The sequence below is a fragment of the Odocoileus virginianus genome, chromosome 4 (assembly GCF_023699985.2).
Source record: "Odocoileus virginianus isolate 20LAN1187 ecotype Illinois chromosome 4, Ovbor_1.2, whole genome shotgun sequence".
Taxonomy (NCBI): domain Eukaryota; kingdom Metazoa; phylum Chordata; class Mammalia; order Artiodactyla; family Cervidae; genus Odocoileus; species Odocoileus virginianus.
Window position 1 is genome coordinate 53,713,157 of NC_069677.1, and position 72,089 is coordinate 53,785,245.

Below are 72,089 nucleotides of genomic sequence, written 5' to 3' on the forward strand. Positions count from 1 at the left end.
TGAGTGACCCTCAGTGTTGCTGTGGAGGGAATCTATTTATCCACAAGAAGCCAGGTAGATAATAATGATTAGAATATTGTTTCTATGGAAAGAGCCTTGGTGTGATTCCAATGTTGTTTTACTGATGAAACCCCTCAAGAAAAGCTAATAAGATGACAAGATAGCTTGCCAGTTTTACCATGACTCCCTCTCATTCCACTTCTCTGGGATATATTTAAAATATGGTGAGCTTATCAGTAAAATGTTAGTGTTTTATTTCCCCAAAATCCTACATTAAATTAGGATTAGAAAGTCATGGATATTAAATGATTTTTCTAAGCCCATGAGCAAAAATGCTTTTAGTATTTATATTAAATCATATTTCCAGCCACCATGTCATAATTGCCAGCACTTTAGAAGTAAGAGATCAACATGTATGTGTTCCAAAAGAATCATATTTATAAATGCCTGTTATATTAACAACCCCCAAAAAGCCCAACTTAAATAGGGTTTCAAAGTATTTGAGAACCCAAAACTGACAGTATTTTTATATAAGTTCTATTGCATAAAATAATTTATTCATTAAATATTTATTGAGCACTCACTATGTTACCAAACCGTTAAAATACAATGAATTAAACAAAAGTCCCTACTGTTGATCCTTGTGAGTGACTGTTCTATATCTTGACTATGATGATGGGCACATAAGTCTACACACATGATACAATTGCAGGGAGCTAGATACACACACAAATGAATTCTTGAAGCATTAGTGAAATCTGAATAAGGTAGACAAATTAAATCAATGCCAGTCTGATGATCTTTTGAGGAAGTTGGGTCATGGTATACAAGATCTCCTTGATTATCTTTTACTACTGTGAATCCTTAATCATCTGAAAATAAATTTTAAAAATAAAGTTTAAATAAAAAGCAAGTTTAAAAAATCCTTATCTTCAAAGCTTAAATTCTAGTGTCTGTGGACACAAAAAATAACAAACATTGTAAATAAAAAAATTATAAAGTAGGCGAGAGCATTATTAAGTATTATAAACAAGTAGGATGGGGAAGGGGAACTAGGAGTATCCAAGATCTATTATGAAGATGTTATTTGTGCAAAGACTTAGGATGCTGGAAATTCTGTAGGAAAAGCGTTCAGTGGAGGAAGCAGCCTGACAAAGCCTCTAAGGTAGGAATGAGCTTGAGCATTAGAGGAGAGACGAGGGGCCAGCGGCAGGAGCTGGGGGAGCAGACAGAGAGCAGTAGGTGATGAAGTCGGAGATTGTGAAGCACCAAAACGCAGGGGACCTCAGAGGCGATTGTAAAGACTCTGGCTTTTTCTCAGCGTTGGAGTTGGGTAGTCTTTGAATAGAGTGTAAAGGATCACTCTGGCTCAGTGATAAAAAATCTGCCTGCAATGCAGGAGACCAGGTTGGATCCCTGGGTCAGGAGGATCCCCTGGAGAAGAGAATGGCAACCCATTCCAGTATTCTTGCCTGGAGAATTCCATGGACGGAGGAGCCTGGTGGGCTTCAGTCCGTAAGATCGCAAAGAGCTGGACATGATTGAGCGACTACCATTTCACTCCTAGGATAGTCCTTGAGTGAAGCATAAATGATCACGCTGGCTCTCATGTTGAGAACAGACTGTAGGAGAGGAAGAGTGGAAGCAGAGAGACCTGTCAGGAGGCGAATGCAGGTACCCAGAAGAGAGAAGAGAATGGCTTGGATAGGAAGCAGTGAGAACTATGACAAAACCTAGCAATTTACCACTTCTGTACACGAACTTGCACATCAGTGCTTAATATGACAATTACAGTTCCCACAAACTCACCATGCATTTCTAAGGAGAATTCTATATAAGCAGATTATTCAGTGCCTACCTTTCTAATGAGAAACCAGAAAAAATCCTATTTGCAAATGTTAAGTCTTTTCTTTATGAAACACCAAAGCACTTAAAAAGAAGTCTTTCTATTTCAGATTCAGAAGCCTTCTGCTATCCTCCTGAACCTATTCTGACTGTTTGGAAAACAAAGTAGGCTTGCTGGCTCCATCTCCTTTGCTTACTTGCCTGAATGAAGCACGCTAGGTCAGGACCACTGGCTGGTAACTCTGGCTCCCTCTACTGACTCAATCAGAGGGCCAACAAGAAACCAGGTTCATCAATCCCGTATAATTAGAAAGAAAAATTGAAAGAAGAAAATTTTTCTGTATGTTATCCAAGTGTGATGTCATCCGAGGTAAAGATGTTGCTAAGCTTTTGAAAAACATAGATGCCTGCACTGTCTATTGTTTAGAAACTGAACATTCTTATAAGTTGAATACGGTGGATACTGAGTTGATTCTGTATTACCCAGTCTATTGTTTCTCTACCTCTGTCATTCCATTCTGAGTACATTACAGGTGCTTTAGTGACTGTTTATATGGCTCATAAACAATGCCTCTTTAAAATCATTAAAATACGTGTACTTGCTTGCTAAAATAATGAATGAAATTTTGAAACAATTCAATCTCTTCAGTATTCAAAAACAGATGTTCTTATGAAAATGTAGTTTGTCCTAAAGTTCTGCCAGCCAGGTGGGAAAGTTTTAATACGATTAGATGTGAAAAAGCTGAAGTAGAAGAAAAAATGCACTATGAGATAGAATGAAACCCCAACATTCTACTTAAAGAACGCTTGAAAGTAAAAGAAAAAAGCTACATATTCGCATAATGAAGATGGCTTCTATTTTCTTTGTAGCAACAAGGATAGTAACAATGAAAGTGTTTACTCATCTGATCCCAGGTATGAAAAGAAAGTAATCTCCATGCTGTTAATTCTATTGATATGAAAACCTCCATACTTTAACATCTCTAAATCTCAGGCTTTTGTTTTCCTGTTCCCAGATATCACAGCAGGGGGAGTTGCCTCCTATATGAAAGTTTTCTTCAGTTAAAAGGTGTTTCATATGATAGAAAGTTTCTTTAGGCTTTTCTAGATGTCATATCCCTAAGAAGTGAAACTAAATGAAGATTTTTAAATTCTCCGTAACTTCTTATCCCACTCACAAATTCATCTATAGAAGGAGATCACAGATCTGACTTGAAAGAATATGCTAAGAAGAAAAAAAAAACATATAACTCAGATGCAGATTTCACAAACTCAGTGTTAACAAGTAACTTAATTATGCACCATTTGTTCATTTGCACATTAATTTTGTAAATTAGTTTAAAAAACCATTATTCTGCATCACATTAAGGGTGATATAGGGGAGGCTTTAAATTTGAAGCAATAAAATATTACATCCAGTGGACACATTCATTATATGGTCAATATTGATAGTAGATCTTAAAAACCTTTTTAAACATTGTGGAAATAACGCTTTACTTTCAAAAAATGTTGCAGAAAGGGCTTCCCCGGGCTTATTCAGCACCTGATATTTATAACATAATTAAGTCATTCTTTTCAACTTGTAAATAATCAAAGAGAGAAGGAAATAATCTCATTTGCTACTTTCTATTAATTGTATTTCTCCTCAGAGTAGGAAATATGCCTTATTGTGTCTACATCTGAATAAATCTTTTACAGCTACGTACCTTCAACTCTGTCATTCAACACCATTGCAAAGAAAAAAATGCTTTGCTCTCTATAGTTGAGAATTTATTTCCTCTTCTTTTTTGCTGATCTCCCAGCAAGTTAACAGATGACAACAAACTGCTTCCAATACTTGGCCCACCACCAACTTGATTCAAACAAAACTTTAAACAAAACGAAGTCACTGCACTTCTGTTGCTAGTCACCCTCGTGTGGAGTCATCATCACACGACATTTTTCTGTAATGCCTGACGCGAATTCAGTTTTCAGGATTTAACTCCTAAGTGGTCATTTCACTAGTGCGTTCACTAGATTAGCTCCCTCTCATCTCTTGTCACCCCCTCTTTTACCTCATTAACATCTTTGCTGCTCTCTCACCTTGCAGCCTCCTGGAGAAGGAAATGGCAAACCCACTCCAGTATTCTCACCTGGAGAATCCCACGGACAGAGAAGTCTGGTGGGATATTGTCCACGGCATCACAAAGAGTTAGACACGACTGAAGCGACTTGGCACACAAATACCTTGCAACATATAGGTTCTCCAATTCAGAAGCCTCTGGCCACACACTCCCCCTTCTCTCTGGTTCTCATACCGTTTACTCTGACATCCCCTGCTGCCTACAGTATGACTTCCCAAATGTCTTCACACTCTGCAAATGAAACCTTCTTCCCTTCAGTTTCCTAGTAAGTCAGATTCAGATGCCTTACTTAAGATCTTCTGTCTTCACAGGCACCACTCCATCCTCTCACTCTTCTTCTCAAATAGAAGTTCTGCTAATTCTCTCCTCTAATGTGGAGACAGGAAGTCATAAGCCCAAGATATGACAGTCTGAAACTCATACAGGCAACAGTGCAGAATGGATCAAGAGCTTATCAGTGAGACTTGCTCTCCCCCCAGGTTCTCCACACAGTATTCTCAAACTGTGCCAGAAACCAAAGAAAACCATGAACTCAATAGCTGATGTGGTGAAACTATATTGACTGATGTAAATATATATTAAATAATCTGCTCTACTAATGGAGGAACAACTAGCGTTGGTGGTACTAACTCTGCCATTTACTCTTAAGCTGCTTCTTGTTGTCACTTTTTGGAACTACAACATTGACAATGAAAATACTTACTTTTCTATCTTTGTCACTTACTCTGAGTATATTATAGGTACTTTAATACTGTATTAAACATATAGGTGCTGTTACAAGAGAGGCAATATTCTATCTGTCAGTATATGCTAGGAAGGAGCTGTTGTTGACTTTATTACTTCTGAATCCCCCAGCACAGTATTCTGAACAGAGTAGACTTATGTTGAATGATAGTGTGGTACCTATGTGCCAATTCATGTGATTTTTGTTCTCTAATCCATCAATCCATGTTTTCATGTGATTATCATTAAATCATGATTTTACATATAACCTTTCCAGTCCAAAGCAACGCACACACACTTTTCTTGATAACTTTTAATCTTATATTCAAGGACTTCCACAATCACTTCCCTGTTGATTTCTCCGATCTCCTCTCTATATCTCTATATAGATCATCAGTTCCAGCAGCAAGCACAAGAAAATGGCTTTCCACCTTTGCCAGATCCTAGGTGTTGGAATTCTAGGACTTCTTTATAAACATGAAAGCTATAGTAGACTAGATAATGTAGACAAAATACTCCCAAGTTTTTTTCACCCAACAGTGATACCAGCCAAAGTCAGCAGCAAAAGCAGCAGGTGAGGAGTGCCTGGAAATTCTCTTCTTTGCCCCAGTCATATTTACTGTATTTGCATTTAATGAAATTGCCAGAAGGCAGAGATACTCTTGGTAGGGCAAAAAGGAGAATGCAAAAAGTTTTGACAAGTTTTAACTAGACCGGGTCAAAAGTCCACTGTCTCTAAGTTACACTTACTCTTATAGTTAAAAGGATGCTTACTCTATTGTTTTGTCTCTCCCTCCGCACAAAGTTTAGCTGACCTATATACAGGTTTCTTCTAAATTTATTAGATTAATTTCTCTTTAGCTCTACTAGCTAAACATGATGTCTTTTACCTCACCTTATACAACAGATTCATACCATGATAAAAATTTCCCACTCAACACATGTATTAGCTTGAGTTCTCCATAAAGATGGAACCAACAGATATAATAGAAACAATATTATATATATTTATATGTTATATATAATTTATATATAAACAAACCCTAATTCATATAACATATATAAATATATATGTTATATATCCACAATTTGCATTTATATAAAGAGAGAAAGAAATGTATTTTCATATTATAAGGAACTGGTTCACAAAATGATCATGGATGCTGGAAAGTCTCAACATCTGCAGTTGGCAAGATGGAGACCCAGGAGAGTTGATGACACAGTTCTGGTGCAAGACCAAAGGTATGAGGACCAGGAGAGGAAGTGATATAATTTCCAGAAGATAGACATCCCAGATCAAAGATGGGCAGAGAGAGCAGTTTCTTCCCTTATCAGCCTTTTTGTTCTATTCAGGTTTGCCCTGAATTGAATGACGCCCACCCACAATGGGGAGGGCGGTCTGCTTTACTCAGTAGCCCATTTCATATGTTAATAACAGCCAGAGGCACTCTCACAGACAGGCCTAGAATACTGTCTAACCACCTCTCCACCCTGTGACCCGGGCAACTTGACACAAAAAGAATCCATCAGAACACGTGACTTGTGTTTTCATCTCTGTATATCTGCTCAAATTCATATCCACATGAAATGGTGTTCCCTACTTTTTCTAATTTTAGGATCATACTTCCTTCAGGGTGAAACCTATGACTCCAGAATTCATGAAAGTTTTCTCAACCACATTCAACCCCGATCATTGTTTTTTCTTTTGAATTCTTGTAGCGTTGATGTGTAGACACATAGAAGACACATGTAAAACAGGAAAAACCTACCACTTAAGAGGATATATGCTAAATCCTGAGCATGCATATTAGCTTAAATAATTCCTAAGGGCATGTTCTTCACACTGAACAATCCTGAGGACTGATCAGCAGTTCCAGGGGCTCTCACACTGGCAGGACTCACACTGTCCAGGTTTCTGCTTCACCTCTCTCTGCAAGTAGGTTACGTTCCCTCAGACAGGCTTTCCTGGGAAGGGGATCTGACTTCCAAAAGCTTCCATTGCTCACTTGTGCCCAAAGAAGAAACACACTCTCACAGCCCCGGCTATTGACACTTCATAGAAGGATTTTTCCTGGCTGACTGAGTCACGGGTCTGACTCAAGCCCTAGCACTGGGGCTGGGTACAACAATCACTGTAGCCCAGGATTTCATTAGGACGAGGCTCTCGTTACGATTACATGGGGGTAGGAAGTAGGAGAGGGAGGAGAAATGCTATTCCCCAAAGAAGAGACAAAACAATTCATGATAATGATCACTAAATTGCAATAATTATTTAGCGTATTAATTTCAAAATGTTCTCAAGTGGTCAATTTACTTGTTCCTTTGCCAACATTCAAAAATTATTCTTTTCTTCTCCATTAAGCAACCACAATCCAAGTGTTTATTTGATTAAGAGCAATTCTGCCTTTGAGAACCATTATAACCTCAATTTGCATTGTTTCTCAGTGTTCCAACAATCAATGCTGGATTTGTAATATCCATTCATAGTACAAATCCATACATAATAGAAAATTGTTACTGAAAATAGAAATGGTGAAAATAAATTCCTCCAGGAATGAATTTTATCAATAAGTGGAAAGACAAAAACAATAAACAGCAAGAAAGACTACAGATTATGAAAAATCAAATTACTTTGCTTTATAAAGTCATATATCCCACAGGTACTTAAGAACATGACTTTAGTCAAAGCTTGAAGGTAGAGAACTTTATCTTGGACGAGAAACCTTCTCTCAAAGATATCCTTTTTCTGCAGAGAGGAAAAGGTGTTCATTTGACCCCATCTTCTGACCCTGGCAATATGACTAGCCTAGCACCACAAGCTGTGCCATCAGACGTGTGTGCACATGAGGCTGAAAAAAAATTGTTGAACGTAGCAGCCTAATCAGATTGGAAATGTGAGACACATTCTCATTTTACCTTTTCTCTTTACCTAAGGACCTGAAGGTTTGAGCATGTAAAATATGGGTATCTTTGCAGGAGAGCAATAATGGAAGGATTCATAGAAAAGCAGTGTCATTAGGCGAAATGAGCCCAAGGTTTTGAGAGATTGACTCAAGTACCTCTGGTACTTCACCTCTCTGAGCTGTTGTTCCTCTCGTTTGAAATAAGGATGAAGCTAATAATAACCAACTTACAGGATTATTTAAAAATATTTAAAAAGCATTTTAAGTTGCAAAGTACAAAATTCTCCAAGAGTAATGGATTGAATGCATATTGATAGATAAATCTTCTCCCCATCAGACTTCAGAAATACAGGGTGCCATTTTTTTTCCATTAATAAGTGATAAAGGTATTCTGAACAAATCAATACTGTTAATGAGACCCTAGGAGACTTGTTTATAATCTATTTAAAGAAATAAATTTATCATTTTTTGGAATGATAAATTAAGAATTTCAAATGACTCATTCCTTTATGATAACTGGTCAAATCAGGCTCTACCATCCTAAGTGAAAAATTAACTGTGTTAGCAAATTCTAGTTACTGAATATAACTGCAAGTCCTAAAAGTAAATTTCAAATATATATATATATATATATATATATATATATATATATATATATATATATATATATATATAGTGACATAATTATTGTGGTCATGTTTTTTAAAAGTCTATATCTTATACGTAAAGTGTTAGTTGCTCAGTCATGTCTGACTCTTTGTGACTCCATGGATTGTTGCCCACCAGAGTCCTCTGTCCATGGAATTCTCCAGGCAAGAATACTAGAGTGGGTTGCCATTTCCTTCTCCTGGGGATCTTCCCAACCAAGGGATCAAACCCAGCTCTCCTGTATTGCAGGCAGATTCTTTCTATCTGAGCTACCAGGAAAGTCATAAAGAAATATTTATAATAAACAATATACAGTCTAGGTTTTCCATAGAAATATGAGGAGGGCATGAATGAGGGAGAGTATGAAGGAAGGAAGCTTGACCATGAGTTGACAATCATTGATGTATAGGGATTCATTCTCTGCACATTTAGATGTTTAAAAATGTCTACATTTTAAACATGTAATTAACATTCAAGGATCACATTTCCTCACATTTGAAATGGCTAAGTTTATATGTATATGTATTATTTTGTGGCATATGAATGATTTTAGCAAATTTTTATAGATACCACTTTCTCAGAAAATTGACATCATAGATAAGCTGAAATACCTGCCAATAATCTTACTGTGAATTATAAATACACACACACTCACACACACATATGTATTTTCTTAAAGAAAAGAGAGAGAGAATAGAAATCATTAAACAAGAAGGCTTTATGACATTCCAGGCCTTAGTTCCCCCAGTATTTTGAAATTCGATGGAACACATTTACTTTGGCCTCAAAAAGACTTGTGCTAGCTACCCCTCTGCTAGGGTAGCTAACTCCTTTCTCCAAGCTGGCCTTCCAAACACCACATGCTGTGTATAAGAGGATAAGTGGGAAGGTGTGTGCATACCAGCCCAGTAGAACTGCCACCCATCCTCTCTGCAACCTGGGACATTTCTTCTTCTTCTTTTAGTATTTATTTGTCTGTGCTGGACCTTAGTTGCAGCACACAAGATCTCCAGTCTTTGTTGTGGCATGCGGGGTCTTTAGTTGCAGCAGGAGAACTCTTAGTTGTAGCATGTGGGATCTAGCTCCCAGATCAGGGATGGAACCCAGGCCCCCTGCACTGGGAGCCTGCAGACACATTTCTTCTTACTTTCCATGTTTTTTCCTCTCCTACCATCTACTTCAACATACAAAAAGATTCTGGACTGCAGCTCTGTCGTGTGTGATGTTCCTACTTTTGAGACAATTTCATACAGCAAATGTGTGGAACACCCACGACAGTTCAGGCACTGAGCCAAATGCGGGGGTAACAATGAAACACAAGATGGACAGATGCCATCCCGACCCTCAGAGAGTGCTTTCCCTCAGGAAATGTCAATTTAAACGTACTGAGTTTTAAGAAGGTGAAGTGCAGGGAGCTATGGCAAAATCGAAGCCCTGGCCTGGGTTAGACTACCAGGATTCGGTTGGGCCCAAATTATCCCATGACTGACCTCCTGATTTTGTACATTTAGTAAACAGTTCTAGTCATGACAGATCAAACTTAAAGTTGCACTATTTCTGATAAAGAAAACTTTTCAAATTCCTCAGTGATCAAGTTTTTAATTTCATTTGGTGATTAAAATATAGTGCAGTTTTTGAGTATGTAGCAGTAAGAACTGATATTGTAGAAGGTTGGTGTTTCTGGATATTGCATTCTGAGAGTCTGAGATTCTTTCCAAAGCATGCTACTTACACCTTTCAGGAAACGGTTGACTCCGTCTAGCCTAGCCTTATCCTTCTAGGTTGGACTCTACACCTTGATTGCATAATGCCTATATATGATCTCTCAGTGTATTTATTATATAATTGTGTTCATCTGAACTTTCAGAAGTTCAAGGAAGTAACAGTAAAATAGGAATGGCTGAATATCAGTGGTCAAAAGATGTCCCAGTGACTTGGCCTCATCTTATCTGTCACTGACTGTTCCCTCTGCCTCTGTAGTTCTCATTCTTAAGCTTGCCCTTTCTACACGGGAGGCTACTAGTTGTCCCCAGTTTGAAATCCAAAAAGAAAAGACATCTTGTCTCTCTCGATATTCACACATCAAATTTATGAAAGGGCCCTGGTTGGAATTGTTTGACACATGGGTGTGTTCTTGACCTTGAGCCAGTCTTCACTGTTTACTTCAAACATGGAGGGATGGAGTTGTTTCTTAAAGGCACATTTACTATGCAGACAAAAGTACAAGTGTTTTATGAATATTTGATTGTGTCCATCTCCTCTAATGGACTACATGCTAGAATAAAGGCTGTGTCTTATTAATCTCTACATACTCAGTATTACCCCGGGAGGTATTCAATAAATGCCGATGGAATAAATATAATGAAAAAGAATGTGAATAACCATCTAGGAAGAGAAGTGGACATACTGTGTTGAAATAAATTCTGAAGTACATCAGAGTGTATGAGTGCAGGGGTTGCCAAGGCCAAACAATGTGTGGAGGATCAAAGTGTTAAGAATAAGTAGCTCTTAACCTTTAAATCACTTTGAAAATGTTTCTAAGAGGATACATGGCCTTATTACTCAGTTGACATCAGTCACAGAGAGGCTTCATTTAAATTTGTCTCTCTTTTTAATAACAGGTAAGAATGCTCATGGGATGATTAAAACTGTACCACATCCCCACAGTTTTGTACTTAACTCTGCCATTGAATCACTGGAAGTTCTAGTCTGGGATGCATTAAGGACTTGGGGGCCAAGGTGCCAGCTGCAATTCCAGAAGACTTACTGACCTCAACTGAATTTTCAGGAACTTTGATGATGCCAAGTGTTCAAAGACAGAAAATTCCATGCCATCTGTATTATACTCTGATGTTAAGTGTTTACATAACTTAACTGTTATTTTTTCCTAAATGATGACGTAGAGTCTGGATGAATGTATCATATTATGTTGGGAGCAGTGCTGATAGTTCAAAGTGGTCCAGCAATTATAGCCAGAATCACATCAAAACAGACCAAGGAAAACAGAGTTTTAAGAAAGAGTGTAATTAAATCACCAAGTACTCAGAGAGGCTGAGGAGGCTGGAACAGCACATCAGAGAACTGTTTGTTACTGGGGACCTTTAAGATGTCAGGGCAGTTGAGAAAGGAGCAAGTCAGATGATAAGAGAGAGGTTATTTAAGCAAAGTAGCCCATGGTAGCTTTTTCAAGATATCTAGTAAAAGAAGCTGCAGGACAGTGGAGAAAATGGTGTTTTGCTTGTTTTGTTCATTTGCTTTTATAAATAAGGAAGGGTTGGTAGTGTTTGCAGGTAGAATAGGAGGAGCCAGTCAAGAGACAGTCAATTATTTCAGGAAAAAAAGGAGGTATTTTGTGGAGGAAGATCTAGAGAAGATGAAAGGTGATACACAGTTGAACAGGTTACTGTAAGGGAGAAAAGCAAAAGGCCTGAGGAATGCACTTCTTTTGCAATTAGATCATTGCTACTTTAAAAAGATGCAATAGTCAGATAATTTCGATACCCAAATAATTCAGTCAACACTAAACAATCATTTTTCACATTTACTTTCTTGTTTTTAAAAAAGGCTGAGAGTACAACAGAAAAATTCAATAATAAAACTAGTTCAGTTCAGTCACTCAGTCATGTAGGACTCTTTGCGACCCCATGAACTGCAACACGTCAGCCTTCCCTGTCCATCACCAACTCCCAGAACTTACTCAGACTCATGTCCATTGAGTTGGCAATGCTATCCAACCATCTCATCCTCTGTCATCTCCTTCTCCTCCTGCCTTCAGTCTTTCCCAGAATCAGGGTCTTTTCCAATGAGTCAGTTCTTTGCATCAGGTGGCCAAAGTATTGGAGCTTCAGCTTCAGCATCAGCCCTTCCAGTGAATATTCAGGACTGATTTCCTTTAGGATTGACTGGTTGTATCTCCTTGCAGTCCAAGTGACTCTCAAGAGTCTTCTCCAACACCACAGTTCAAAAGCATCAATTCTTCAGTGCTCAGCTTTCTTTATGGTCCAACTCTCATATCTATACATGACTACTGGAAAAAACCATAGCTTTGACTAGGCAGACCTTTACCAACAAAGTAATGTCTCTGCTTTGTTTCTTTACTTAAGACATTATAAAATAAAAAGGGGAATATAAATACACAGTATACAAATATGGAAGAATTGAACATAAAAAACTTTGGGAAAATGGAATAATCAGATTATTTAAAAACAGAATAATTCATAATATTGAGTCAATATACCAAGAAACAAATATACAATATAAAATTAAAGTACATGAATGCAAAGGATGTTCATAGATATCAGTATTTGCTAGTTATCGTGCTTAGGGGCTAAAATACTTAAAATAACTTAGTGTCTTTCTTTAAGAGAGTGAATCCTATACACACAAAAAATGTGGAAAGCAAAAAAAAGCTTTTTATTAATGCATAGAGCCGACATATTGGAAAAGACCCTGATGCTGGGAAAGATTGAGGGCAGGAGGAGAAGGGGGTAACAGAGGATGAGAGGGTTGAATGGCATCACTGACTCAATGGACGTGAGTTTGAGCAAACTCAAGGAGATACTGAAGGACAGGGAAGCCTGGCATGCTGCAGTCCATGAGGTCGCAAAGAGTCATACACGACTGAGTGACTAACTAAACTAATAAGGAAACAACCTCTATACATACCAATAAAAAAATAGTTGATAGTGGGGGAAGTCCAGAAATTGATTAGTCATCTTGGGGAGGTACATCAGTTCTTTTAGATTAGTTAAATTTTTTTTCTAATTAACTTATTCAGGGCATTAATGCAAACTATCCTTTTCAATCCAAAAGTTAAATCACAGAAAACAAAAGTGACAGTCGTAGTTTGATTTTAACCCTTATGATGATGAAGCACAAGTAAATTTAAGACAGTTCTCTGAGAACCAGCAAAATATGAAACCATCCCTAGAACAAATAATACATAACCACTTATGGCAGTTCTCTCTATTTTTATTCCTGTGTTGGGAGAAGTTTTGGTTATATAACATAATAAAAATAAATCAGACAGACATGATCATATTAAAGTGAGAGCATGAGCTAATCAGTCAAAAATGCACTATAGTTATTTTCAAACTGGCTCCACACCTGGAAGCAACTTAGTCATCATTCTGATCTTGTCATCACTATGAGAGACATTGAGTGACTGCTTCAGATGGAAGCTTCAGGATTTCAAGAGACCCAAATTCAGACTGATAAATCGCTGAACACTACTATTTGATAAAGGATTCAGCATTATTTAGATCCATTTAACTTGGGGAAACTACTTAAGATTCACTGTGGTTGAATCTTACCCATTCCAAAAATGTTGCTGAATGCATTAAACAAACTCTCAGAATTAATACAGGCCCTTGCGGTTATTGCCAGGCCCTGTGTTAGGTGCCCCCTGCCTCACCAGCCTGGAGATCAAATGAGGTCACATGAGAAAAAGTCCCTCCTAACAAGTCTCTCTTCAAGATGTCAGGTAGTTCTCAGGGTAACTCTCCACGTGCCCCCAAATAGATCAGCTCACATTCTTCCAGTGGGGCCAGTAAGTGATCTTGGCATCCATAGAGCCGACTGGGGAACACTGGTCACCAGCGCCCAGGCCCTCCCTCCGTGAGATGCCTTCCCTTGAGCCCTCTGCCCTGAGATGCACTATTCCTTCCTCGATCCCCAAGGACAGAATTTCTTCTCTGCCTCACTCTCTGTTGAGGGTGAATATATAGTTTATTTTCTTAGCTTGAATAATTCTGAGAGCGAGAAGGGCTCTATCTAATAGTTACCCCAAGACAGAAGAATAAACTTGCGCTAGCCCAGCAGACTAGGATAGCCAACAAATGCACGGTTCCCTTCTCATCCAGGGCGCTCAGGCAACGGGCCCACCTCCTGCTTCTTCACCAGTCCGTGAGTTCAAACAGCTCTTTCAGTTCCTTCTTTTTCCTCACAGGCCTTGGGATTAGCCCCCAGGGCTGGCTGGGGGGCAGACCCCCGCCCCAGTGGTCCTCTCCACTGTCCGCCAGTCTCAGGCCAGCTCCCTACACAGCAAATTCCACTTCACAGACACCCCCTCCCCTAAGACACACCCAGATCAAGATGGCCAAGTCCGAAAATAGGACAACACGAAGTGGCAAGCCCAGTCTGAGCTCAGTAAGCCACAAATTATCCCAATAGGGAGAAGAAGGAAAAAAAAAAAAGGAGAGACAATAACCTTTTCTTTGCAAAGGCCTATTAATAAGTTTGCCTATTATGTGGGCGCCCCAGGTGGCACTAGTGGTGAAGAACCCATTTGCTTTTGCCTATTATGTGGGCGTCCCAGGTGGCACTAGTGGTGAAGAACCCACTTGCCAACGCAGTGAGACAGAGACTCAGGTTCGATCTCTGGGTCGGGAAGATTCCCTGGAGGAGGGCAAGCAACACACTTCAGTTTTCTTGCCTGGAGAATCCCAGGGACAGAGGAGCCTGGTGCTCTAAGTCCATGGGATTGCAACAAGCCAGACGTGACTAGCACAACTTAGCACACACATTATAAAGGTATAGAAATGACTCTTGATTACTGCCCATCTCTTTATCATTGTGTATTCATATTGCATCTTTCTTGTATCTAGAAAATTTTATAATGAAGAAAAATTAGTGAAATAATGGTTATGTGGCATTATTGAGCCCTGGGAGAAGTGAATTACATTAGTGGTAATAACGTTTTCAAAAGACAAGTTGAGATAGAAAATAACAATTTCCTACCAGAAAAGCATCCATGAAATTTCTTTAATATTGATTATTTTAAATGAATATATCAACCACATTTATTAACATTTACTGACTGGGTAATCCATAAAAAACTAATGATCACAGTCTAATAGTTTAGTATGTATACTCCACAGACTTCCACATCTCTGAATAGAGTTTTTAATAAAGGACTGCATGACAGTCTTCTGAAGCAGAAAGCTTTAGAGACAGATCATGATCCAATTATATGCACAACTTATACAGAAAACAATTTTAGTGGTGACCTCAACAAAGATATTGCTTTGCTTTCATTTTGCATTCTAAATAAGAAGACTATGACATTTGGTTAAACATTAAGCAAGCAGATGACTAAATTTAGGTTTGTTCCATTAATCTAGATTGTTCCTAAGGAACAGGGGAAACTATGTATGATATTAGGCAAACATAAAGCATAGGACTTTGCACATTTTGGTTGCTCAATGGACACGCATTGAGTTGATAACCTTGAAGCATTCTCCAACCAGACAGGCAATGTCTTCTCTTAAGATAGGATCCTGATTTTAGGCTCAAAACTAAGGATATCTTTTCTGAGAATGGAGGAGTTATGCAATTTCTCAGACTGCTTTTCTAAGCTCAACAAGAAATTCTCAGGGAAGGAGCACAGCTCTGAAGTGGGGGAGAGGCGGGGCAAGTGATAACATGAAGTCTGTGAATAATAGAACAATTCAGCTTGAATCCAAATCAAGACAGCCTACTGCAAGTCGGAGCTCTTAATAAGATCTTCCATGAGGTCATCAGAAGGGCAGTGTTATCAGGCAGGATACATCAGACCTGTGCCAGAACAGTCTCTCCTCCCCTTCAAAACTTTCCTGACTTTCTTAATGCCTGAAATTCCACAATTAGAGCGTCATGAAGTCTTTCTGGTCTTCTAGAGTTTCCCATCAAAATGAAGATCACCCCTGGGAAGATTAGATATTCAATCCAGTATTTCCAAAAAATATATAGTTCTAATCTCTCAATAAGTTTCAAGGGGAAAAGAAAAAGAAAAGCTCTGTGGTCAAAGAACTTTTGGTAAATGCTCCATACTTTGTTAACTCTTTAAACTTCACAATGCCAAATGAAATAAAATAAAATAAAAGTCCCAAAGTATATTGCAGAAAAGAAATATGCACATATTTCTTTTCTATACATATCTATATCTCCAATATTTTCAAAATTATTTTAACTAAAATAAATATATATATATATTATATCTACACACACACACACACACACACACACACACATATATATATATATATATCTCCAGTATTTTCAAAATTATTTTAACTAGAAAATAATTTAGAATACGTTTTAACCTTCAGAATACTGTACTATCAACTCATAATGAATCATTGTGGTCTGGAAACATATACAATGTCATCAGCAGCTAGGGAAACAGGAATAGTTACTGGGTGACTAGAGCCATAGTCATTACAGGTGTTCATTAGATATTACTGAATTATATCAATAGTGTCCATATTTTTCAAAAAAATTTTAAGCCCCATAGAAAAGTATCTATCATGGACCACACATTTACAGATTTGTCATATGCACTAAGAGAAATATGATATGCCTTGTGTGAAAAGTTAATGAACAAGGAAATCCTGGATTGAAAAATGAATACATTCTATGTTTTTGAATTCTAGGAAAGAAGTGAAACTAAGCTGAGCTGTGAATGGGTGGCATTTGAATGAGCAGAAGAGGAAGGTGGTCCTGTAGGGGGAAAAGTGAGAGCAAAGGAGAGGTGGTGGGCACAAGGAACCACAGCCAGAGCAAACCACTGCTGAAGCTAAAAGAAACACCTGTAGCCTTCAGCCAGGTTAGGCACAATGGGGTCCAGAGTGGGACTCATCAAACACCTGCTTCCACAGTCTTTCTCAAAGGGAGATGCCTCAAGCAAGAGCTGCTGTCAAGAAACAAAGCAGGGAGCCATAGCCAGTACCAGGAACCCATGGCAGCAAAAAAGAAAACAGTTTCTGACCAGCCATTGCCAATAGGAACTATCATTTCAGGAGCCAGCAAATGAATTAGGCTGAAGGTGCCTTATTATTCAAGAATTCTAACCCTCTCATGATCTCCCCTTAGTCACTTAGTCATGTCTGACTCTTTGGAGCCCCATAGACTGTAGCCCATTAGGCTTCTCTATCCATGGAATTCTCCAGGCAAGAATACTAATGTGGGTGCTGGTGGTGTTGCTTAGTCACTAAATTTGTGTCTGACACTTTGCAACCCCATGGACTGCAGCACTCCAGGCTTCCCTGTCCTTCACTATCTCCCAGAGCTTGCTCAAACTCATGTCCTTTGACTTGGTGATGCTATCTAACCATTTCACACTCTGCCACACTCTTCTTCTTTTGTATTCAAACTTTCCCAGCATCAGGGTCTTTTCCAATGAGTCAACACTTCCCGTCAGGTGGCCAAATTATTAGAGCTTCAGCAATAGTCCTTCCAATGAATATTCAGGGTTGATTTCCTTTAGGATTGAATGGTTTGATTTCCATGCTGTCCAAGGGACTCTCAAGAGTCTTCTCCAATACCACAATTCAAAATTGTGCTCAGCCTTCTTTATGTCCAGCTCTCACATCCATACATGACTACTGGAAAAAGCATAGCTTTGACTAGACAGACTTGTCACCAAAGTGATGTCTCTGCTTTTAAATATGCTGTCTAGGTTGGTCATAGCTTTCCTTTCAAGGAGCAAGTGTCTTTTAATTTCATGGCTACAATCACCATCTGCAGTGATTTTGGAGACCAAGGAAATAAAATCTGTCACTCTACTTTTCCCAATCTATTTGCCATGAAAGTGAAGATAGGAAACTGAACATAGAAAACTGAAAGATGAACTCCCCAGGTCGGTAGGTGCCCAATATGCTACCGGAGAACAGTGGAGAAATAACTCCAGAAAGAATGAAGAGATGGAGCCAAACCAGAAACAACATGCAGTTGTGGATGTAACTGGTGATTCAAGTAAAGTCTGATGCTGTAAAGAACAGTATTGCATAGGAACCTAGAATGTTAGGTCCATGCATCAAGGTAAATTGGAAGTGGTCAAACAGGAGATGGCAAAAGTGAACATGGACATTTTAGGAATCGGTGAACCAAACTGGATTGGAATGTGTGAATTTAACTCAGATGGTCATTGTATCTATTACTCTGGGCAAGAATCCCTTAGAAGAAATGGAGTAGCCATCATAGTCAACAAGAGTTCAAAATGTAGTACCTGGATGCAATCTCAAAAACAACAGAATGATCTCTGTTCGTTTCCAAGGTAAACCATTCATATCAGAGTAATTCAAATCTATGCCCCCAACCAGTAATGCTGAAGAAGCTGAAGTTGAATGGTTCTATGAAGACCTACAAGACCTTCTAGAACTAACACCCAAAAGAGATGTACCTTTCATTATAGGGGTCTACAATGTGAAAGTAGGAAGTCAAGAGATACCTGGAGTAGCAGACAAATTTGACCTTGGAGTACAGAGTGAAGCAGGGCAAAGGCTAACAGAGTTTTGCCAAGAGAACACGCTGGTCATAGCAAACACCCTCTTCCAAAAACGCAAGAGAAGACCCTACACATGGACATCACCAGACGGTCAATACTGAAATCAGATTGAATATATTCTTTGCAGCCAAAGATGGAGAAGCTCTATACAGCCAGCAAAAAAAAAAAAAAAAAAAAACCAGCTCACTCTGGTTCACATCATGAACTCCTAATTACAAAATTCAGACTTAAGTTGAATAAAGTGGGGGAAACCATTAAATCTTTCAGGTATGACCTAAATCAAATCCCTTATGACTATACAGTGGAAGTGACAAGCAGATTCAAGGGATTAGATCTGATAGACAGAGAGCCTGATGAACTATGGATGGAGGTTCATGATGTTGTACAGAAGGCAGGGGTCAAGACCATCCCCCCAAAAAAGAAATGCAAAAAGTCAAAATGATTGTCTGAGGAGGCCTTACAAATAGCTGAGAAAGGAAGAGAAGCTAAAGGCAAAGGAGAAAAGGAAAGATATACCAATTTCAATGCAGAGTTCCAAAGACATTTTGGATAGATAAGAAATCCTTCCTCAAGGATCATTGGAAAGAAATAGAGGAAAACAATAGAATGAGAAAGACTAATGATCTCTTCAAAAAGATTAGAGATACCAAGGGAACATGTCATGCAAAGATGGGCACAATAAAAGACAGAAATGGTATGGACCTAACAGAAACAGAAGATATTAAGAACAGGTGGCAAGAACACACAGAAAAACCGTAGAAAAAAGATCTTCATGACCTAGATAACCACGATGGTGTGATCACTCACCTAGAACCAGACACCCTGGAATGCAAAGTCAAGTGGGCCTTAGGAAGCATCACTAGAAACAAAGCTAGTGGCGGTGATGAAATTCCAGCTGAGTTACTTTAAATCCTAAAAGATGAGGCTGTGAAAGTGCTCTACTCAATATGTCAGCAAATTTGGAAAACTCAGCAGTGTCTACAGGACTGGAAAAGGTCAATTTTCATTCCAATCCCAAACAAAAGCACAGCCAAAGAATGTCCAAACTACTGCACAATTGCACTCATCTTACACACTAGCAAAGTAATGCTCAAAATTCTCCAAGCCATGCATCAACAGTACATGAATCGTGAACTTCCAGATGTTCAAGCTGGATTTAGAAAAGGCAGAAGAACCAAAGATCAAATTGCCAACATCCAATGGATCATCAAAAAAGCAAGAGAGTTCCAGAAAAACATCTAATTCTGCTTTATTGACTATGCTAAAGCCTTTGACTGTGTGGAACACAACAAATTGTGGGAAATTCTTCAAGAGATGGGAATGTCAGACCACCTGACCTGACTCCTGAGAAATCCAAATGCAGGTCAAGAAGCAGCAGTTAGAGCTGGACGTGGAACAACAGACTGGTTCCAAATAAGTAAAGGAGTATGTCAAGGCTGTATATTGTCATCCTGCTTATTTAACTTATCTGCAGAGTATGGCATGCAAAATGCTGGGCTGGATGAAACACAAGCTGGAATCCAGATTACCAAGAGAAATGTCAATAACCTCAGGTATTCAGATGACACCACCCTTATGGCAGAAAGTGAATAAGAACTAAATAGCCTCTTGATGAAAGTGAAAGAGGAGAGTGAAAAAGTTGGCTTAAAACTCAACATTCAGAAAACTAAGATTATAGCATCCAGTCCCATCATTTTATGGCAAATAGATGAAACAATGGAAACAGTGGCAGATTTTATTTTTTAGTGCTCCAAAATCACTGCAGATGGTGACTGCAGCCATGAAATTAAAAAACGCTTACTCCTTGGAAGAAAAGCTATACACACCTAGACAGCATATTAAAGAACAGAGACATTATTTTGCCAACAAATATCAGTCTAGTCAAAGTTATGGTTTTCCCAGTAGTCATGTATGGATGTGAGAGTTGGACTATAAAGAAAGCTGAGCGCTGAAGAATTGATGCTTTTGAACTGTGGTGTTGGAGAAGACTCTTGAGAGTCCCTTGGATGGCAAGGAGATCCAACCAGTCCATCCTAAAGGAGATCAGTCCTGGGTGTTCATTGGAAGGACTGATTCTGAAGGTGAAACTCCAATACTTTGGCCACCTGATGCAAAGACCTGACTCATTGGAAAAGACCCTGATGCTTGGAAAGATTGAAGGTGGGAGGAGAAGGGGATGACAGAGGATGAAATGGTTGGATGGCATCACCAACTCGATGGAGATGAGTTTGAGTAAGTTCCGGGAGTTGGTGATGGACAGGGAAGTTTGGTGTGCTGCAGTCCATGGGGTCGCAAAGAGTCAGACATGACTGAGCAACTGAACTGAACTGATCTGCCAAGATGTGATGGGACCAGATGCCATGATCTTTGTTTTCTGAATGTTGTTATTTTTTTTCTTTTTACAAACCCTTGTGTCAAGGTCTGACTTTCAATAGATCGCAGCAAGGGAGTTGCTCTGCTAGAAATGAAACCCAGACCCAGAAGCAGGTCCTCTACCAATGGTTTAGCACCAGGTTCCCCAGGAACATGGAGTGTAGGATGTGTGAGGGGGTGGCCACCTTTCTAGTCAGGCCCCATGTCCCATAGTGAAGGGCTCTCTGCACCAGACCCTGGTCCCGACTCGCAGTGAATGTTGAGTTTTAAGCCAGATTTTTCACTCTCCTCCTTTACCCTCATGAGAAGTCTCTTTCGTTCCTCTTCACTTTCTGCCATTAGAGTGGTATCATCCGCATATCTGAGATTGATATTTCTCCTGGCAACCTTGATTCCAGCATGTGATTTATCCAGCCCAGCGTTTCTCATGATGTACTCTGCATATAAGTTAAATAAGCAGGGTGACAATATGCAGCCTTGCCATACTCTTTTCTCTGTTTTCATCGAACCATTTCATGGAACTATTCAGTTGTTCCACGTGCAGTTCTAACTGTTGCTTCTTGACCTGCATATGGATTTCTCAGGAGGCAGGTATGGTGGTCTGGTATTCCCATCTCTTTAAGCATTTTCCACACTTCGTTGTGACCCACACATTTAAAGGCTTTAGTGTAGTTAATCAGGCAGAAGTAGATTTTTTTCCGGAGTTCTCTTGCTTTCTCTAGGATCCAACAAATGTTAGCAATTTGATCTCTGGTTCCTCTGCCTTTTCTAAACCCAGCTTTTACATCTGGAAGTTTTAGTTCTTATACTGCTAAAACCTAGCTTGAAGGATTTTAAGCATAATCTTGCCAGCATGCAAAATAAATGCAATTGTACTCGTAGTTTGGACACTCCTTGGCATTGCCCTTCTTTTGCATTGGAATGAAAACTGACCTTAGTTTTCCAAATTTGCTGGTATTTTGAGTGCAGCACTTTAACAGCATCATCTTTTAAGATTTAAAGATTTTTTTTAAAATAGCTCAACTGGGATTCCAACACCTCCACTAGCTTTGTTTGTTAAGGCCCACTTGAATTCACACTCCAGGATGTCTGGCTCTAAGTGACTGACCACACCATTGTGGTTATTCTAGTCATTAAGACTTTTTGGTATAGTTCTTTGTGATAAAGGACAGAAATGGCAAGGACCTAGCTGAAGCAGAAGAGCATAAGAAGAGGTCATAGGAATACACAGAAGAACTGAAGTAGATGGCCTTTCCCTTCTCCAGGGAATCTTCCCAATCCAGGAATCAAACCTGGATCTCCTGCATTGCAGGTGGATTCTTTACTGGCTGAGCCACAAGGGAAGCCCTAGAATGAACTCCTAGCAACACTGAGAATTTGTTCTGGTTTTCAACAGAGTGGTGGCCGTGGAAATACCCTGATCAGACCTCCTGCCTTTGGGAACATGGTTAACTGATGGCCCAGCAGATGCTGCTTCTCTGGATCTACAACCACATCTGATCTCAGGGCATATTTCCCATGAGTGTTCCCAGCCAGTGACTGAGCATGGGAAGGATTTAGGCAAGCCCATTTCCTGATAGCTCAGTTGATCAACAATCTGCCTGCAATGCAAGAGACCCCAGTTTGATTCCTGGGTTGGGAAGATCCACTGGAGAAGGGATAGGCTATCCACTCCAGTATTCTTGGGCTTCCCTTGTGGCTCAGCTGGTAGAGAATCTGCCTGCAATGTGAGAGACCTGGGTTTGATCCCTGGGTTAGGAAGATCCACTGGAGAAGGGAAAGGCTACCCATTCCAGTATTCTGGCCTGGGTCACAGAGAATCAGACATGACTGAGTGGCTTTCACTTTCATTCCTGAGATGTAGGACTGTCCTGATGGGCAGTTTTGGTACAAGATTTCCCTTTGACCTAGTTGAACATTTCTTGGAACTGTGCTGAAGCTTCAGACTCTTCCTATCCAATCTTCCTTCCTCGTCTGTCCCCTTTAGAGGTATCAGATTAGAATTACGATTGGAAGACACTGCTTGCCTTCTCCAGATACTTCTTTATCCTTTTCCTTTATCCTTCTTAGGATACATTTTCTGCATGTCTAATATTAGTTTGTTGTCTGCTTCTTAGAGGAACCCAACTAACATAGATACCCAACTATGTTACAACTATGTTATCAGGTTTCATTCTGTTGGGGTTTTAGGTGAAGTCTTTCTCACAAGCATCCCAACCCTCCATGATCATGCAAAGAAGGAAAGTCTCTCTATCTCCCATTACTACCTTTCCCTTGATATTGACCACCAGGCTTGTATCTGCCCTTCTTCCTGAAAGACGTTTGATTTGGAAATGATCTTGTCATTTGATAAAAGCAAAGGAAAGGAAATTAGCACTGGGAAATTGATCACTCAAAAAAGTGAAAAAGAACATACATGCAGAATAGAAGCACTTATCTAAAATTATCCTTTGAAGAGCCTAATGGAAGGTACTACTAATTTTTCAACTAGCAAGTACTTACTATTTTTTCATGCTTAGTGTATATTAACTAGATTTCTAGAGCTGCATAATAAAGTACTGAGTAACTTTGAACAATAGAAATTTATACTCTCAAACAGTTTTGGAGGTAAGAAGTCTGAAATCCACGTCTTCAGGGCCGAGCTGTCTCTGAAGGCCCTAAGGGAGAATCTTTTCCATTCATTTCTCTTATTGCTATTATTGTTCAGTCACTCAGTCATGTCCGACTATTTGTGACCCCATGGACTGAAGCACGCCAGGCCTCCCTGTCCCTCACCACCTCCTGAAGTTTGCCCAAGTTCATATCTATTGCATCAGTCATGCCCTCCGGCCATCTCATCCTCTAACGCCCTCTTCTCCTTCTGCCCTCAAACTTCCCTGGCATCAGGGTCTTTTCCAATGAGTCAGTGTTCACATCAGATGACCAAAATACTGGAGCTTCAGCTTCAGCATCAGTCCTTCCAATAAGCATTCAGGGTTGATTTCCCTAAGGTTGACTAGTATGATCTCCTTGCTGTCCAAGGGATTTTCAGGAGTTTTCTCCAGCACCACAATTCGGGTATTTCCAACAGTCCTTGGTGTTTCTTGGTTTATCATTCATGAATCCAATCCCTACCTCGGTAGTCAAACAGTTTTCTCCTTAGATGTCTTTCTGTCTCGTCCTCTAAAAGGACAGCAGTCATAATGGATTAGGGGCCCCCCACCATCTAGTGACCTCAAGGTCACTTGATTATATTTGCAAAGATACTATTTCAATTTGAGGTCACAGGTACACAGGGCTAGGACTTCAGTGTATCTTCTGGGGAAATACAATTCAACCCCAACATGGGTAGGGGCACATTTATTTGAATAGGAAAATTAAAAACTACATAATTAAAATTTCTGAACTACCTGTGGGATAAGGAAACAAAAAGTCATGCTTTTATTCATAGCTAGTGATTTGTGCTCCTATTTGTATTGTGTTCTGGATGTGAGAGTAGGGCCATAGAGAAAGCTGAGCACCAAAGAACTGATGCTTTTGAGAAGACTCTTGTGTTGGAGAAGACTCTTGAGAGTCCCTTGGACTGCAAGGTGATCCAACCAGTCCATCCTAAAGGAGATCAGTCCTGGGTGTTCATTGGAAGGACTGATTCTGAAGGTGAAACTCCAATACTTTGGCCACCTGATGCAAAGAGCTGACTCATTTGAAAAGACCCTGAAGCTGGGAAAGATTGAAGGGCAGGAGGAGAAGGGGATGACAGAGGATGAGATGGTTGGATGGCATCACCGACTCAATGAACATGAGTTTGGGTAAACTCTGGGAGCTGGTGATGGACAGGGAGGCCTGGCGTGCTGTGGTTCATGGGGTCTCAGAGTCGGACACGACTGAGCAACTGGACTGAACTGAACTTGTATTGTGTTCTTAGCATATGTCTGACATGTCCACATCCTCCACATCTTCAGATGCAGGTAGCACCTAGCACTTGGGACACTGCTGAATATTGGTGGATAGGAAATGAAACTGACATGGGCTTCTAACATCAGCCTGCAGGTGATATGCATTGATAGGCATGTTTATTACAACTGGTAAAAGCACTGATGGTTTGACGTAGTGACCTTTCTAGCTGAAATTAATTGGGTCCTTTCAATGACACTACTTGTACATGAATACACTTTCTTAATTAAGAGAAAACAGAATTTTAAAAACATCACCAAATCGATCAGCTGGAAAGGATTTCATGAAGGACTTTCTAGATAATAAATCACAGCACAGTAAAGACCTCATATATATATGACTAAACATCTTGAGGAGCTTCCAAATCCTTGCCTGTCCCATCTGGCACAGAGAAGAAAGTGAACTAGAATGGAAATTTAGCAAATATTGTGGATGAGCTATTCAAAAATCATTCACATATACCCTTTTCCCTCTTCTATTACAGAGACTGTTAAAGCTAAGAATTTGAACTCCTAGCTTTTCCCATGACTAGAGGTAGTCATGTGATATACGTCCAACAAATAATATGTATGAAAAGTTACTAGGGAGGGCATCCCTTCTCAATAAAAAGATGGCCTCTTAAAAAAAAAAGATGGCTTTTTAGAAAAAAAAAATATTTTTAATTTAAAAAAAGAAAGATGGCTTCTTTGGAAGGAGGTTCTTGTCTCTTATAATTTGTCAATTTCCCATCTTCCTGAAAGAAATGTATACATGATACTTGGAGATGCAGCAGCCATCTTACCACCATGAAGTTCAAAAGTTTTCATAGAAACGGTGGAACAAGGCCATTGAAAGTGGATAAAAAGCCCCAAACTTGGAATTTAATAATGGATTCTTCAGTGATTGAACTTGAATTTAGCTGCTGTTTCAGTGATTATCTAGAAGGGGCTATCTTGCCTACCACGTCACATTTGGCAATGTCTGGAAACATTTTGGGTTGTCACAATTGTGTGAGGGGGAAGCTACTGGCATCAAGTGGAATAGAAAACAGGATGCTGCTAAACATTCTCCACAGCAAATGACAGCCCCCAACAGCAAAGAATCACCCAGCCCAAAATGTCAGTGGTGCTGAGATTAAGAAACTCTAATTCATTGGTCTCATTTCTTTAAAGTTTAAATAAGGGAATGTCCAAAAGATGACATATACAGTTCCTCAAAAAATAGAAGTTTGTCTGAAGATTCGTGACAAGAGACTATTTGAATTATAGCATACCCATTCAATAGCAATTTAAGCTATCATTAAGAAAATTGTTATAAAGACTAACAATAGCAAAAGTTGCATATTAAGCAAATAAAGTCAATATACAAATGCTTCTGCTAAGTTGCTTCAGTCGTGTCCGACTCCGTGCGACCCATAGATGGTACCTCACCAGGCTCCTCCATCCCTGGGGTTCTCCAGGCAAGAATACTGGAGTAGGTTGCCATTTCCTTCTCCAATGCATGCATGCATACTAAGTCACCTCTGTCGTGTCCAATTCTGTGTGACCCCATGGACAGCAGCCCACCAGACTCCTCCATCCACAGGATTCTCCAGGCAAGAATACTGGAGTGGGCTGCCATTTCCTTCTCCACAATATACAACAGTGTAGGCATTAAATGACTCAGTTCAGTTCAGTTCAGTTCAGTTGCTCAGTCGTGTCTGACTCTTTGCGACCCCATGAACCATAGCATGCATGTCAGGCCTCCCTGTCCATCACCAACTCCTGCAGTTTAACCAAACTCATGTCCATTGAGTCGGTGATGCCATCCAACCATTTCATCCTCTGTCATCCCCTTCTCCTCCTGCCCTCAATCTTTCCCAGCTTCAGAGTCTTTTCAAATGAGTCAGCTCTTCGCATCAGGTGGCCAAAGTATTGGAGTTTCAACTTCAGCATCAGTCCTTCCAATGAACACCCAGGACTGATCTCCACTAGGTAGGATAGACTGATTGGATCTGCTTTCAGTCCAAGGGACTCTCAAGAGTCTTCTCCAACACCACAGTTCAAAAGCATCAATTTTTTGGCGCTCAGCTTTCTTCACAGTCCAACTCTCACATCCATACATGACCACTGAAAAAACCATAGCCTTGACTAGATGGACCTTTGTTGACAAAGTAATGTCTCTGCTTTTTAACATGCTGTCTAGGTTGGTCATAACTTTCCTTCCAAAGAGTAAGCATCTTTTAATTTCATGGCTGCAATCACCATCTGCAGTTTTGGAGCCCCCAAAAATAAAGTCAGCCACTGTTTCCCCATCTATTTCCCATGAAGTGATGGAACCAGATGCCATGATCTTAGTTTTCTGAATATTGAGCTTTAAGCCAACTTTTTCACTCTCCTCTTTCACTTTCATCAAAAGGCTCTTAGTTCTTCTTCACTTTCTGCCATAAGGGTTGTGTCATCTGCATATCTGAGGTTATTGATATTTCTCCCAGCAATCTGGATTCCAGCTTGTGCTTCCTCCAGCCCAGAGTTTCCCACGATGTACTCTGCATATAAGTTAAATAAGCAGGGTGACAATATACAGCCTTGACGTCCTCCTTTTCCTATTTGGAACCAGTCTGTTGTTCCATGTCCAGTTCTAACTGTTGCTTCCTGACCTGCATACAGGTTTCTCAAGAGGCAGGTCAGGTGGTCTGGTATTCCCATCTCTTTCAGAGTTTTCCACACAATGGCTACTACCACTTAAAAAGAGACAGTGAATGTAAGTGATTATAACAAAGTGATGATAGTAGTGATATTGAGAATTTTGTGTGAATTGGTTCCCATCTAGTTTGCAAAGATTATTCAATGCAACTATGCTATTTTTATAGTTTGGAAAATAATTTTAAGTAATTAATGAGAAGGAGATTAAAATACTCAGTGTTTATTCCTCTGACATTTATGAAATTTCTTCTTGGCCTGACAAAATACTATATAGGCAAATGAAATAGTTTATGCACTAGGGTACCATTTCTATTGAATCATCATGTCAACACCAATCTTTTTCTAGTTCTTTATATCTCCCTAAATATAGAATTCTTGTAGTTCATCACAGGGCAATTCCCCTCCAGGGTTTCTGTGAAAACATCAGAATTACCTGCAACATTAAAGTGATTGGGTGAAAATTTTCCACTGTAAAAGTTTATATTTGTTTTCGATTCCTGTGGCTGCTATAACCTAGAACCACAACTTGGTGGCTTAAAACAAACAGAAATTTATTCTCTTACAGATCCTGAGGCCAGAAGTTCAAAAATCAGTATCATTGGGTCAAAATCAAGGTGTCACAGGGCCACACTTCCTCTGGAGGCTCCAGAGGGAAATCCTTGCCTCTTCCCACTTCTGGGGGCTACAGGCATCCTTTGGCTTGTAGCCTCTTCACTCAATCTGTCTCTCTGTCTTCATATGTCCTCCTTTGTGTAATTTTCAAGCCCCGTTCTGTACCTCTTCTATAAGGATACATGTGATGACACTTAAGAACCACACAGATATCCAGGATAATCTCCCCATCTCAAAATTCTTAATATAATCACAGTGCAAAGACCCTTTCCCAAATAAGAAAATGAAAGAGTTCCAGATATCAGGATCTGATGTCTTTGGGAGCCAGCATTCAATCTACTCTGTCCATAGGATTCTCCAGGCAAGAATACTAGAGTAGTCATTCCCTTCTCCAGGGGACCTTCCTAACCCAGGGGTTTAACCCAGGTCTCCTGCATTGCAGGCATCTGAGCCACATAGAATATTATATAAAGAAAATATAAATCTAATTACTAATCTCACCTGATAATCTGAATTTCCATCCATTCCATCTGATAATCTGAATTTCTGGCCATTTCCATAGCTAGAAATTAAAATCTGGCAGAATCATCCAATACCTAAATCCTAGGAAAGCAGAGTGAAAATAAAGAAACAATCACCCTACTAAATGAAAGAAGCATGAAATGATAAATTTGGGAGAAACGAATTCTTTTAAACACATCAATGTAAAGTGTTTTTTAAATTGTGAATTGATCAAAAAAATTTGTTTTACCTGTATCAACATTTGGATGCATAATGGCCCCTTATCTCTAAAAATGGAAAGTTTAATATTGTTTTATCATATTTCAGCAACTATTAAGTGTTCTGAAAACTAATTTGAGGGTTTAACCTTAATGGCACAGTTCAGTAAACAGAGACTGTAAAATTACTAAAAAGGCAGGACTGTACTAATTTTCCTGAGTTGACTAAGAAGCTGAAAATATCTTAATTACCTTTTCAATTAAAGGATATTTTAGCAAAATTATGAGTGTATACAAATAATTAAAGCCCTAGAGCTTTCATTTCTTTTCCCAATTTGATTAGTTTAATTCTTCAAATTAATTTCAGAATAATCCTGCCAAAGGTTTAAAGCTGGACATACTTACCTATGATAACTGTTTTTATGTTTTTCTGTTTTGGGCCAGGAATATTTCTATACTAAACATTAATTTTCATAATACTTGAAATATATTTTATCTTGAAGTTTAAGAGCCTTTAATTCTACTTATTTAGTTGCAATTACAGATTTCCCCCATATCCAAATGTTAAGCCAAAATGGGGTGAAGTGGTGAGGCAATCACCCTAGGACACACATTGCTAACAGATGCAGACTAAACTGAGATAAAGCAGAGATGCTCACACTCATAGTTCAGAGCTATGGAGGCCTGACGCGGAGATGCTGGGTGGTGCCACTCTCACCACTGCACAGTCCAAGGGGTGTGCCGCCCATGTGAAGGCTACTGCAGAACAAATGCTGAATGCTTTTTAGAAAACCCCCTTCAGATATTTTTAGTTAGCAAAGATGGGTACTAATGTGGGTCTTTTGTAAAAAGCAAAGTAGCTTTAAAAAAAATCAAGGAATACCTGTAATCAGTAAAACCTACTCAATCCCCGATCAAATATATGATTTGCAAATATTTTCTCCCATTCCCTGGGTTGCCTTCTTATTCTGTTGATAGTGTTCTTTGCCCATAAATAGCATGACACTATTTTAAGAACAACTCATTTAATCTTCATAACAACTCTATGAGATTGGAACAATTATTATCATCCCCATTTTATAGATAAGAATGCTGAGAAATAGTGGGTTTAAATAATGTGGCAACATCCCATGATAATGACTGAGCTTAGGTTTGAATCTGTTATGGACTGAATGTGTCTTCCCAAAATTCGTATGTTGAAGCTTTACCCCCCAACATTGTGGTAAGAGGAGGTGGAAGCTTTCAGAAGTGATTAGGATTAGATGAGATGATGTGAGGGGAGCCATTCTGGGTGGGATTTGTGCTCTTACAAGGGTCGTGAGAGAGCTCATGTCCCCTCTCTGCTCTCCTCTCAGTGAGAACATAACAAGAATCTGGCAGTCTATAACCTAGAAGAGGGCTCTCACCAGAACCAGTCATGATGGTACACTGATCTGGAACCTCCAGAACTTGTGAAAAAAAATTGGTTATAACCCTTTCAGACTGTGGTACTTTGTTAGAGCAGCTGAAACTAAGATAGAGCCCACAGCAGGTATCCCAGAAACACTATGTCACACACATCTCTTACAAAGAACATCAGTGACCTTCTGATCACCAATCCAGCTATCTTTTCTTAGTCCTCATTCAGCTGTCCAATTTTTTTCTCTATCATTTAAAATCATGCTCCTTTCTGTGTGAAGCTTGCCTTCTCTCAGTTGCTACATTGTCTTGGTTCTCCTATCTCCATGTGGTAGTTACATCTTCTTCTTCAGTCTTATATGCCTTTCTTCAGGCTCACAACCTCAAAGGGCTTACTTCAGTGCCCCCTCTTTGTTCTCCCAGGACCATTTTCCTCTGTCATGGGCTAGACTGTGTCCTTCAAAAAGATGCTGAGATCTTAACCCTCGGTGTCTGTGAATGTGACCTTATTTGAAAATAGGGTCTTTTCAAATGATCAAGTTAGGATGAGGTCATTTGGGCAGACTCTAATCCAATATGACTGTGTCCTAATAAGAGGACAACATTCAGACACAGACATGAATAGAAGAAAGACCATGTGAATAACAAAGAGAATATAATCTACAAGCTAAAGAATGCCAGCGCTACCAGAAGCCAGGAGAGAGGGCTGTAACATTTGACACCTTGATTTCAGATTTCTAGCCTCCACAACTGTGAGGTGATAAATTCCTACTGTTTAAGCTTCTTAATTTGTGGTAATTCGTTATGGCAGCCCCAGGAAGAGAAACACTTTTCAAGGGCTTGAAGGCAACTGTTCTGTGAACAGTTTATCAAACTTACATCTCTGGTCCTAATAGTCCTTCTGAGTTCTAGGCGTAAGGTATCAACGACATCTCCTGACTACCTGACCATGATCCTGCATTTCCAGAATATTACTCTTCTCCCATCTCTTTCCTTTCTCACCTTTGGCCCCCAACTTAGCAGCCTTTGTAAATGAGATACCTGTGGCCCCAGCCACTCTGGCTAAAAACCACAAAGTCACCTTTGAGTCCTCATTTTCCACCCCCTTGAAACTGTCTCCATTTCTGTAATCTAAGAATCATATGTGGTCCATTAGTTTGAGGGACAAGTATCAGGTTCCCAGACTTGGCAGCCATTGCACCTCATGGTCAGAGCTCAATAAAAGGATTGGTGGCACTTTAGCCCAAATATTGGGATACAGACTCAAGGAATCCTTTGCTATTCTCAAAATAATATTATGACCCAGTATCTGGGCACTGACTTTGTTAGTACCTATTTAAATACCCAAAGTTTTACCTAGCTTCTTAGTATACCTAAAATTAGGGCTTTCTGCCTGAACACAGCACAGAGGCTGGAGTTCTGATAGCTGCTCACAGATGCCCTTGAGATCTGAGATTCCACCTCTCACTCGGGTCTGGATCACCCATCATGGAACCTGACCACCGGCTATGACACCAGACTATGCCGTATTAGGAATTCAGACTCAGCGTGATTGTCTAATTTAGTGCCCACTGTCCATCTTTTTTTTTTTTTAATTAGCTAAAATGTACTTAACAATTTATAGTCCACAGAGCACATTCAATCTATTTTCTTATTCAATCCTAACAGCCTTCATAAAAATCTAGAGCAGTGAAAAGTTAAATAACCCACACAAGCTCATGTAGTTAGCATTGGTGGCATCAATGCTCACATTTAAGCCTCCTGGCTCCAAATCCTATGTTCTTTTCTCTTCACTGCATTGCATGCTCCTGTGTTCCTAGAATCCACTGGAAAGTAACTTCTTTCCTGCCTCAAGAGGGCCTGTTAATTCCAGGTCCCTCTTTCTCCTCATCTGCCCTTGCCCCTACTATAGATAACTGACCCATATTCTATCATATCCAGATTGACAGAAGTGACCTTGAGGCTAATGATCCCCCTTCTCAAAAGACTGAAAATGATTTAAGGACTTGCAAAACTGCTTAGTACCCTTACAAGTATGCAAGCTGCCAAGTATCAGGGAGACATAATATCCCTATGTAGAAGACACATTTTCAGGGACGTTTTAAAGATGACATCATGAGGTTCCATGCAGGGCCTCTGCAAGCTCTAATTGTGGGAGGAAAGAGCACAAATACTGTCTTGACTAGTGGCCACCTAGGACGAACTTCTGTCCCCAGTGTCTTGTCTGCTTTTGCATTTCAAGATGAGCATGTTCATCTTTCATTAATCCTCTCTTTCTTGGTTAATTTTTTTAAATGCATTCATTCATTCTTTTTTTTTCTTTGCGCTGGGTCTTTGCTGGGCCCTTCACTAGTTACGGCGAGCGGGGAACTCTTCAGCACCGTCCAGAGGCGTTTCATTCGCGGCACACACGCTCAATGCTGGTGTTCGGTGGTCTCCAGAGTGCGGGCTCAGAGGCTGTGGCAAGGGTTAGTTGCTCCGCAGCGTGTGGAATCATCCCAGAGCAGGGATAGAACCGTTGTGCCCTGCACTGGCCTGCAGATTCTTATCCATCGAACCACCATGGAAGTCCCCTTTCTTACCACTAAAGATAGCATGATGTGGCGCTGTGCATTCCAATTTCCAGCACTGGCCTGTGAGGTGCTGGGCATGTGGTGAAGGACATGAGCTCAGGAGCAAGACTGTCTAAGTTTTGGCCCCCCGTGGTTAGCGCTGACCTTGAGTAGTGACTTAACCTCGCTCCACCTGGTTTTCCCCACTATGAAATGGCGCTATTGATGTCTACTGGCTGCAGTGTCACTGGAAGGACTACACAATTAACGTAAGTGAAGTGCCTAGAGCAGCACTTTGCTGTGGAACTTGCTATTTAGCTGTTTGCTCTTCTACGTGGACAGGAGCGAGAAAGCAGCACAGCAAATCCCTGGAGGGATCTCTAGCACTGGAGAGTCAGAGGATATTTAAAAATGAAGATTTCAGAAGACTCGTCTGTTAGTTGCCATGAAGTGTCTCCATCCTCCTCCTCCTGTTTTTAAGATTTATAGTTTTGGCACCACCACCCCCTGTTTTTTAGCTTTAGCCATTTTTTAAACGTTTTATTTACTTTTGTTTCTGGCTATGCTGGGTCTTTGCTGCTGCTGAGGCTTCTCCCCACTGTGGAGAGTGGAGGCTACGTCCAGTTTCGGTGCACAGGCTCCCCTCGCGGGGGCTTCTCCTGTCACAGAGCGCCGGCCCGAGGCTGCTCCGGCTTCAGTAGTTTGGCGCGTGGGCTCAGGAATTGGGGCTCCCGGGTTTAGCTGCTTCACCGCATACGGGATCTTCCCACATCAGTCATTGAACCCACATCTCCTACACTGGTAGGCAGACTCTTCACCACTGGGCCATCAGGGAAGCCCTGAGTTACTTCTTTACAAAGAAAAATTTTTCCTGTGATAATGTCAGGCTATATAGTCTCTTTAATAATATAACATACACAGAATTATCCTTATTATTAGATCTACTCATTTATCAATTGTTGTAAAACTGAGCCTGCAATCAGAAACATTTTAACAAACTATATTATTTCTTTAGATTACAATGTAATGTAAGAAATTAAAATATGAACACTATTTAGAAATTTGAAGTAATGTTATATAAAAAAAATAAAGCTGACACAATTAGATGAATTATCACATAAAAATTACATAGGTGCTCACTTCGGCAGCACATATACTAAAATTGAAACGATACAGAGAAGATTAGCATGGCCCCTGCGCAAGGATGACACACAAATTCGTGAAGCGTTCCGTATTTTTACACCGAGGAAACCAGATCTGAAAGAGACACGTGCACCCCAATGTTCATCGCAGCACTGTTTATAATAGCCAGGACATGGAAGCAACCTAGATGTCCATCAGTAGACGAATGGATAAGGAAGCTGTGGTACATATACACCATGGAATATTACTCAGCTGTTAAAAAAATTCATTTGAATCAGTTCTAATGAGATGGATGAAACTGGAGCCCGTTATACAGAGTGAAGTAAGCCAGAAAGATAAAGACCAATACAGTATACTAACACATATATATGGAATTTAGAAAGATGGTAATGATAACCCTATATGCAAAACAGAAAATGAGACACAGATGTACAGAACAGACTTTTAGACTCTGTGGGAGAAGGCGAGGGTGGGATGTTTCGAGAGAACAGCATTGAAACGTGTATATTATCAAGGGTGAAACAGATCACCAGCCCAGGTTGGATGCGTGAGACAAGTGCTCGGGCCTGGTGCACTGGGAAGACCCAGAGGGATCGGGTGGAGAGGGAGGTGGGAGGGGGGATCGGGATGGGGAATACATGTAAATCCATGGCTAATTCATGTCAATGTATGACAAAAACCACTACAATATTGTAAAGTAATTAGCCTCCAACTAATAAAAATAAATGAAAAAAAAATTACATAGGTACCTTGTTAAGGAAAAGAAAGAGCCAGGACATATATATTTTTAGGTATAAGAAATCTATAGTTTCATGGGGTTTTTTTTTAATAATACATCTGATGTATTCACTTTTTAAACTAATTGTGACTGAAAATGAACGTGTCACTTTTCAAATCCCTATGTAGAATTGCATTACAAGAGAAGCAGTCACCAGAAAATAAAGACCACGAATAAGACTTTATTTAAAGAGAGGAAAAAAGGAGAGACAGGGATCAAATGCCATTTCAACTGTCATGATGAATTAATTTAAACATTTCTCTGTGATCTTGATCTACAGAATGTTGTGATACATTATTACCACATGCTGTGCGCTTAGCCGACCACACAGCATGCTGGGAAAGGCCGATTAAACTAGTTCTTTTTGGATTGTTAAAAGTTAGATTGAATATCCAATGGTAAGACTCCTGTTCTGATAAAGTCTTCTTTATCTAAATACCTGCCTTTCTCCTAATCTCATTGACTCCACCAGCCCTGAAGACAGCAGCCTGCCATCTGATAGAAGATAAACCCTTGTGCCTATTTTTTTTTTTACCCTTGCTGAAGAAAACCTTTGAATGCGTAACTTGGGCTGAAGATACTTATCAAACAATCTTTAGTTGCCAGGAATTCAAAAGTGGGCCACGGCAGCCAGTGATGGAATCTGGTCTCTCTGCTTCTATTTGCTTAAAAAAAAAAAAAAAAAGTATTAGCATGGAGTACTTAACTGAAGTTTAGTCACTTAACCAGAAAGATCCTGCAATATTTTCTGTAGGAATTTATTTCAACTGTGTGGCAAGCCCGCTGAATAGAAAAAAGCTATTCAAATGTTGCAGATAATGCCCTAGATCCCATTACAGTTCTAATTTCATTGAGGCTCTGGAATCTTTTAAAATAGTATATGTTAACACAGTTTCTAACCTGAGGACACAAGTAGATTTTTCTTTGGAGAAGTCAGCTCAGAGGAGACCCAAGGCTGAATGTGAAGTTAAACTCACCTTCTAAAGTTAAACTAATCAAACTTTGTTTTAGGAGTTTTTTCCCCTCAAGTTTTTTATTGTTTATATTAAGAAAAATTACTTCTCTGGGCTCTGCTGGGTCTTCCTTGCTGCCCGTGGGCTTTCTCCAGTTGCACCGCTCATGGTCTCCTCTCTAGTTGCAGTGCATGGGCTTGTCACTGCGGCGGCTTCTCCTGTTGCGGAGCGTGGGCGCTAGGCCGCTCTGGCTTCAGTAGTGGTGGCACGTGGCCTTAGCTGCTCCACAGCATATGGAATCTTCCCCGACCAAGGGCTGAACCTATGTCACCCACACTAGAAGGTGGACTCTTAGTCACTGGACCACCTGGGAAGTCTACCCTCAGGTTTTTTAAATCCCCCTCATACAACAAGAAGTCTTAAAACAATTTTTTTTAGTTAGCTTATTAGTGTTTATTTCCATTAAAAAGATATTTTTTAAAAAAGGTTTCATGTTCCAAAGACCCAATGATCCTGGAGTTAAGAGTATTTTTAATCCTCAGTTAGGCCAGTGTATTGAGTAGGGAATTATTTTCAGCAATTTTTCTTCCCAAAATTTTGCTCTTGCCTGCAGTTTATCTCCCTGGTTTACTGTCCTGCTCTCCCTTCCTTCATCATATCTAAGCTCCCTTGGGTTGGAGATCAAACTAACCTAATAAATAAACCCATATTGATATCCTAAAGGACCCCAAGAAATATGAATTCAACTGGGCTGTCTTAATAACTTCTCCCCTGTTCTATTAAAAATTGTACCATTTCCTCCAACAAGAACTTCCCTCATTGGCAGTCAGTGAGTCATTTGTTTTCAGTTCACTGCTAACCAACTACATTTAATATTTATTTTGCTCCTCGGCATCTTGAAACTCTTGGTCTCCTTCCACTATTAATATGAAACCAACATTTATTAGCACCAAACACGATGCAAAGTGTTGAGGGCTGAATACAGAAATGATAGCCAAATGGGCTAGAGTATAAATATTGTTGAAGTAAATGGGATGTTTTGTGAAGGCAAGAATTACATCTGGTTGTCATTTTGGCTTCTTCAAGGGCCCATGGTTTCCAGATCATGAACAACTCTTTTAGGCCCATTTGAAATTAGTTTATGTTTGCTATTGTTGTTTGGTTGCTAAGTCATGCATGACTCTTTGTGACCCCATGGACAGTAGCCCACTAGCTAGACTTCTCTGTCCATGCCATTTCCCAAGTATCGAACCCATGTCACCAGCGTTGGCAGGCAGATTCTTTACCGCTGAGCCACCCGGGAAGCCCAGTTTACGTTTGGGTGGGGAGCAATTTTAAGGATGGGGGAGTGGAGTATACAGACTGTTGGGTGTCAGACAGGCTCAAGGATGCATTGTACAGCACAGGTCACACAGCCAGTATTTTGCAATAACTGTAAAGGGAAGCAACCTTTAAAAATTATATAAAAATTACTATTTGAAAAAAAAATTTGTTTGTAATCCCTGCAATGGGAAGATGAAATGAGTCCACAGTGTCTTGTTCAGAAAGCTGGAAGAAAACTGTGTTTGGAAAGTTGCTATAATTCATATATAATCAAGTCTCTACTTCCAACTTTCAAAGATTTCTGTCAAAATCAAAATAGTAATCAAGGTGAAACTAATTTGCTAATCAGAAAAATCACACAAATTAGTGAATAGTCATTTTAAAATATCTAATGAGATTTATTTATGTTGTTTTAGTTTTGTTGTTGTTGGTTAGTTGCATCATGACAGATAGTACCTGGCTTGGGGAAATGGGAAAGAAGATAGTTGTACAATATCTACCAATAATGCTCTATAACAAATAGTAAATTGTACTTTTTGCAGTGTTTTAAGAGCTTTTGTGTGCATATGTACTCAGTTGGGTCCGAATCGTTTGCGATCCCATGGACTGTAGTCCATCAAACTCCTTTGTCCATGGGATTTTCTAGGCAAATTGCTGGAGAGGGTTGCCATTTCCTTCTCTGGGGGATCTTCCTGACCCAGAGAACGAACCCACACCTCCTGTATTGGCAGGCAGATTCTTTACCACTGAGCCATCAGAAAAGCCTGTTTTTAGGTTTATTTATTTACTTATTTTTTCCTTGAAAATCAGATTGAATAGGTCTAAAAGGTAGAAAAGTTTCCAAAGAAAAATGAGAAAATTGTTTAAATCTTATCTTCCGGGCAGGACCTTCATCGAATCACTGCCATTTATTTTAGACAAAGAGTTGCGCATTTCCCTAATTCTTCTGCATTTAATGAAATAGTCAGTGCTAAGTGACACATTTCAGAGTCACCGTCACTCCCATTTAAACCCTTCTCTGCTCCCCGGACGTGGCAGGTAAGGAAGCATGGCAGGTCCTGCTACTGCCTCAGTCCCTAGCTCCCAAACAAGTAACAGCTGACTGGTCTTTGAATAGCAGTTCCTCTCATTTCACTTCCCTCCTCTGACTTGAAGCCTTACCCATGAAAGTCACAGGGACATTAGACATGATAGTGAGCCTGTGGGAATCAGAAAGAGACAAGAACTGTAAACCATGGAAACCCCTTGGGGAAGCTGGCTCTGACCAAAAACAGCGTCTTTATTTTTTCTGCCCAAATTTGTTCACTTTATTTTACTATAGCCTGGAACCCTGCAAATTCGAAATTCACTTGACTTAGCAAATAGACACTGCTAAATGTGAAAACATTTAACCCTCTGGGAGAGTTAAATTTAATACCTTTCATAGGAATACACTACTTGCTGACTCTGGGCTAGGACCTGAAGGTAGAAAAGGAAGGTATCAGTGAAGATAAAGAAAACACAATCCCTCCCCACCTAAAACTAGTCTGGTAGGAAGAAAAGGTGTATAAACAGATAATGACTCAACGATGTGTTGTATGTCATAATATATATTTTTTTCTTCACAAAGTGATTTCTTGAGGTATTAGCAAAGGCTTCATTGGGAGTGTAACTTTAGAGCCAGACCGTGAAGGGTCAGCTGAAGCTCCATATCAGAGGAGAGGGGTCAAAGAATTCCATTCAGAGAGAGTGGTTTGCTCGAGGACAAAAGGGCCCTGCTTGGCAACCAGGAAAACAAATGGCCTGTCCACAGGGCATGCAGTACACATGATTCCGTGAGAATCACAAGAATGGTAAGGAATAAGATCTGATGGGAGATGACAGCCAGGTGGTGGAGGACTTCACAGCTGAGTGTAAGCCAGCATATTTCTTTTTTTTTTTTCATTTATTTTTATTAGTTGGAGGCTAATTACTTTACAATATTGTAGTGGTCCATTAAAAAGAATTCATTTGAATCAGTTCTAATGAGATGGATGAAACTGGAGCCCATTATACAGAGTGAAGTAAGCCAGAAAGAAAAACACCAATACAGTATACTAACACATATATATGGAATTTAAAAAGATGGTAACGATAACCCTATATGCAAAACAGAAAAAGAGACACAGATGTACAGAACAGACTTTTGGACTCTGTGGGAGAAGGCAAGGGTGGGATGTTCTGAGAGAACAGCATTGAAACATGTATATTATCAAGGGTGAAACAGATCACCAGCCCAGGTTGGATGCAGGAGATTATATTTCTTTTAGTCAAAGGAAAGATAGGGAAATGTTGGAACTGGGATGACACATCCAGATTTGTATTTTCTAGAGAATATTTGGGAAACAGCACTTCTTAGTGAATCACATTTAATTTTTCTTAAGAACTAGTACTGGAGAAGGAAACGGCAACCCATTCCAGTACTCTTGCCTGAAAAATCCCATGGACAGAGGAGCCTGGCGGGCTATCGTCCATGGGATCACAGAGAGTCAGACATAACCAAGTGACTAAACGATGAAGAGCTAGCTGGAAAGCTATATACCCAGGAGATGGGAAGGCAGGAAGGAAAATTCAGACACAGCAGAGCACGGGATACTTTGGTCTCGATCATCCTGCTTGGGATTTAGAACAAAGCAAGAGTTCAGGGTGCATGAGGGAGGCAGAAATGGGAGGCAGAAAAAAATTTAGCAAATGTGAAGTTAAACATGGGTTATTTTAAAGCAGGGTTGGCAATCTACGGCCTGTGGTTCACATCCAGCCTTCTGACTGTTCTGTCCAGCACAGCTAAGAATGTTTCTGTATTTTTTAATGGTTGGAAAAAAATTCAAAAGAAGTACTATATTTGTGACACATGAAAATTATGTAGAATTCAACTTCCAGTATCTGTGAGTAAAGTTTTACTAGAACACAGCTACGCTCACCCATTTATGCATCATTTTTGGCTGCTTTCACACCACAGAAGTGGACTTGAATACTTGTCATAGGGACTGTATCATCTGAAAAGCCTAAAATATTTACTATCTGACCCTTTACAGACAAATCTGGCAGGGATGACCAAAGAAAGCTCTGCGAGTCTATAAATTGGGCAGCCAGCCTTCTACCTTTGTCCTGCCATTGGGCCCCTGAAGTTTCATGTGACCTGGAAGTAATGTAAAAGTGTTGTACCCTCTTGCGGCGCTGCTTAGGCTTTGCAAAGACTGGGGGCTTTGCTCCACTGGTCAATTCAGCCCTTAGGGGTATACATCTCTTTCCAGTCAACCCCATTCCTACTCCCCGACCTAGAATCCATAACTATAAATACAACTATTATCATTTATGATTCAGCTATCTTTAAATAAAGTTAACTAAAGGAATTGGTGGGCTAGTTTGGAAATTTATGAAAAGGCTCTCCAAATTGCAAGCACTGATGTAAAAACAGACTTCAAAATACAGCCTCTTTATAAACTGTGGACTTGTACAGTGACGTAAGCATATCGTGGAATTTTCATTCATGTGGTTGAGCCTAAGTTGATGTGACTTAACAGTGTTAAGGCTCATAAAAGATGACTAGGGCCTGGAAGCATGCCAGTGAAGGTTTCCTGATTACTACATGCTGACTACTCCAGACTATTGTTGGAAAGCTAGTGAATGAGGCAGACCAGATGTAACACTAGAGATTAGCTTTATGAATTGGAATTTATCACTGATTTCAAGTTATGTCTGGAGGAAAAGATATAGGGGTAGGGATTAAATAAGGCATGGCTGAATTCACAGAACTTAAACTAAAATGCCTTTATTGATAAAAATTTATATAGAACTACTGTGCAAAAACATTTCTAGTTTTTCAAGCTTAAAAGCTTAAAATTTAACATTTTAGAGAATTTTTTTTTTAATCCATTACAGAAACACTTATAGAATGCTTCTGAGGTACCTAAAGCCATGACTGGTCCTGGTGATACAAAAATAGATAAAACATCATTCCTTTCCTCAAAAAGAAAAAAAAAATACTCTTTCAGAGAGAAGACCAGAAGAGTAAAGCAAAATTAACTAACTAATAAATAAAATGAAAGTGTTGTTGAGGGGTCTCCCTGGTGGTCCAGTAGCTAAGACTCCACACTCCCAATGCAGGGGACCTGGGTTTGATCCCTGGTCAGGGAACTAGATCCCACATGTTACAGCTAAGAGTTCATATGCTGTGACTAAAGAACCCACATGATGCAACTAAGACTCAGCACAACCAAATAAAATTTTTAAAAAAATGAAAGTGTTGTTTAGTTCAGTTTTGACATAAGTGAAGTAATCATTTCAAGATAAACATGCTGATGTCTACAATGCATCTGGAGTTTCTTAGCAGACAGACTCCTATAGACAAATATAAAATTATCTAAGATAAAGTCAGTTTTTATTTTCAATTCTAGACACAGTACAGGAGAAAAGACTTGAGTGGTACCTTTAGGTCATTGATCCAAAAGTTGGAAAGGGAATTAAAGTTGCTAGAATCTGAGAGGGACTGGACCCACCACAGACACCAAAATCCCAAGGATGCTCAAGTCCCATACTTGCCCTCCATATCCACAGACTCCGAATCTATGGATCCATCAACTGCAGATCCAGATCATACATATTACATGATCTGTGGTTGATTGAATCCATGGATGTGGAACCCCATGGATACTGGGAGCCTGTGTATTTATTGAAAAAACTGATTGGAAGTTGTACCCATGCAATTCAAGCCCATATTGTTCAAGGGTCCGCTCTATTATTCAAAATAAACTACCACACGCCAGTGATCTGAATCCTGACTTGGTTAAATCTGTATCCCCAGGAGTTAATATCATGCAATAAATATAAAAAGGGCTTATTACACTTGTTGATTAGTAATAGTAGTAGTTTCACTACTTTATTGTGAACCTAAATTTTGAATGTGTTTGGAAAATATAATTCTGAAACTGGTTTTAGGAAAGTCTAGCCTATGGTCAAAACAAGAGTGTTTTGGCTATGTTAAGTTACAAAAGTGTGAGGCCAGAAGTCTGCCCCTGGCAATTTGTGGGGTTTTTTTTTTTTTTTTTGGTGGCTGGGTCCTGAGGCATGGAGTTTCTTAGTTCCATCATTTGAATTTATTATTCTGCATCACCTTGATAAGGATAATAGGACTTTCTGAGACTCTTGTGAAAAGAAGCTGCTTTAAAATATCCAGCATGAACATAATTAACCCTTTGTTGAATGGAACTAATAATAAGTCATAATAGTAGTCATCATAATAATAAATTCTAATATAGTAGGTGTAATATGATACAAAATAATATTATAACATCACATACAAAGGGAAGATTACATATGTAATGTGCTTACACACTGTTTGGGACATAACAATTGCTCAGAATGTATTAGTTTTATTATTGTTATCCCCACCTACTGGGAATAGCAGTGATGCAAATGAAGCAGAACTATTTCTTCTAAAACTTGATTTAATTGCATAAATTTTCATTCAACAATAGACTTTCTTTCCTTGAATTACATTTGCCCTTTTTGGTTTCATTTTTTATTTACTCATTCATTCATAACACACTCATTAAGGCAAACATTTAGTGAGCTTAATTGTGCTGTCTTCCCTTATATTTTTAGGGCTGCACCAAACTTTCAAATATATCTTGATCCCTGCCCTCAAGGAACTCATAGTCTACTAGGGGGGCAAGAGGAACAAATCAAAGATTAAGGTGTCTGCCATGAGATAGACACTCTTTGGTACAGAGAGGGAGGGCTTCCAGGCCACAATTCGGTGTTAAGAAATGTTTCCCTGAAAGAGGTGGTATTTGGGCAGATATTTTAAGAAATTAGTAAAGTTTAGCAAGGTAATGGAGGTGGGGGCCAGAATCATTCCAGGGAAAGCATGACAGTTTTTAAAAATGCAGTTTTATTTTTGGCTGAAGCAAAGGATACATGTTGGATGTCTTGTTTGGCTGCCTCAAAATCTGATGTGGAGACAAGATTCAGAGTGTCGGTGCAAGTGTGGTGATCCCAAGAGACACTGGGAAGACTCTAGGAAAGGAGAGGCAGCACCAAAGTTTACTTGATCAAGTCTGTTACCGCTGTGGCAAATGTGAATACATGGAAATCAGCTACACTGGGGATTTCTGGGAGCTGATGTTGGGCACAAGCCTTAGAGTTATCTAACCAGAGGATAAGGAAGTTGGAGTACTCATTTATGCATCAATTTTTGATATGTTTTGTTTGAGGACACCTAGAGGAGAAAGACTTCAGGCAGTTGGAAGTCAGTGTCACTAAAATGGTAAGGACTTGAGACAGGCTGGTGGGGTGGGAATACCAACATTACTCACTGGCTTTGACAGACCTAGAAACTAGACAGATAGGAAGGAACAGACAATGATGTTTCTATATAACGCATGTGAATTTGAACTTTCTCCTCAATATTGTTGTTGTTCCGTCCCTAAGTCAGGTCCCACTTTTTGCGACCCCATGAACTACAGCATGCCAGGCTTCTCTGTCCATCACTATCTCCTTGAGTTTCCTCAAACTCATTTCCATTGAATCAGTGATGCCATCCAACCATCTCATCTTCTGTCACCCCCTTCTCCTCTTGCCCTCAATCTTTTTCAGGATCAGGGTCTTTTCAAATAAACCAGTTCACATCAGGTGGTTGAAGTATTGGAGTTCAGCTTCAGTATCTGTCCTTCCAATGAATATTCAGGACTGATCTCCTTTAGGATGGACCGGTTGGATCTCCTTGCCATCCAAGGGACTCTCAACAGTCTTCTCCAGCACCACAGTTCAAAAGCACCAATTCTTTGGCCCTCAGCCTTCTTTATGATCCAGCTCTCATATCCATACATGACTACTGGAAAAATCATAGCTTTGACTCTACAGACCTTTGTAAGCAAAGTGATGTCTTTGTTTTTTAATATGCTGTCTAGGTTTGTCATAGCTTTTCTAGCAAGAGTCTTTTAATTTTGTGGCTGTAGTCATCATCCACAATGATTTCGGAGCCCAAGAAAAGAAAATCTATCACTATTTCCACTTTTACCCATCTCTGTGCCATGAAGTTACAGGACCAGATGCCATGATCTTTGTTCTTTGAATATTGTGTTTTACCAACCTTTTCATTCTCCTCTTTCACCTTCATAGAGAGACTCTTTCATTCCTCTTTGCTTTCTGTTATTACACTGGTATCATCTGTATATCTGAGGTTGTTGATATTTCTCCCAGCAATCTTGATTCCAGCTTGAGAGTCATCCAGTCTGGCATTTTGCATGATTTATTTTGCAGCTTTAAAATGTTTTTTAAAAGAGGTAAGGGAAGTTAGTTTTGTTTCATAAAATTGGCTTCTGCTAATTTTAGAAGGTGGGCCATAGGGGATAGGCTAATTTAGAATCTACAGCAGTTCTGATAAATATCATGCTGGTTGGAATTAAGGTGGTACAGAGGTATGTAGAAGAGTGAGCAGAGTAGAAAGAGATTAAAGTGGAGAAATTCTGAATACATGTGGAAGGAGGAGATGAAGACACAGATTCCAGGCTTCTGTCCTGAAAATCTAAGCTGAAGGCAATACCTTTCACTCAAATAGAGGATTCCAAGAGGAGAAAATAAGTGAGGGAATGATCAGTGAGATCAGATTTGGAAATTCTGTATGTGCAGCAGGTTGTATAATCCAGAAAGCAACAGATATTGGAGCTGAGACATAGATTTGAGCTTTCTCAGAATATAAATGGTGGTTGAAACTGTGTAAGACATTGTCTAAGGAGGCTCTTGGCTCATGAAAGATAAGGGAAAGATCTAGTGGGGAACAAGGCAGGTAAGCAATTATGGGACAAAAGCCATTTTATGGGATAAAATGCCAGAGAAATTAAATTTGAGGGGAAATAAGGAAACTCTACCCAGAGGCTCTTTTCATCTCAAACACAAAGGATGAATCTGTATTTATTAGTGGGATGGTTAGGAACTGGAGCATTCCTGGCAGGACTCAGTTCAGTTCAGTCACTCAGTGGTATCTGACTCTTTGCAACCCCATGCACAGCAGCACGCCAGGCCTCCCTGTCCATCACCAACTCCCGGAGTTTACTCAAACTCATGTCCCGTGAATTGGTGATGCCATCCAGCCATCTCACCCTCTATCATAACCCCTCCTCTTGCCTTCAATCTTTTCCAGCATGAGACTCTTTTCAAATGAGTCAGTTCTTCACATCAGGTGGCCAAAGTATTGGATTTCACCTTCAGAATCAGTCCTTCCAATGAATATTCAGGACTTATTTTCTTTAGGATGGACTTGTTGGGTCTCCTAGCTGTTCAAGGGGCTCTCAATCTTCAGCACTCAACTTCCTTTATAGTCCAACTCTCACATCACTTCATTCTTTCTGGGGTTATTTCTCCACTGATTTCCAGGAGAATATTGGGCACCTACGGACCTGGGGAGTTCATCATTCAGTTCTATCTTTCTGCCTTTTCATACTGTTCATGAGGCTCTCAAGGCAAGAATTCTGGTCCCTTTTCCAGTAGCCCATGTTTTGTTAGAACTCTCCACCATGACCCGTCCATCTTGGGTGGCCCTACAAGGCATAGCTCATAGTTTCATTGAGTTAGATAAGGCTGTGGTCCATGTGATCAGATTGTTTAGTTTTCATTTTGTCTGCCCTGTGATGGAGAAGGATAAGAGGCTTATGGAAGCTTCTTGATGGAAGAGACAGACTGAGGGAGAAACTGGGTCTTGTTCTGATGGGTGGGGCCATGCTCAGTAAATCTTTACTCCCATTTTCTCTGAAGGGTGGGGCTGTGTTCCCTCCCTGTTATTTGACCTGAGGCCAAACTATGGTGGAGATTTTGAAGATAATGGTGACCTCCTTCACAAGGTCCGGTGCACACACTGCTACACTCAGTGCCCGAACCCTGCAGCAGACCACCACCAACCCACGCCTCCACCGGAGACTCCTGGACACTCACAGGCAAGCCTTGGTCAGTCTCTTGTGGGGCCATTGCTCCCTTCTCCTGGGTCCTGGCACACACAAGGTTCTGTTTGTGCCCTCCAAGAGTCTGTTTCCCCAGTTGTTTCCCCATTGTTTCTCCCACAATGTGGGAGACCTGGGTTTGATCCCTGGGTTGGGATGACCCCCCTGGAGAAGGAAATGGCAACCCACTCCAGTACCTTTGCCTGGAAAATCCCATGGACAGAGGAGCCTGGTAGGCTACAGTCCATGGGGTCGCAAAGAGTCGGACACGACTGAGCGACTTTCACTTTCACACAAGTTTCGGGGCATCACAGCTGGCACAGTGATAAAGATTCTTCCTGCGAATGCAGGGGATAAGAGTTTGATCCCTGGGTTGGGAAGATCCCGTTTACATACACATACACACACAACCCCCAAGTTCTCATTTACACACACACACACACACCCCAAGCTCCTGTTTACACACACACCCAGCCAAGCTCCCTTATCTGTGTGTCTTCAGGCCCCATAAGAACACCCAGAAGGCAAACAGTGTTTTACCCTGTCTTCCTTAGTAGATAGAAACAACCTACCTGACTCAGGAATAGAACCAGGGTTTCCTACATTGCGGGCAGATTCTTTACCAGCTGAATATAAACAATAGTCTATTTAGATAAAAAAGTATCTGATTCAGACTTTTATTTACATAAACAGGCCCTTCTGTTAGTCCCAAATAGTCCATCTAAACTAGCCCACCTACATAGCCTTAATTTGTTACTCCTGACCTCTGGTAACTTCAATATAATTTCCCTAACACCTAACATAGCACCTGACTCAGAATACTAACTTTGTAATAAGTATCTGTTGACTAACTCTCAGGAATTAGTTGACTTAATGATTAAAACGAGGACTTCAAATTGTGTTTTTAAAAGTTTTCTGCATCACAGTGAATCTATTATTTTTTACTGTACCAAAATCTTTCTTCAGTCTTCTTGTAAAGGTACTAGTACTATTTTGATTTAGAGATCCACCCCTCGGTCACTGGATACAGTTCTGGAAGGCTCCTGAAAGTTACATTCCTTTATTCTGGACAAGATATGGGAACAGGACCATGCTAGGCAAAGCCTATACTTTTAAATATAAATTGAAATTTGAATGAAGTGATACAGGAATTGAAGACCAAAGGTACTTCCTATTCTATCTACTTTAACTCATATATTTTCTTAACACTGTTTTCAGATTTATTTTTGACTTATGAGCTACCCACAAATTGCAAAAAATCTTAACACATTCAGAATTAGATTCTGTTGCCTGTAACCAAAGGATGGTAGTCACACATAGTTCTAAAACTCTGTGAAACTTAGGAGTGAGAGGCGAAGAGTAGAAAACAGCAGAAACACAGGGAGTGGTTGTGCTGCGCTAGCCGCTCAGTCGTGTCTGCCTCTGCGACCCCATGGACTGTAGCCCACCAGGCTCCTCGATGGGGATTCTCCAGGCCAGAATCCTGGAGTGGGTTGCCATTTCCTCCTCCAGGGGATCTTCCCCACCCAGGGATCGAACCAGAGTCTCCTACATTGCAGGCAGATTCTTTACTGTCTGAGCCTTCAGGGAAGCCCTCTATTCTGGAGTGGGCTGCTGTTTCCTTCTCCAAGAGACTCTTTCCAACCCAGGGATTGAAACTAGGTTTCTTGCATTGCAGCCAGATTCTTTACCATCTGAGCCTCCAGGGAAGACCCAGAACACTAGAGTAGGTAGCCTATCCCTTCTCCAGGGGATCTTCCCAACCCAGGAAGAAGGGGAAAAAAAAAAAAAAACCACTGAGTGGAGAGGCATATTAACTATGAAACCAGAAGTTAAGTTTTACTAAAAAAAAATCTTTTTTTTTAACCAAAAGATGAGGTATATATATATTTTAATTATTAAGTGTGAACCTGCAGTCAGTGGCTTTCAAACTTGGTGAGCATAATTATCACTAGGGACTCTGGTTTAAATATAGATCTCTAGGCCTTGTACCCAGAGGTTCTGATTTGGCTGGTCCATTAGGGGCCTGGGGAGATGCATATCTACAAGCTTCTCGGATGATTCTGGGACCATGCTTTGAAACCTGTGCCTTAGGTCCTACTGTGTATGAAAAAGAGCAGCTAATCAGATTGGCAGGTACAACAAAACGGGCCTGCTCCCAGCTCAGTTTTGCTAAACAATCCCAAACTTCTAGTTCTGGCTTTGTGAGAGATAATGGTGACCTACCCAAGTGGATTATATGTGTAATAAGACAAACGCTAATTTAAATTTTTGTTTTGCTGAATAAGAGTCATGAAATTATGAGGGAGAACTTAGAAAACTAAAACTATTATCTTTTTTTATAGCCCAATTTTTCTAATTTAGAGAAGAGCACTTTTCATATGGGTATAATTTTATTTCCTATTGATCTTTTATATACACACTTGTATTCATTCAAAATACCACCGCCATCTGCATGACAAGAACATCTTTATCATAAAGGGTGAAAGAAAATTCATTATTACAGAGAATTCCTTAAAGTGGAGGTGGGGAAGTGCCAAGACATTAATATGCTACTAACCAATGCTACAATTAAAGTTATCAGGCCAATATAGGTATATTGTGTGTAATTTCCATTGATTAATTTGAAAAATTGAGTTTATTTTTTTAAAGTCAAGGTAACAGGAAAAAAAAATTTGATCCCAATGGTCCTACTTTACCATACATACACAAGAAAGAATCCCAAATACTTTTCAAGAAATATGGTTACTGCTTCTGTATAAGACTTAAAAAAAAATTTACTTATTTATGACTGTGCTGGGTCTTCACTGCTGCACGGGCTTTGCTGTGGCGAGCAGGGGCTGCTCTCTAGGGTGGTGCATGGCCTTCTCGTGGCGGCTTCTCTTGCGCCTGAGCAAGGCTTAGGAGCACGCGGGCTTCAGTAGCTGCAGGACCTGGGCTCAGTAGTTGTCCTTCCCAGGCTCTGGAATGCAGGCTCAACTGTTGGCACAGTGGCTTAGCTGCTCCAAGGTATGTGAGATCTTCCCAGATCAGGGATCGAACCTGTGTCTCCTGCATTGGCAGGGAGATTTTTAACCACTGAGCCACCAGGAAAGCCCCTATATAAAATCTTTCTATAAAAACTATAAGACAGATACGTTACAGGAAGTAACCAAGGCCTCTCTGTGTTTACATGCAATATCTATTTTTGGTTAAACTGCTATTTTACTTAACTACATTTATAATACTTTATGATACTTTATTTGTAGTAATTATTCAGTTATACCATAGATACCATATAAAACTTTCATCCTGGAAACAAAGAACAGCATTTTAAAATTCCTTTTAAATTTTAATTTCAATTGAAATTCAATGAAATTTTAAGTTCAATTCAACATGATTCAAAAATTGTTTATTGAAAACCTATAAGAGGTTCTTTACTCCACTAAACACTGGGGGTGGGGGGCGGGGATCTCTAAAGTGAAAGATTTTATGATACAAGTCTAAAAATCAAGAGATTCAAAAGTAGATTTTTAAAAAAACAAAAGCTAGCAAAGGCATAATAAAGATGACAATGAGGTCATGGTTGTAGAATATGGAACCCAACACACAGTCCTCAAGGAAGTCCATGTGATAGTACTAAAGTTAACAGAAGACCTCTGTTCTCTGTCCTACTTCCTGCACATGACACTCACAAGCTTTAACTATGGAGGAAAATGTGCAGTAAAAACTAGTGTCTGAGCACTGAATTCATATTCGGGAATTAGTCATGGATTTGGAGAAGCTCTTTTCATTATTTACATACTAATCATAGAATCAAAGAAATAAGAAACACAGAACTTTTATTAGAACTTCAAGCTTTAAAAAGTTGTTTTATTCTATGCTGCTGGAACATGTGACAATCACAATAGACCATGTAGACTGTGACTTTTACCAACAAGTTACCAAACATCCCCTTTCTGCAGCAGAGGACTAGGTTAAAGGGGAGTTATTTCTCTTGTAACCCTTCTTTGCAGTATTTTGCATTGGTCTTTGGCTTTCCCTTCCTGGTAATCTTCATTTACCTGATAATCCTTACTTTTGATGATAATTCTCAGACTATGGAGAACAGGGGGAAGTTCAGTTGCTTCCCTCATTCCAGCACCAGGAATATGTGTTTTTTAAATTCAATTCATCGTGACTCAACAATTGTTTATTGGATAGCCACGTGATGCTCAGTACTTCCTTAGACACTAGAAAGGATGCAAAAGATGTCTTGCAGAATTCCTGCCCCCAGGACCTGGAAATCCTGTTGAATGGTAGATAGAGAAGATAGAGTACTACAGATAGAGATGACAGGTGAAGCTTTGGGAATGAGGGTGTTGATGGTAGCAGTACCCCATAGCAAGGAGCTGTCTTGTGTTACTAGACTTGTTTTTTTTTTTTTTAATGAATATTTCCATACTGTGTCTCTTGGCTTACATGTGCTTTTAATCTTCAAGAGAATAACAGTAGGAACATTCTTACAAATTCAGGCAGGACAGTATTCAGCCGAGTAGAAATGTGCAAATTATGAGTAGATGGTTGTCTCTCTCGGTGCTAGAAGGCTGGGTTACATAAAGCAGATGTGAATAATAAAGGAAAGGAATTCTGCATCTGCTGGAATGTACATCTGGATGATTCCCCTATCAAAAAAGCAGTGAACTTCAAATTCCTTTAATCCTGAAGCAAATTTAAATGAAAAGACTACATGATTGGCACTATGAAATCTTGCCCAACCAGAGTCAAACACAAAATTATCAGCAATCAGTAATAAACTGGGAAATGAACTTTGAAAGAGAAGCAGGAAATGGAATTGAGCTCCAGGGAAATGATTCTCCCCCAGCTTAGAGCTAGGGCAGCCTTAAAGATCTGGACATGGTCTACTTTTTACAAGGATTACAACATTGTCATCTCTGCTCCCTCTGTTAAAAGTGATTGGCTCATTAGAGGCAAAACTCAGCTGAGCACTACCACAGAAATGAGAGGTTTTTTGGGCTGTGCTGGGTCTTATTTGCGGCATACAGTATCTTTGTTGTGGCATGCAAACTCTTAGTTGTGGCATGTGGGATCTAATTCCCTGAACAGGGACTGAACCCGGGTTCCCTGAATTGTGAGTGTGGAGCCTTAGCTACTGTACCCTTCAGGAGGTCCAAATGATAAGTTTTATGCATTGATTTTATTCACGGTTGTGTCAGAGCCATATGGCTCCAGTATAAAATGCTACAGAGCTTCGGCATAGTTTTTCTTGGTCAACAGGCAATTGGAGATGGAAAACAGCTCACTGAGAGCCCGTGGAGCATCTTAAACTGTTTCACAAGCAATGACTTAGACTATGCATTAGCAAGCAGAAAGGCTGTGGGAATTTACTATATAAAAAGAGGATGATAAACACGAGAAGGCTAGTTAGTAATCAAGAAAATAAAAAAATGTCAGGTGTTAGACCTTTCTAGAAGATGAGTGGTAACAAGTTGATGAGCCAGGAGAACAGGTTAGAATAATGTTGGCTCAAGTCTGTAGAGTAAAATGCTTCATTCTGTTTCATACCATTGCCTTTTTTTAGGGCTTCTTTATGCAGTGTAAATAATATTGTTCTCAGAGAGTACACATTCTTTGGCAAGCCTTTACTAAGTGAGTCAAAGCCACCTACCTTTTGAGCACCCACCTTGTTCAAAGTGCCATTCCAATCTTGAGGCTACAGTAGGATATATATATATATATATATATATATATATATATATATACATATACATACACATGTGTGTGTGTGTGTGTGTGTGTGTGTGTGTGTGTGTGTAGCTTCTACCCAGAGTTCTGTGTAGGCTTTCCAGTGGAGACTGAAATCTAGGTGGGCCTATTGCCTACACTTCCATAAAAATATGAAAGTCCCACCCAAGGATCTCAGCACCCTTCTTCTTTATTCCCCATCCTAAAATTACAGCCTCTGCACATTTGTACACATGTGTAGGAACCTCCACTGTGTATCACTGCCATGCTTTGATTCCTTGTTAGGTACCATGTAAAGTCCCTTTTGCAGCTGTTGAGTACAAGAAAGATACAGTGTTAGGATAGAGAACTATTGCCCAAGTGGCTTCAGTTCAGTTCAGTCAGTCACTCAGTCATGTCCCACTCTTTTCGACTCCATGGACTGCAGCACACATGCTTCCCTGTCCATCACCAACTCCCGGAGCTTACTCAAACTCATATCCATTGAGTTGGTGATGCCATCCAACTATCTCATCCTCTGCTATCCCCTTCTCCTCCCTCCCACCTTCAATCTTTCCCAGCATCAGGGTCTTTTCAAATGAGAAATTTTTTTGCATCAGGTGGCCAAAGTTTTGGAGTTTCAGCTTCAGCATCAGTCCTTCCAATGAATATTCAGGATTGATTTCCTTTAGGATGGACTGGTTGGATCTCTCTGTTGTCCAAGGGACTCTTAAGAGTCTTCTCTAATACCACAGTTCAAAAGCATCAATTTTTTGGTGCTCAGTTTTCTTTATAGTCCAACTCTCACATCCATACATGACTACTGGAAAAATCATAGCTTTGACTAGACGGACCTTTGTTGGCAAAGTAATGTCTCTGCTTTTTAATATACTGTCTAGGTGTCTATAGCTTTTCTTCCAAGGAGCAAGCATCTTTTAATTTCATGGCTGCAGTCACCATTGGCAGTGATTTTGGAGCCCCTGAAATTAGTCTATCACTGTTTCCATTGTTTCTCCATCAATTTGCCATGAAGTGATGGGACCAGATGTCATGATCTTTCACTTTCATCAAGAGGCTCTTTGGTTCTTTGCTTTCTGCCATAAGTGTGGTGTCATCTGTATATCTGAGGTTATTGATATTTCTCCTGGCCATCTTGATTCCAGCTTGTGCTTCATCCAGTCCAGCATTTCTCATGCTGTACTCTGCATAAAAGTTAAATAAGCAAGGTGACAATATACAGCCTTGATGCACTCCTTTTCCTATTTGGAATCAGTCTGTTGTTCCATGTCCAGTTCTGTTTCTTCTTGACCTGCATATAGACTTCTCAGGAGTCAGGTCAGGTGGTCTGGTATTCCCATCTCTTTCAGAATTTTCCATAGTTTATTGTGATCCACACAGTCAAAGGCTTTGGCATAGTCAGTAAAGCAGAAGTAGATGTTTTCTGGAACTCTTTTGCTTTTTTGATGATCCATCGGAAGCTGGCAATTTGATCTCTGGTTCCTCTGCCTTTTCTAAATCCAGCTTGAACATCTGGAAGTTCACAGTTCATGTACTATTGAAGCCTGGCTTGGAGAATTTTGAGCATTACTTTGCTAGCATGTGAGATGAGAGCAATTGTGTGGTAGTTTGAGCACTCTTTGGCATTACCTTTCTTTGGGATTGGAATGAAAACTGACCTTTTCCAGTCTTGTGGCCACTGCTGAGTTTTCTAAATTTGATGACATATTGAGCAGAGCACTTTCACAGCATCATCTTTTAGGGCCTGAAAGAACTCAGCTGGAATTCCATCACCTCCACTAGCTTTATTCGTTGTGATGCTTCCTAAGGCCCACTTGACTTCACATTCCAGGATGTCTGGCTGTAGGTGAGTGATCACATCACCATGATTATCTGGGTCATGAAGATCTTTTCTATATAGTTCTTCTGTGTATTCTTGCCACCTCTTCTTAATATCTGAAGCTTCTGTTAGGTCCATACCATTTCTGTCCTTTATTGCTCCCATATTTGCAAAGATGGGTTCGCAAAGTGGGTTCAGGAAAATCAAATCATCTCTTCCACAACCCCCCCCAATTAAATTCTTATATCAAACTAAAAGGTATCAAAAATGGTGGCAATATTTCAGCTAACGTTAAAAAAAATTATCACACCACAATCAGACATTTTCATAATAAGCTGCCCTCATTCCTAAGTAAATTTGATATGAACAGTGTTGGATAGACAGAATAGATGAAGCAACAAGGTCATTTTACATAACAAGTGCTCCCCAAAGCTTGTCATATCATGGTACACAGATAATCACAATACTTTAATGGTACGCTGGGGTAAAGGAACACTTTTAATGATGAATTGCCTGGAAGCTCTTATGCCTCAGGCCCATTCAGGACCAATATCTTGGCATACCTGTTCATTCATTCACACTCATCATTTGCAAAGCTCTGATCTAAGAATTTGATTGTGAATTATTTAATTCATACCCTAGAAATAACTGAGGTGTTTTATCTAACCCCTCCCCGACTCAACACTTTCAATGAGAAGAGTATGTCATTGGATGACACAATTTGAGGTGGCTGTTGGGATAAGTCTTTTTTTTATTTTTATTTTTTACAGATGCAATTGCACTGTAAATTTTCAAGTGAGACAGTCAGAAAAATCATTGAGAAATTCTCAGCAAGAGGTTACCTGCTCAATCTTTTTGTTTTAAAAACAAAAAAAGCAAGGCACAGGCGTCACACATTAGTGTTTTTGTGGAGGGAAGTTATGAAACTAGATGAAGGCAAGATTTCTTAGCTTTCAGTCTCGGGCACTTTGCACCACATTAGCGGTTTCCAACTGGCAGCATCAGCATCATGTGAGAACTTGTTAGAAATGCTACTTCTCAGGCACCACCCCAGACCGAATGAATCGGAAACTCTAGGGGTGACACCCTATAAGCTGTTTTAACTCTCCAAATGGTCCTGGTGCACACTGAGGTTTGAGAGCCAGTGCACCCCCATGGAGCTCTGTCACTGAAGGCTGGAGAGGCTGATTTTGGAGCAAGACTAGCCCTCCGCAGTCAGATGCTAACCACCAAGCTGGACCATTCGTGGAAGGAATGAGGCCTCACTCTGACAGTGCAGATGGACTTTTGGGTTAAATAGTAGAAGCAGCAGATGTTAGTAGTATAAGGGAGATTCCAAATTCAGGACCTAAGTAGGCACTCCAATTCTCTAAGTATGACTAGGTCTTTTACAGCCTAGGCCTTACTTCCATCTTAACTTCAATAAAAGTTTCAACTCTGTAGATTTGGGAACTTTAAGGGTATATTTAAAAGTTTATAATGAAAACCAGTAGCAGAAAAAAATGTCACTTTTCAAAATTGACCTTTGCTGCTTCCTGTATTAAACATAATTATTTTAGAAATGAAAAACCTCTCTAAATGTACTTTATATAACATGTGGAAGATTAAGGGGAGGAGAGGAAAAAAAAATCTTGAGATAGGTAAGTCTGAGTCTGCCTATTTTACATTATTACTGTTAAATTCCTTTGCTCTGAAAACCACTCAAGTTTCTTTTCCATGTGACTCACTAGCAAATTTCTGTTCCTTAGATGTGGGTCCTGCATTGTGTGGATCAAGGATATCAAATAACCAAAATATGAAAAATAAAATAAGCACAGCTTATATTTTAGTCTAAGAATAAGGAACTAAACAAGTAGAAAATCCCCTTTCACGATTGAGAAACTCATGTTAAGCTTAGCAATATTAGTAGTATTAAAGTACTTTTATGTTATGTCCTCAGGATATCCATGAATAATAAAAGCTACAACCGACACTGTTGCCATTAGTTAAATGTGGTTCATACAAAGATCTTATAAACTGCTTCTAAAAGCTGTACTATGTTTCACTCATTTCCTTTTATCCCCTCTATCCTTTTTAAAGACGTGGACTCATATTTTTGGATTGTCTCAGCCTTCCAGGCTTCTCTGTCCATGGAATCTTCCAGGCAAGAATACTGGAGTGGGTTTCCAAGCCCTTCTCCAGGGTATCTTCCCGGCCCAGGTATAGAACCTGCGTCTCCAGCATCTCCTGCATTGGCAGGCAAATTCTTTACCACTGAGCCACCTGGGAAGCCCTGAAACCATAATGTAATTATTATGGTTATATATTCAATTTTTTGTCAGATAGTCTTCCTTCCGTTTGCCACCCATAACTAAGCCATTTCTGTATCAGAGATTGTAGGTACAAAGAAAGTAAGAATTTCGTTAAGAGATACTGTGAAATAAAATTAAGACCTTATAGTAAAAAAAAAAAAAAAAAAGACCTTATAGTAAAAAGTTTGTTGTTATTTAAGACTGTTTCTTCTGGGTTTTGTGTCTTTCCTTTGCAAAGTGTACTTCATTTTTAGGTGTGCAGGTATAATTAGAACTCAGTGTTTTAAACTCCCAAAATTGTAAGAAAGAATGCTACTTAGGTACTGAAGTCTTCAGGGCTAACATGGTAATATGGAGCTCAAATCTCTTACAAAGCTTGCCTGAACACAAAACCATGATGATGCTTCAGGCATCTACCAGGGTGGTATTGGCGTGTTTGGTAAGATAGTTCTCAAGACTTGTTTTTGAACAGTCTTTCAAATGTACCAGCAAACTCCACATCTGCAAAATTGTTCATGAAAAGTAGAGAATGTCATGAAGTATACTGAAAAGTAATTTGTGCTGATATAAGAAAGGTATTGACTTGTTATTTTCTACTCTGAAGTGTAAAGTTAGAGAGAAACTGAGAAAAGGAGATGTTTGTTTAATAAGATAATTACCATTTTGAGAACTGATCCAGCTTTCATAGGTAAAAGAAAAAGTTTAATTGTGTGAGCAAAATAAAATGTTGAAAATATTTAATTCTCTATTGCGCAGCAGTGAACACTATAGAACTTAATCTCTCTCCTCTAATGAATACTCATTATGAGAGGCTAGGTTTCTGGTTTTCTGAGACACTTACTTAATGACTAGTAATTTAAACTGACTGCTACAACTGAATTGTAACTTTCCTACCAAAGGCCTAGAATCAATTTATGTGGTTATGACCAGACAGTATTAAAGAAAATTACATTTGCAATAATTCCTCTTCCATCACAACATTTTTCCAAGTCTCTGATACAAAGCTACTCCTAAATACACTTTTTGAGAATAATCAGACTGTTTTCCTCATGGTCTGTGGACTCCTTCTCTTATATTATTCTGTTATTCTTCATTCTTATACTTGTCCTTCCTCTTCCTCGGTATTGCTGCAGGCACTCTGAAAAATTATCAAATACCTAATTAATGAGTCTAAAGATCTTCATCTCATTTCTATTATCTCAAGGAAAACTGGAAAAGAAAGGGGGGTTCATATCTGTGGTGAATCTACTGTGTCAAATACAGAGAAGTGGTTTTTACATACAGTCCTTGTGAGTGCTATAATCCTAAGAGGGAGCTGTTATGGGGCCCCTTTGGCAGAGGAGGAACCTGGGGTCCACAGAGACTTAGTAATACATATGGGGACAAAGTGGTATTTCGACCTAGTTGTGTGTAACTCTGTACCTCATGTTCTTTGGTAACCTAAGTAAAATATTGCCCGTGGAATTTTTACTAAGGTTAATTATAATTGTTTGCTGTATTTGCTCAGTCGTTCAGTCGTGTCTGACTCTTTGCAGCCCCATAGACTAGCCTGCCAGGCTCCTCTATCCGTGGGATTTCCCAGGCAAGAATATTGGAGTGAGTTGCCATTTCCTCCTCCAGGAAATCTATCCAACCCAGGGATCAAACCCACATTCTCACGTCTCCTGCATTGGCAGGTGGATTCTTTACCACTGTGTGGCCTGGGAAGCCCAATTATAATTATACCTTTATATAAAAATATCTTTAATGACTAGTATTTTCAAAGCACTATTGCATATATCATCCTGTTTTAAGGCTGCTGGTAGAATGGGTGACGTGGGGGGCTTGAGAACAGCAATAACATACATAAAGTATAATATCCAATGTAAGACAAGTGCTTAGTAGCTATTATTATTATTACTACTACTGATCCATCCAGCAGGTTCAGACTTAGAAGTTAGGTAGTACAGCTGTTATCATGCCCTCTTGATCGGTTTTTCCTACAAAGATGAAGCCTATTCACATTATTTTCTACAAGCAAGAATTACTTTAATGTTTTTATTTACAAAGCATTTACTTACAGGAATCTCAAAACCCCATGCTCAACTTCAGACTGTTTGCAATGAGGCAGGAAGGGAATGGAAGGGAAGTAGGTGTGAGACAGGCTTACAATCTTTCCCAGGCAAGTCAGAATTAGAAATTCTGCATTCCTTCTCCAAAATGAGTCTCTTTTCCACTGCACCGAAATGATACCGGAGGACTTTTTTCTTCCTGTCGTCATTCTCTTCTTACAAAGGGTAATGAAACGGCGAGCCTTTCTTCAGTTCCTTGCTTGCAGAGGGAGGGAGAGCCCCCTGAAGTGGCGCAGACCATGCTTGTTTACTGCAGCGAGAGTCGTTATCATGACGCAGAGGATGGTTCCGGTTTGACTTCTGCGGCTGCATTCCTGCTCTCCGGAGAGCAGGCAGAGAACTGCAAGAAAAGTGCTTGGTGTCAGTGACTCACAGCAAGACAGGAAATCTCGAGAGGATCCACCCTTCCTTCCTGCCCTCCAGACCAGCTGAGTTGCAGACCACAGGCCACAAGGAGCCTAGAATCTTGGTGAGCAGGGCTGAAGCCCTAGACAGTCAGGGCCACTGCATGGATGAACATGGATGAACTGGATGAACATGTCAAGACTGAGCTGTGCGGAAAGCCCACACTCTTCATCCTAGAGAGCACTGTTTCTATTGAAATTTCCCTCTTCACTTTTGCCCAGTATCTGCCTGGTATATTCTGGCCTATGCATTGTTCTTAAACAATGGGCTGGGCGCAGTTAATTGAGTGTGCCTATTTACACCATGACTAAAAAGCATGCAAGAAGTGTTATCAATCATTATTACCAAGCAATGTCTTCACAATGCAAAATGGCAATGTCTCTCTCTCTCTCCAGCAAAATGTAAATACATCTTCAGTAGTTTTGAACCTAGTGTAGAATTGCTTCAATTGTTATATCGTGTTTCTCTTAAGAGAGCAGCAAATGATTATAATGATGATAAAGGCTAACAATTATGATGCTCAGAACTGCCCTAAAGTGAAGTCGCTCAGTTGTGTCCGACTCTTGGCGACCCCATGGACTGTAGCCAACTAGGCTCCTCTGTCCATGGAATTTTCCAGGCACGAGTACTGGAGTAGGTTGCCATTTCCTTCTCCAGGGGATCTTCCAGACCCAGGGATCAAACCCGGGTCTCCTGCATTGCAGGCAGATTCTTTACCATCTGAGCCGCCAGGGAAGCCAGGTAGGAACCGCCCTAAGTACTTCATATATTTTAAGTCATTTAAGTCTTACAAATAAGCTTCTCTGGTGGCTCAGTGGTAAAGAATCCATCTGCCAATGCAGGAGACATGAAGACTCGAGTTTGATCCCTGGGTTGAGAAGATCCCCTGGAAAAGGAAATGACAATCCCTTCCAATATTCTCGCCTGGGAAATCCCATGGACAAAGGAGCCTGGTGGGCTATAGTCCACAGGGTTGCAAAGAGTCAGAGATGACTTAGCAACTAAAAACAAACAAAAACAAAAAACAACAAAGTCTTACAAATAGTCTTTGAGATAAGCATTATTATTGTTCCCCCGTGACAGAAAAGGAAGTTATCAAAGTAAATGAAAGCCTTTTCACTGTCTCCCCAAATTATTTTTAAACCTCACAAACAATAAAGCTCAAACAAACAAAAAATACACATGAAGCTGCTGCTTACTGTGATTTAAGAGTCAACTGAATAAGTGACACAAAATGGTTTTATAGACGGTTCTCACATTTGGCCAAGTTCAATAGTACATTTCCAATTCAAGTCAAAACTCTGAAAGGAATCACTGCAACAGACCAAATTTGTCAGTATCTTCTGTCAAGGCCGTTTCCCTCTCTTCCTGCAGGGCAGCAGTGTCAGAAAGTGAGAGATGTCTGCATTCCTGTGAGTTATTAAATATAACCTTTCAGTTCTCACCTCCTTTCATTTTCCTGCTCTCTCCAAGCTCAACTCACACCCTGTGTCCCAGCCATGCCAAAATACTTCCAGTGCACTTGGTCCTTGTCTTTGAATAAGGTGTTATTTTCTCTGAAAAGTCCCCTCCCACTCTATTCCATCCAGGGAGTGCCTGCAGCCTTCAGAATTCTATCCATCTTTTCACACACTCAAACAGTATTTATTTCTCTATTTATTTTTGGCTGTGCTGGGTCTTCATTGTTGCATGGGCTTTTCTCTAGTTGCGGCAAGCAGTAGCTATTCTCTAGATGCAGCGCATGGGCTTCTCATTGCAGTGGCTTCTCTTGTGAAGCACAGACTCTAGAGCATGTGGGCTTCGGTAGTTGCAACACACAGACTCACTAGTTGTGGCTCCCAGGCCCAAGAGCACAGGTTCGAAAGCTGAGATGCATAGGCTTAGTTGCTGTGCAGCATGTGGGATCTTCCTGGATCAGGGATGGAAACTGTGTGTCTCCGGCATTGGCAGGTGGATTCTTTACCACCACCAGGGAAGCCCCTCAGAGAGTATTTGAAAGTGAAAGTGAAAGTCACTCAGTCATGTCTGACTCTTTGCAACTGCATGGACTATGCAGTCCACGGAATTCTCCAGGCCAGAATACTGGAGTGGGTAGCCATTCCCTTCTCCAGGGGAATCTCCCCAGTCTAGGGATCTAACTCTGGTCTCCTGCATTGCAGGCAGATTCTTTACCAGCTGAGCCACAAATTGAACACTTATTATGAGGCAGATAGGAGGTGGGAGAGGGAACAAGGTCACTGTTTTGATGAAATTTTCATTTTACTGCAGACAGACAAAGTTAAGAAAGAAAAAAAAAGGATGGATGAGTTAGGGAAGGAAGGAAGGAAAAAGAGGACGGAGGTAAAGAAGAAAAGAAAGAGGACAGGCAGTACTAACTCTTTATGGTTAGTGTTAGATGGGTCATATGACTCTGAGTGACACTGATTGTCAGGAATCTGGTCACTTAAGCTTAGCTCTGAATGACAAGAGGGAGCCAGTCACGCAGAGCCCACTAATTCAAAGGCTCTAAGTGAGAGAGCAAGCCTGGTTCTCAAGAACTGAAAGGAGCCAGGGGGCAAGGCAGCTGCCAGACCCCACTGACTGTAAGGCCTGTAAGAAGTTTAAATTGAAATTTTGAAGCTGAGGATTCATAGAATCTGATATATTTTAATAAATTCCTCTGGCTATTGAGTGCACCATTGGGCTTTAGGGAGTCAGGTATAGTAGCAGGCAGATCAGTTAGGATACAGGTGCAAGAGGCATCAAGGTGATTCTTTTTTTCTGGGCTCACACATTTTGCAAAGAGTCCATATTAACATTACACATTCTTTAAAAACAGATATAGATTTTTTCCCTCTTCTACTAGGTAATCAGATCTTTGAAATCAGGAATGAATCATCATTCCACAATAAACTTCCCCTGGCTTAAATAAAGTAATGGAAGAATGAATGAATAAAATAAGGTCCCTGCCCTCAGAAAGCTTGAAGTCTCTGACACAGACATCCATTCAAGCAACCAGAGTGCAGAGTAGGTCATTCACATTGTGAAAGAGATAAAAAGCATTATATGTGAGGACAGGGGAAGGAGAAAGCAGATTATCCAACTGACTGTGTGGTACTGAATCAGAACATCAGGGTCTGTCGTTCTTTTTTTTTTTTTTTTTTTTTAAACACAGTGGGATGTTAAAAAAGTGGCAGGAGTCTGACAGAGAAACAATTGGGTCTATTTCCCCTTCTGATGTGCCACGGGTTTAGATAAGGGCTGCATTTAGACTCAGAATTCTGGGTCAACATGAAACTCAATAAACCTGTTGAGAAATGATTTCTCTCTGCTAGACGATTAAAAAAAAAGTAAACAAGAGTGTCAGATTACTTTGGGATTGTTCAAATTACAGCAAAACCCTGACATTTAGGTGAAGTGCACGTTCTAAATGTTCTTCTTGGAGTTATACAATGATCAGCCATGAAGAAGAGTCAAGTGTGTTTCTAGTGTATTCCTTTCCTCCATTTAAAAAAAAAACTTTTTTAAACCATTATTAAAAAAAAATTTTTGGCCATGCCATGTGGCATTTGGGATCTTATCTTCCCAAGCAGGAATCAAACCTCTGCCCCTATATTGGAAGTCCAGCGTTTTAACCACTGGATTGCCAGGAAAGTCCCTCCTTCTGCCTTTTTTGTAGTTCACTCTCCCCAGGGAGCTCCTTTATCTCCACCAAAGCATTCAGAGCTTTCAAGTTGCACAACTACATGCCTTTTACTTTTCACCCCTTTCCCTTTCTGTTTCACTCCCCCTTTCCCAATCTACCTCAACTATCCATCTATCTATTTATCATCAGTTTTTGCCCCCTAGCAAAACACCACAAGAGTTGACTTAAACCATTTATGATGTCTCACAACCCAGCATTCTTGCCTGGAGAATTCCATGGACAGAGGAGCCTGGCAGGCTACAATCCATGGAGTCACGAAGAGTCGGACAGGACAGAGCAACTTCCACTTCACTTCAGTTCTGTGCGTGATCTGTCGAGCTCTTCTGCATTAGGCCAGCACATCTGGGGCTGAATGCTCTAAAATAGCTCCCTCTCATGTCGGGGGCAACAGCCAGATCACCTGGGATGCTTAAGACCCTTCTTCATGCGGTCTCTCATCTTCAATAATGTCTGTCCACATGATGACAAAAAGGTCCCAGTAACAAGAGAAGGAAAACCTATTTGAAACACTTTTAAAGACCCTGTACCACATTTTCTAATGTCCCATTAGCCAAAGAAAGTTAGCTGTCCAAGCCCAGGTTCAAAGAAGAGAGAAATAGACTCAACTTTTTGATGTGAGTCACAGCAAAAATTCCATTGTAAAGGGAAATGCATACGGGGATATATAAGTAACTTGTGAGCATGTTATGATCCATCACACCATCATTTTGGAGAAATACCTTAAATTTAATTCACACTGCAGCAATACTGAGAACTTCCAGATGTAAAAGTTGGGTTAAGAAAAGGCAGAGGAACCAGAGATCAAATTGCCAACACTGACTGGATCATAAAGAAAGCAAATCATGCTTGACAAATGGAAGGGAGTGTGTATCAATGCGTTGACCTTACCAAGTACCTGGTACATAGCTGCTCAATAATTTGCTCAATAAAGACTGGGTGAATTAGTTAGTTTATGTGTACATGAGTGTAAGTGTATATGTAAGCCTGATAGTGTATCAAGACAGAAGGAGGAACTTAGGCACGTAAAAACATCAGCTCTATTCCAAATACACCACCCCCCACCCCCCACGCCTGCCATGGGGTCAAGAGACAACAGCAGCGAGCAACTGACATGGGCTTAAAAGGCTGCTGAACACACTATCTGTGTAACCTTCAGCAAAGTTAGTAACCTCTCTAAACCCGAGTGCCCTCATCTATAAAATGGGCACAGTAATGCCTTTTCTACAGGGTCATTATAAACATTAAACAGAATGATAAACACGGAATACCTAAACCAACACACGACATGTAAGAGATATTTCATAATTAGCAGGGAGCAGAAGCCAAGTCTAGCTTCCCACACAAATGCCACTCCTTCCTCTTTCTTCCCTCAGCCCTAGTGCCACTTTTCTTGGTGGTCTGCCTCCTTCCACCTGCCTGCCTTTGATCAGCCCAGGCAGAGAAACGAGAATGGCAGGAAGTGTGGAAATTCACCTTTCCCCACTCTCGGTTCTATCAGCAGTATGCCATTCCAGCTGTGAAAGCCGCAATTAATGGGAAAGAGAGACCACAGTTCGTCTTACCGCTAAGCTAAGCCTCTTGCTCCTCATTGCTGCCATTTTGGTTCTGCAGAAACCTACAGCAGAAAACAACTACCTAGCCCCAGATTTGGCAGCATCATCTATGCATTCAGGAGGGATGGAGAGATTCCACTCAAAGTTTGTAGACAGAACACATGGCTCTCTTTCGCTACTTTCCCACCTCACATTTCACTGATATAACTGTTTAAAAAAGAAATTCATAATAAATCCAAGCATAAGGGAATGAAAGACTTCTATATATTTTTCCAAGATATGCAGAGGATGGGATCATAGGTTTTCTGGATTCAAATGTCAGCTCTGTCAGTCATAAGCTATATGATTCTGAACAACTCTGTTTCCTTATATAAAATGTGAAAAATATAAAACATGTTGCACTGGGTTGTGTGTGGGTTGGCCAAGATATATGAAGCACTAGCATACTTCCTGGAACACAGTTCAATAAAAGTTAGGTTTCATTGTTATAAACAGAAGACAGAGAGTTTACAACTAAGAAATTACAGAGAAGAAAGCTGGAAGTTCAAAGCTAGAAACTGGTAAGAATTCCAGGGGAAAGTGAAAGAAAAATCAGGGGTATTCGTTTTATGTTTACAGAAAAAGCTGGAGAGTCCATCTTCACCCCGTTCTTTACTCTCACACCTATATGCAGGGGTGATGTGTCCCCTAGTTAAAACCAGAGAAGTCTTCTCTAACGAAGTTGAATAACTTGTCTGTGAAGGGCTAAGGCTCCTGTTGTGGATGCCTGATACATTAAGTAGTATGTCTATTTTTATTGACTAAATAAATGATTTAACTTTAAAGGATCACAAAATGATATCTGAGGGGAAAAAAAGGAATTCACAACCTAGGCAACTTTTCTGAAAGTTCACTATGTCAAAGATAAGAGCCTACACATTTCTGAGAGAAGAAACAGGTTATCTACAAAGAAATGAGAATCAGACTGGTGTCAGTCTCCTCCTCAGCAAAACTGGTTGGCAGAAGATAATGGAAAAATGCTTTATAAGTTTGGAGTGGAAATTCCTCTGAAATTAGAACTATATACCTATCTAAATTATTTTTCAAGTTCAAAAGACACTTTTAGACATGTAAGAGCTTAGAAAATTTTATCTCCCATGCATATTTTATGGAAAAAAAATATTGGGGGATGTACTAGAGCAAAAAGAAAAAATAATCCAAGAAAAATAAGGTCATGGAAGCCAAGAAACAAGTGAACATGACAGCCAAGAAAAAAATATATCTATGAAAAATAATTAGATAAAAGTTGTTTAGCTGGCTTAGAAAATCATGTTGAAATATTCCTGGAGGAAATATTAATAATAAACTGGATGATCTTTGACAAGATGATTACATACTATAATTCTGCCCACAAGAAAAAAAAATCAGAATTTTCAAATAACAAACATGATGTATAAAGAAATCATGGTCTAAACATAAAACAGACTAAACTGCGTGGTATTTAATACATTGAAAAAGAGGAATCAATTTGACCTTGATACCTTGAAATATTCTTGAAATATTCTTCTTCAGCTAAAACAGGTTAATTAACACAAGGTTATATTTCCTTCTTTATAGGTCTAATCATATTACTTTGTACCTTAAGTAATAATACTCACATTATATAATAGTAAAGTTTTCTACTTAAAAAAAATTTTTTTTGACTCAACCTATTGGCAAAGTGTAGAATAATCAACCATTCAGAACACCTCAAGTGACAGAAACATTGATATTATAAAAAGTTGGAACATGTAAACAGGGCAGAGATGGAAGAAAGTACATGGGGAATTAACTTCCTCATTTTATATGATTGTGACTACAAATTTCTGATTTATAGACCAAGAAAGATATATTAGTATTATTAACAGATATAAAAGTCACCTCTCAGGATCTGTTTTGTTTCCTAAAAACCTAACTTGAGGATATACATTCTGTCTCACAGAGGCTTGGCCATGAATGTCAAAACAATTAAAGGTATGGGAGTACTGGGGGAAATAAAAGTGTCTATCATCAAAGTGTGTGGCTTCTACAGAAGTTTGGCCATTTTCTTATGCATCCTAACTGCAAATCACCCAAGCATATTTAATACATCCACATACTTCCATCAGCTTCCATCTGTGTAGTTCTCATAGTTTCCATCCCATGTAGAAGTATAAGCCTTTAAAGTTGAAAAGGATATCAGAAACTCTTAAGCTCACCTTCCGTTTTTCATAGGTGAGGAAACAGACCACACAAAGTCAACTGACTTGATAAAGCCCAACAGTAATTAAATGACAAATTAGTCCTAGAACCGCGTGTTGTCAGTCCTTGGGCAATGTTTCCTATAATTAGGGAATGTCCATTGTATAAATAAATGCACATTTCTAACTTTAAAACCATTTATTCCATTATTTGTATATACTCATAACTATTTTATTACATAAACTTTAACTGTTTTGTTTTATATGCTAATATGATCTCAAGTAGATTTTCAAATTCTATGCGAAGTTTCACGTCTCTTAGTTCCTCTTTGCTTTGTTTTATTTATTTTTTAAATGAGGTGTATTTAAAAAAAATATTTACTATTTAATTGATTGCTCCAGGTCTTAGCTGCAGGCAGGTGGGATCTTTAACTTAACTCTGTTGTGGCATGCGGGATCTTTAGTTGATCTGAACTCTTAGTTGAGGCGTGTGGGATTTAGTGCCCAACCAGGAATCAAACCTAGGTTCCCTGCATCAGGAACACAAAATCTTAGACACTGGATCACCAGGAAAGTCTCAGTTCCTCTTTGCTTTTTCAGATGAACTGGGCTATAGCAAGCTTCCTATAAAAAAAGAATTGGTTTATTGTTTCTCTTCTGTATTTTTTTAAGTCTCTATTTGAAGCCATTTCAAAATTACAGAAAAGTTTTTCAAAGAAAACCTGACTACTGTTTACCAAGATTTAGCAAAATTTAACATTTTCTCTTCTCTTATCTACATATCCATCTGTCTATATCTATCATCAGTCTATTATATGTTACACATTTTAAAATATATGTATTTTTCTTTTCCATGTGAGAGTAGGTTGCACACACCATACCCCTATATCCTTCCATACTTGAGTTTCTTTCCTAAGAACAAGGTTTTTCTTTTACATAGTAATAGTATAATTAACTATGCCAAAGTCTTTGACTGTGTGGATCACAACAAACTGTGGAAAATTCAAGAGATAGGAATACAAGACCACCTGACCTGCCTCCTGAGAAATCTCTATGCAAGTCAAGAAGCAACAGTTAGAACTGGACATGGAACAACAGATTGGTTCCAAATTGGGAAAGGAGTACAACAAGGCTATATTTTGTCATCCTGCTTATTTAACTTATATGCAGAGTACATCATGTGAAATGCCAGGCTGGATGAAGCACAAGCTGGAATCAAGATGGCTGGGAGAAATATCAATAACCTCAGATATGCAGATGGCACCACCCTTATGGCAGAAAGTGAAGAAGAACTAAAGAGCCTCTTGATGAAAGTGAAAGAGGAGAGTGAAAAAGTTGGCTTAAAGCTCAACATTCAGAAAACTAAGATCATAGCATCTGGTCCCATCACTTCATGGCAAATAGACGGGGAAACAATGGAAACAGTGACAGATTTTATTTTGGGGGGCTCCAAAATCACTGCAGATGGTGACTGCAGCCATGAAATTAAAAGAAATTGCTCCTTGGAAGAAAAGTTATGACCAACCTAGACAGGCTATTAAAAAGCAGAGACATTACTTTGCCAACAAAGGTACGTCTAGTCAAAGTTATGGTTTTTCCAGTAGTCATGTATGGATATGAGAGTTGGACTATAAAGAAAGCTGAGTGCCGAAGAATTGATGCTTTTGAACTGTGGTGTTGGAGAAGACTCTTGAGAGTCCCTTGGACTGCAAGGAGATCCAACCAGTCAATCCTAAAGGAAATCAATCCTGAATATTCATTTGAAGGACTGATGCTGAAGCTGAAACTCCAATACTTTGGCCACCTGATGCGAAGAGCTGACTCATTTGAAAAGACCCTGATGCTGGAAAAGATAGAAGGTGGAAAAAGGGGATGACAGAGGATAAGATGGTTGGATGGCATCACTGATTTGATGGACACGAGTTTGAGTAAGTTCCTGGAGTTGGTGATGGACAAGGAAGTCTGGTGTGCTGCAGTCCATAGGATCACAAAGAGTGGGACATGACTGAGTGACGGAACTGTGTATAAAATTAACAAACTTAGGATACTTAACATTGATATAACACTTTAAAATATATATTTCAACTTTACCAATTGTGCCAATAGTATCCTTTTCAGTTTTTTCCCCCTAATTCAGGATATTGTCTAGGATGGCATACTACATTTTGTTACCATGTCTCTTTAGTCTTATTTAATTTGGAACTGTTCCTCACCCTCCGTCTTTCATACCATTGGCATTTCTGATGAGTACAGGCCAGTTCTTTCACTGAGTATACTGATTAAGACTCAGATTTCTCTGTTGTTTCTGGTGATTAAACTCAGACTACCCATTTTTGGTTTGATTGCTACACGACTGAAGCTTCCTTCTCATGGTTTCACATTTGAAAGCGCTGGATGTAACCTTGCCTCTTTTTGGTGAGGTTAATGTAAATCTACTTATTTAAGATGTCATCCCATTTCTCCACTATAAACTGTTTTTTCCCTTTTAAAATTATTAAGTAATTCATGAAGAGATAACTTAAAACTATGTAAATATCATGTTCCTAATGAAGCTTTCCTCCCTGAGGTTTAGCCTATTGATCATTCTAAATTGAATCAATTTCAATGGGATGGTTGCAAAATGGTAATTTACATTTTATTTATTATCTATTCGCCTTCTATATCTACCAGGCAGTAATGGACTGCTTTCTTTAATTCCTTATTTAGTAACAATTTAGACCCATGAATTTTCATTTAATTCACTTATTTATTAATGTACCTCTATTTTTTCTCGGTCTCATGCACAAATTATCTTATATTTGGCCTGTGGGAACTCATTCAAGTTGGCTTCTGTGTACTTTTGACATGCTGTCTTCATTTTTTGAGTACTGCTCTTTTTTGGGCAAAAAAAAATACATATATATATATATATATCTCAGGTTCATGGTGAACCCTCACTGCTGCTGCCCAGGAATCAGCCATTCTCAAAGAGTCCTCATTCCTTTTATCCAGGAATGGTAGATTGAGTTTTGAAGTTGACATCATGGAGGTCAATTATGTTCTAAAACACACCTCCTGGTTTAGTAAGAAACAGAATCAGAACTGAAAATACAATAGGTCTCATCCAGAAGGAAATACTTTATCTTGATTTTTTTTTTCTTTTTTCTAGGATTAGGTAGTAGATGTGAGAAATGAATTCATAGCAACAAAATGGGCTGAAGTGTATGTAAAGGAAAGATTTTAATTACCACATGAAATTAGTCTGCAAAAGAAATCAATTAAACATCTAGTATTTTAAGTGAGTTGAAAATCATTATAATTCCAAATGAAAATATAAGTTGTTTCTTGGAGTTCTTCAAAAAAGCTCAGCTTAAAATACTATACAAACACAAACTCAAAATATGTTTTTAAGCACACAATAAGAAATATACAATATGAGAAAACTAACTATGAAATACAAAATTTAAAACCCTTCATGTTTGGCAAAAAAAAAAAAATGTGCTAACATTTTATGAATTGAATTAAGGAGATTTAACAAAAAAGTAGGCACTCCTAAGAACTCAAATAAAAAAGATGTATATGAAACATATAAAATTATAAAAGCATATGTAATAGAATGCCACAATGCCCTCTCTACCTGAATAGTGTACAGCCATTTTCCAATTCAAACTGCATTTCTTTTAAAATATGACTTTTTTTTTTTAAGAGCTAGCTGAGAAAGCAAATACAGAAGAAAGACTTGATATTATATCAAACATGGTATTACAAAGGCAGGCTGGAATGCATGTTGTTTTTTGCCCAAGAAAAGCAGGCCAGCCTAAACCAGACTGTCCCCACAGCGGCCATTCATTGTGAAACCAGCTTGTGGCAATACCTCTTCTCCAGCCGTGAGGCAATTAAATATCTAAGAATATGGACAGTCCTCCAGTTGCTTCACAAGTGTTAAAACCAGCACCAGAGCACATTGTAACTCACCAGATGTTGTAATTAAACGTAGGAACTCACACTTTGGTGTGGCCGTAAAACCTCTGTTTGGGTGGGAGCCTGCCCATCCACACTTGCAGCCAACCTGAGATCAGACACTGATGTGGGGGACATCACTCTTCCAAACACATCCTCACACAATTCTTTGGTTTATTTCAGATTCCCTAGGTTTCTCGGCTGCCACATTTGTAATAGTGAAAAAGAAATTTAGATCAAAAGACACTGCAGGGCAAGACAGGAGTCCAGGAGCAGGACTGGACTAGAGTTTCCAGGCCCTGCTGTTTTCTTTCAAGTAATGAAATAAGTGAACATAAAAGAGGAGGCCAGGTTAAAAACAGAAGGGAAGCTGGGCAAGAAACAGCAATAAGACATCAGCTAGGAATGATCGGTGTTAGTTGTGCCAGACCTGCTGAGTCTTGCTCATTTCGAGGGAGGCTACCACCTATTGGTGAGACTATAGAGATTTGGAAAGAAAAATACACACACACACATTATATATATATACATATATACTCCTAGTGTTCTAGGAGATTACAGCATACTACAGTGGAAATATTTCAGGTTCCAATTGTAACTGATGGCCATATTCCTCAGACAAATGGCCTCAGCTGGAAGAGCTATTCATTAACTGGACTCAGGATAAGCAGCACCTCTCATCAGGCGTTCAACAGGAAATGCAGCCTTCCAGGAGGACTTGACCCAGCAGGAGGCGGCCGCTGGGGAGGAGAATTACCTGATTTACCTGCTCAAAAAAAGTGGTCATGCTGGGAGCAGAGTGGATAAACTCCAATTACATTTTGAAACAGAAGGAGAAGGAATTAACCCAGAGGAAACTGGGGCCAGGAGTCGTGGAGCTGGCTCTCTCCTCTCTGCCTGGTGAGGTGGAGGAGGGAAGCCTCGCCACCCCGGCTCACCGCCCGCCTCATTCCTAGGGAGGTGAGTCAGCGGGCCTGAGGGGAGGCGGGCATGACTCAGGAGGACAGACGACCCCGCGCTGTGAGCCCTGCGGTGTCTCTATCTTTCTGTAACCCAGCAGACACAGAGTTCCAAGGGGTGTGAGGACTCCCCATGGGGTGGAAGGAAGGGAAGAGAGAGATCACATTGCCCGTCAAGTCATGACCTGGTGATTAAGCTTGGGAGCCTTCCACTTACGCTTCGACTTGAGCTTCCTAGGAAAGAAGAGTGGGTTTGCATTGTCCCATCACTGCGACTGCGTAACTTGTCTGTGTCCCTCCCTCTGTTCCTGCCTCTGATTACATTTGTGGCAGATCCTTGTGGAGGCTGGCTAACATCACCGTTTTTTAATACACTGTAATATGGACAATAAAGAACTCTGTCCCTCACACACCCACAGACCATCCTCTCATTATCTCCCTACCCCCTTCTTCCCTTCCACTCTGTGAGAAAGAGACGAGTAAGCAAGTTATAGAAAGTGTTCCTTTTATCAGACAACTTGCAGAGTATTACAGAAGGAAAGCTGTTTCAGTCCATTTCCTATATTTTTTATAGTGACAGCATAATTATCATTGGTGTTCATAATGCAGGTCTGCACAATTGCAAATTCTACATTCTGAAGGACTAAATTATATTCATTATATAGAGGGATTGCTATGCCTTTTTTATTGCATTCAGATTTTCAACAATCCATGTGTAGCATATTCGGCAGTGGTGATAATAAAGTAGAAAACCCCATTCCTTCCCATTCTTCATGGATGCTTCCTGAATCAGATACTGACAGGAACAGGGGAGAATAATGGCCTGGGATTCCTTTGGGAAGGTTGTTTTTTAACAAACAGGATGAGTGCAGAGTATATGGGCTGAAAAACAAGGGCAAAATTCTCATTCTGGATTTGAATCTTTATAATTGTAAAAGAAATCTAAAGAATAATCATTTTTAAAATACTATTACAAGGATCAATATTCTCTATAAAAATAAACCTCAATTATTTTCTGCCATTGATCACCTTTGTATACATTCTATTGAGATTGGGACAAGTTGAGGAATGAATTGTGATATTTAAAAGTAGATGAGTTAACAAGGGGGTCCTCAAATTTTTCTTTTTTGAAGTAGATTTAAAGTGTTGTATTAATTTCTGCTATACAACATAGTAATTCAGTTTTACATACACACATACACACACATATATACTCTTTGTATATTGTTTTCCATTATGGTTTATCACAGGATATTGAATATAGTTCCCTGTGTTATACGGGAGGACCTTGTTGTTTATCCATCCTAGATGCACTTGTTTGCATCTGCTAGCCCCAAACTCCCACCCATCCCTTCCTGCCCACCCTCCCTCTTAGCAACCACAGTCTGCTCTCTATGTCTGTGAGTCTATTTCTTTTTCACAAATAGGTTGATGTGTGTCACTTTTTTTTTTTTTAATATTTATTTATTTGACTGTGCTGGGTCTTGGCTGTGGCACGCAC

The 72,089-nt window shown here is 39.7% G+C and overlaps 1 non-coding gene across 1 annotated transcript; it reads left to right on the forward strand.

Moving 5' to 3' along the window:
• Positions 1 to 33,888: 33,888 nt before the first annotated feature.
• On the forward strand, positions 33,889 to 33,995 carry LOC139034962 (U6 spliceosomal RNA). Its single transcript, XR_011487523.1, has one exon. It is a non-coding gene; the product is annotated as a U6 spliceosomal RNA (small nuclear RNA).
• The last annotated feature ends 38,094 nt before the right edge of the window (positions 33,996 to 72,089 follow it).